The following is a 72089-nucleotide window of genomic DNA, read 5'->3' as shown; positions in this document are numbered from 1 at the left end:
AAGGCAAAAATGGCGGCGCCAAGATCAGCAATGAACCGAATCTGAGCTCCGGCAGAACTAGAGACGTGTCACAAGCTACAAGCCTCACATGCCGGTTAGTACCGCAGCGATAATCCGCCCCCAACAGCAGTGAAGCAGGCAAGAATGCGAGCACACATCCAGTGGGGGAAGATAGGGGCTGGCAACTACGACGGCGGAGATACATTGCAGAGCGTAGAACCACTGAAGCCTAGCCGCAACCCAGAGATTGCGGAAATAGCGAAAAAAACGCACCTAGATGGGGAATACAGAGCGAAACGATAAGACCCTCCTCAGCATGGAGGAAAATTAAGAATAAACATCTAATGCCAGAGGAAGGATTACGAATCAAAACTGAAACTAAGGGTGCCAGAGGGGACAAAATGGCGACGATGCACACATAGCCCATTTAAGAATATGGGAAACCGAAACTGAATGCAATCAAACAGAGCTCCCAAAAGGGCTGCCGCATGTTTTTGAGTTCAGCAAGGCAAACCTGGAGGTGAATACAGAGGTGTGGTCACAAGAAAAGTAGCGCCCAGTAACAAGAGGAAAGTGCGGTGTGTACAGCGCTGTGAGGGCTGCACGCTCCGGTAGAGGCGCTGCGGGAGTTATCGCGGCAACAAGGGATCGCAAGGCGGAACATTACTGGCCACGACGGAGATACACTGCAGCGTCTGACTGGATGCTTCATTTGGGGTCATATTGCTATGCGGTGGGAACACGCAGTGAACCACTATTGCGGCCAAGTGGCGGTGAATCTTTCCAAACAGGCGACTGCATGGTACAACTGACTTATGCATACAAACCACGGGCAGCGACGCCGGGGACACACATATCCTTGGTCAGAACCTGGGAGCTTACTGAGACGGCTTGTGCTGACATCTAAGCGCTGTGAAAGTTATGCAGGCCACACATGGGAGGCCCGACAGGGGTGAGAGATACTTTGCATAGCACTTGCACTCCTACTGCCCTTTAGAGACTGCGCCAGCAACGCAACCAACACTGAACTATCCCCCACACTGGGGTTGGTGCCTGGGCAGTGAAGCGGTGTGCATACAGAGCAGGTGCCGCCGAGGAGATGGGTACCTGATCGGTGAAGTTTAAGGAGGACGGCGGAGAGGGGAAGGACCGGCGATCACCGTGAAAACATCAAGACGGGCACTTTGAGCTGTTGAGAGGAAAGGGGAGCGCAACAGCCGTCCAACAGGGACCTCAGTTCGAGGGATTAGCGCTGGGTCTCCCCACCCCCTCACACTGCAGAGAGACCTAGCCAATGGGTTGTGAACCAGCGACAAAGAAGGTGCATGGCATGACATGGAACCTGGCAGTGAGGCACAAAGCATGTAAAGGGGCCAACACAAATACAGTGGCCAAGCCCAAAAAACTGTGGTATGCAGTGAGTTTTCAGAGCCTACAGGGACACGAGAGACAACAAAGCTGCGATGTAGTCACCCCACACAGTGATTGCTCCTGAAATACTGCCTGTACATGCCTAAAATGACGGCCGCAACAAACCCTCCTGCATCTCTCCTGACCTTATCTCCCTCCTCCCCCTACCCGCTCTACTCTTCCCACTTTCCTGCTACTGACCTTTGCCCTCACCTGTCCTGGCCCTTAGTCCCCACCCTGTTCATCTGTGAACTCTCTCTCGTAAATTGAGGCCTAGCTATTTTGTCTGATGCCCGGTGGAGCTACCTGGTTTAGCTATAGGGGAGACAGGTCGGGGATTCCCTCCTTGGACATCACCTACCCAGTCGGACTTTAGACAGACTTCCTTTCGTCTCTCCTGTCGTCTCCTCCTGCATCATCCCTCTATTTATGTCTCTCCTTCTCTCCTCTCTCAATGTATTAAGACTGAACTATTCTGTCTGATGCCCGATGGAGCTACCTGGATAAGCTATAGGGGAGACAGGCCGGGGATTCCCTACATGGACGTCACCTACACAGTCAGTCTTTAGACAGACTTCCTTTCGTCTCACCTGTCGTCTCTTCCCTCATCCTCCCTTTCTCACCTCCCCTGCCCCATCTACTACTTTTCTCTCTCCTTTCTCTCCTCTCCTAATTGTATTGCCTATTTTTTTGATGTATTATGTAATTGTTGATCTTTTTCTGTTACATTGTTGATTCTCATGTAAAGCGCTCTGATACCTTCGGGTCTAGCCAGCGCTACTCTTCTCCACTTTCCTGCTACTGACCTTTGCCCTCACCTGTCCTGGCCCTTAGTCCCCACCCTGTTTATCTGTGAACTTTCCCTCGTAAATTGAGACCTAGCTATTTTGTCTGATGCCCGCTGGAGCTACCTGGTTCAGCTATAGGGGAGACAAGTTGGGGATTCCCTCCTTGGACGTCACCTACCCAGTCTTTAGACAGACTTCCTTTCGTCTCTTCCCTCATCCTACCTTTCTCACCTCCCCTGCCCCATCCACTACTTTTCTCTCTCCTTTCTCTCCTCTCCTAATTGTATTGCCTATTTCTTGATGTATTATGTAATTTTTGATCTTTTTCTGTTACATTGTTGATTCTTTTGTAAAGCGCTCTGATACCTTCGGGTCTAGCCAGTGCTATATAAAACTCTTTAAATAAAATAAAATAAATACTACTGCTGTGGGACGAGGAGTCCCCCTAAATTACATCAGTCAGGCAGCTCCGTGGGCATCGCTGCACACATTTACAAGACACTACTGCCTGGAAAGCCAAGTCCGGAGAGACTGCTTCTTTGGCCATTCTGTTCTCCGGGACTTTCTGGTGTGAACTTTGTTCGCATAACCACCTCCGGGGTTGGTATTGCTGGGATATCTATTCTAAGGTAAGGAATCTACACCTAACTGTTTCTTTCAGATGAACAAGTTACTTACCTTTGGTAACGATATATCTGTAAGAAACATAGGTTAGTTATAGATTCCTTCCCGCCAACCCATCCTCCCCGTTCTGCGAACTGACTTCTAGGGTCAAGGACATCCTTTCAGAGCCCTAGTTTTGTGCACCAGCGGTCGGTGTCTTGCATGGCTCTGCGCTTCTGGCGTGGAAAGTCGTGTACAGAACTGACGTCAGCGTGCGATTATGTGGCTACGTGACTTCATCCCGGCGACCACAAAGCCAACGACGCGCAGGGGTACTGCTGATGAAAAACTTTCTGGATCTTGTCTGACGCCTGGGGGTAATTCTAAGGTAAGGAATCTATAACTAACCTATGTTTCTTTCAGATATATCGTTACCGAAGGTAAGTAACTTGTTCGATTGCAACTATGTGGACCTTTTATTTAGTTCACCTAGTAGGAAAGAGAGTTATCCGATTGCAGTGGCACCTTGTGAATAATTGTTTTGTTCCCTCTGAATGTTTAACCAGTGTAAAAACATGTTCCATTTGCTACTGTAACAATTTCTTGCAGTCAGTCGCCTTGTTTCCTTAAGTATTTCCACAAATATGCCAGTCGATTAAAGTCGCTAAACTCTACGTCCTCAGGAACCATGCTGCTAGACTGAGGGTTGCTGCCTCCGGGTGGCATACTTGAGTTTTCTGTATTGTCAACAGATCACAAAGTTTCAGGTCTTGTGAATTGCACCTATGAAATCTACATTAGATCTGAAAACCAGGTTAGTCTGGCCCATTGTGGGGCTATGAAGATCAGTTTGAATTGTTCCTGCTTGCTTGTGTCTCATTATTGGAATTGGAGGAAAAGCAAAGGTCCGTGGCCATTTTATCAGAAGGACATTCTTTAGTGATTTTGGGTGGCAGAATATTTATGAAAAGATTTGGCATTTCAGATTTTCATGTGTTGAGTAGGTGCACATGCAGTGCTCCAAACGGTTGTGTGCGCTTTTGGCTTCTCTGCTTAGCCTGTCTGATTGAGGGCTTAGTTTCACCAGTTGGTATCTCACTACTAGAGTTATCTTGTTGAGATACAACATTGTTGTTGTGTTGTCCATTTGGATAAGTATGATCTTTCCTCAAGGTTTTTTGGAAGGCCTTTAGTGCCAGAAAAACAGTCTTGAATTCCAACACATGTGTTGTAGAGCTCAATAGACCGCTGTCTGTTGTAATCGTCATTGAGGGAGTTTGAATTAATTCCCTACTGTGCTCTTTAGGTTCCACCATTGCATTTCCTTCTGAATTTGGGGCCACGTGTACGACCATTTCATTCTGGGACTCGCAAATTGTGTTTTTTTTCTGACTCCCAATTAGCAAGTCACAAAATCAAATGTACAACAGTGCCTCAGACATGGTTTGCTGTTCCCAAATGGGTTGCAAGGGACCTGCTTCATTAATATTCATGAGGCAGGCCGCAATTTGCAACCCATTGGGCATGGCCGGCACTTACTTGGATGGTGGCCTGCTGGAGCCGTGCAGACACTATACCTGTGACTGCTTTTTCAATAAAGCATTTTTTGTTGTTTTTTTCCCCAATGCAATCCGTTCTCTATAAGGGAAAACGGGATGCATTAAAAAAATAAAATGCTTGTTTAATTTTTAGGTCTCGACCTAAGCAGCGCTTGCCCTGTCACTTCGAGACACACTGTATTCAGGATATGTGGATAAAGATCCGCCTATTTCCCACCCATCTTTTTAATTGGCTCCAGTCCCTGTCCTTTGTGAATGGTCGCTTTTCATTGGTCATTAGGCTTTGTAGTCCCGCCTTAGTACTGTCTTGTCTGTTCTTGTAACTTCCATGAGGACACCCCCTTTTACATGTGTTACGCCCTAAGTTTTAATTGCAGCGCAAAGCACTATTTTCTTAAAGGCCTTCAGACAGGACACTCACTTGGCCACAACTAAGTTGCCATTGGTTACTTTACTCGCTAGCATATCTCACGTTTATATTAGCCCTTCTATAAATTTCCCTTCATCAGCTCCACAGAGTACACCTTAATCCGGAATTAATATGATAATTCTTTTGTCACATTTCAAAGCTACTAATTGTATATATGGACATAGCTATTTAAATGTATTCATGGCACTGTCTTGCATGCAATGCATTATGGGTAGGGTGGATTTACCATACCTATTGCAGGGTGCAGTATGTGACCAAAAGTTTATGATACTCTCCAGGGACCTATAGGAGCAGCTTGCGGTAGTGCAACTAGACATGCAGAGTTGGTGCCTTGCTCACTGGGACCTCTAGGAGCAGCTTGCGGTACTGTACCTAGACGTGCAGTGCTGGTGCCTTGCTCACTGGGGAGCTATAGGAGCAGCTTATGAGACTGCACTGAGACATACAATGCTTGTTCCTGGCTCACTACACAACCATTTGCAATACACTAGGTAGCATTACTGAAAGTATGAGCTATTGGCCGTTGCATTATTATTTGCAACACCAATACCTCAAACCCTCAGTAGCACGAGACCTATTGCATTGCAAATGCTTGTTTAAGAGTAGGCAGTGGTCCATTGGACCATTGTCTGCTCTTAAAAAACTTTTGCTGCCAATCACAAAGGGAGGAGACCCATGAGTATCCCTTCCCGTTTTAGACTGGCTTACCACCTACTTGAAGTAGGCAGTAAACATTTTTGCAACTGCATTCCGGTCGCAAAACAATTGTTCATTCCCCAGTGACTCGCTATTAGGAAAGGATGCCTTTGGCACGCCCCTTCCTAATAGCGACTTGCAAACCCTATTTAGTGAGTCGGTAACAGGTTATTGACTAGCAAAATAGAGTTGATACATGCTACATGCTGTTTTAGCAGTCGCAAACGGCCAGATTAGCTGTTTGCGACCACTAAAAACGGTCAGACTTGTGATCCTGGTCTGTAACAACTACTAGATCATCCCAACTACTAGTTGCTTCTGACAATATTTGTAGCCCCTCTTGCAATGGTCATGTGTAGTCTTACATGCGCTATTAGGAGGATGCATAACAGGCAATCATACCAATCATTTTCCCCACATTCATCACTGTCAGACATGGACACTTCTTGTAGAGGTAACCTTGTTCAACTATTGCTTTAACAAGCTTCATAACTGGGAAGTCATTTGTCATGTGTGAATTTGGAATTGCACTCAGAAAAGTCTTCTACTTCTCTGGTGTAGGTTAATAATTTTTGAAGTTGACTGAAAATCCTAGGTTGTGTAACGTATTCATAACCTGGCTGATGCTGTTCATACATTGTTTGAACGTGCTTGCCTTTACTGTCTAGGCTTTCTGATACAGATGTATTCCATTTCGTCTGAGGTGTGCGGTTACCACAGCTAGACATTTTGCCAATACTTGTGATGTTGATTTTATTCCGAATGGTAAAACCTTCAATTGAAAGCGCCTCATGTCCACTACAAATCTGAAATGTTTTCTGTGCATTTGGTTCATTGGCATGTGCAAGTATGCATCCTTGAGATCCATGGTTGCTATGTAGTCTCCTTTATAGGGCAGTCATTTTTAATTTTTGATTGACATTTTGAGTGTCCTTAGATCCAGTATTGGCCTTTGTGTATTAACTGTGTAATCCAACTTTGGCACTAGGAAGTAAAAAATGTAGCAAACCCATTGGTTTCTCTCTTGGTGGTAAAAGTTCTATAGCCACTTTGCTTAATAGTTATTTACCTCCTGCTGTATTGCGTGTGACTTTTTATTGATTCTATGCAATAACCATGTCTAATGCTATTTTGTTTCAATTTGCAGGAGGTGATCTTTCTCCATTTGTCTAGGAACTGTCCGATCGTTCCTTCCACTAGTGACTTGTGTAAGGTGTTCCCTGCGGAGTCACTTGTTTGCATGTCTCCCCCCCCCCGGGTGTCTTCTCTTATGCCTCGCCTACCAAACAGTCTTGCAGATGGCCCATATTGCCATTGCGGTGGTGTTGCCGTGGTGCTACTTTGTTGGCATTGGTGCCATGCCAGCTTGGAATGGGACTTTACATTGTAAGGCTTCCATAGCCATGGCAGTTTAATTGTTCTTTCGTGAGCTGTAGCCCGTGGTCAACTTTCTACTAAGAGGCTGTCTTCCGTGAAGGGCATGTTTATTAGCAAGGAATGTATCTCCGGTTTAAATCTGAAGATCCTCAGTTTTACACCTCAGCTGCCTACTGGCGGTGACAAATGCAAACTTGAGGCAGCGGTCTAAATTTGTCTTGCCTCTTGCAGCACATTACTTGCCCTCTTTTTGAACTATTCTGGTAGGTGTTGCACAAGTTCTTCCATTTCGTCCTACTTCCGATGGGCAAATACATTAAGCAGGGTTGTTTAAGTTGTCTTTACGCCATTGTACCACCACCAACCTCTCCACCTTTCTCCTCACCATGCTGACCCTTTGCTTTCCTTGTCCGTGGAGGACCTGTGGGGGAGTTTGCTTTCTTGAGGGCCACTGTCACAATTAGGGAGCCAGCGGATACATTGCTCCTGATGCAAGAGGGCAAAATTGGTACTTCTTTCCCAAACTCAAGAGGTATGGCCTTAGCTGCACATTCAAAGCCTCTCAGCACTAGTCTAAGAGTAACTGGTGTCTCTTTTGGGCCTGCAGCAATGTCCTAAAGAGGAAGCAAGCTTCGGTCTGCTCTTCTGCCAGTTGCACTCTGGATGTGTTTACCACCCTTACAATGACAGAATTGTACATGGTAATGTCATCAGGTGGCGAAGGCCTAGATGGGGAGGAGTCCAACCCCTCATCTGGCATAGCTGTCCTGCCTCCCTCCAGACTTTTCAGCCAGTGAGGATTCTTGTTCAAGTTCAAGTCAAGACGCCGACACCGTCGCCCCCCCAGCCCCCCGAGCGGCCCAGCCACTGCTGGGCCGGCCGCTCGCCACTTTTCCCGCCGCTGGCCCCCTGCGGCCCCACCCACCACCGGCCCATTGGCCCAGACGCTAGCCCAGCCCAGCCCAGCTGACCCGCCCTCCCTCTTATGACGCCCCCAGAGCGACCGCGCAGCGGACGCGCGCAGCGGGAGCACTGATTGAGCGCCGAAGGTGCGCCAAAGGTAAGCCCGTCTGCGCCCGTCCGCGCCTGGACCGCGCCCTGTGCCAGGACCCCTGGCCCCCGCCGACGGAAGCCGACCCGACGGACCTACGACGCCACCGAACTCTACGCACTCAACGCCGGAAGAACCCCGGGGTGCTACCGAGCCACCCAGAGACGCACCCACGGACCCTTCAGCTGCCACTCCTGCAAGTTCACCTGCAACCGGACCCACGCCACACCAGCTCCCACCAAGCCGAACTCCAGCAGCACCCACCTGAAGTGCATCCTGCTCAACACCCGCTCCGTCCACAGACACGCCGTCGAGCTCTGGAACCTGCTCGACACCACTGCACCGGACGTCGCCTTCCTCACGGAAACCTGGATGAACGCCTCTTCAGCGCCCGACATCGCCATCGCCATCCCAGACGGCTACAAGATCATCCGAAGGGACCGCATCAACAACACAGGAGGAGGCGTCGCCATCATCCACAGGAACACCATCCGCATCTCGACCAACACCGCCGACACCCTCGCACCCGCCGAGCACCTTCACTTCCAGGTCCACATCAACCCCAAGACCACCCTCAGAGGCACCCTCATCTACAGACCCCCGGGACCACGCACACAATTCAGCGAAGACATCGCCGACTTCATCAGCCCGCACGCCCTCTGCTCTGCTGACTACATCCTCCTCCGGGACCTCAACTTCCACCTGGAGAACAACAACGACCGCAACACCACCACCCTGCTGGACAACCTTGCAAACCTCGGACTCAAGCAGCTGGTGACCACCCCCACCCACTACGCCGGACACACACTCGACCCCGTCTTCTCATCCAGCAAGGACATCGCCTTCAGCCACGCCACCGGACTCCACTGGACGGATCACAGCTGCGTCCACTTCAGCTTCAGAAGGACCACGATCCACCACCACCAGCAACAGGTTGCACGCAGAAGCTGGAACAAGATCACAGCCGACCAACTCGCGACCTCCCTGAACATGAACCCTCCCACCAGCACACCGGACCCAAGCCAGGCGGCCACCAACCTCACCAAGTGGATCAGCGACTGCACAGACGACCTCGCCCCCCTGAGGACCCCGCCTAGCAGACCCGGCAGCAAGAAAGCCCCATGGTTCACCGACGAACTCAAGAACTCCAAGAAGAACTGCCGAGCCCTCGAGAGAACCTGGCGCAGAGACCCAACTCCGGACAACATGGCTGCCCTCAAGCTCGCCACCCGAAAGCACCACCAACTCATCCGCGCCACCAAGAAAACCGCATTCAAGGAACGACTGGACAACAACGCACACAACAGCAAGGAACTCTTCAACATCGTCAAAGAGCTCTCCAACCCCAACGCCGGAAACAACGACATCACCCCTTCGCAAGACCTCTGCAACTCCCTCGCCTCCTACTTCCACAACAAGATCGCGGACATACACAACAGCTTCAGCACTCAACCGACGCACGCCACAACCGAACCCCCGCCCCCCACCACCACCCTCCGCGCCTGGACCCCGATCAACACCGAAGACACCATCCGCACGATGAACTCCATCCACTCCGGATCTCCGACCGACCCCTGCCCTCACCACGTCTTCAACAAGGCCGACGCTGTCATCGCACCCCACCTGCGGGACATCATCAACACCTCCTTCGACACCGCTACCTTCCCGGAGAGCTGGAAGCACGCCGAACTCAGCGCCCTACTCAAGAAGCCTTCAGCCGACCCCACCGACCTCAAGAACTACCGCCCCATCTCGCTGCTCCCGTTTCCTGCAAAAGTCATCGAGAAGACCGTCAACAAGCAGCTGGCCGCCTTCCTCGAGACGAACGGATCCCTCGACCCCTCGCAGTCTGGCTTCCGGGCAAACCACAGCACCGAGACCGCCCTGATCGCAGCCACCGATGACATCCGTGCCCTGCTCGACAAAGGAGAAACAGCGGCCCTCATCCTCCTAGACCTCTCCGCGGCCTTCGACACTATCTGCCACCGTACCCTAGTACAGCACCTCAGCAACGTCGGAGTCCAGGAGAAGGCACTGGAGTGGATCATCTCCTTCCTCGCCGGGAGAACACAGAGTCCGCCTCCCTCCGTTCAGATCGGAAGCCACCGAAGTCATCTGCGGCGTCCCTCAAGGCTCCTCGCTCAGTCCAACCCTCTTCAATGTCTACATGGGCCCCCTCGCTGACATCGCACGCCAGCACAACCTCAACATCATCTCCTACGCCGACGACACCCAGCTGATCCTCTCCCTCACCAACGACCCCGCCACCGCCAGAGACAACCTACACGAAGGGATGATAGAGGTAGCCGAATGGATGAAGAACAGCCGCCTGAAACTGAACTCGGACAAGACGGAAGTCCTCATCCTAGGATCCTCACCCTCCGCCTGGGACGACTCCTGGTGGCCCCCCACCCTGGGCAACGCACCCCAACCCACAGACCACGCACGCAACCTGGGCTTCATCCTGGACTCCTCCCTCTCCATGACCAGACAAGTCAACGCCGTCTCCTCGTCGTGCTTCAACATCCTGTGCATGCTACGTAAGATCTTCCAGTGGATCCCCACCGAGACCAGGAAGACGGTCACCCAGGCCCTCGTCACCAGCCGTCTGGACTACAGCAACTCCCTTTACGCCGGAACCACCGCCAAACTCCAGAAGAGACTCCAGCGGATCCAGAACGCCTCAGCACGTCTCATCTTGGACATCCCCCGGCGCAGCCACATCTCCAGACACCTGAGAGACCTGCACTGGCTCCCGGTCAACAAGAGAATCACCTTCCGACTCCTCACCCACGCACACAAAGCCCTACACAACCAAGGCCCGGGATACCTCAACAGCCGCCTCAACTTCTACGCTCCCAAACGCCAGCTTCGATCGACCGGCCACGCCCTCGCCGCCGTCCCCCGCATCCGAATAGCCACCACAGGAGGACGGTCCTTCTCCTACCTCGCCGCCAAGACATGGAACTCCCTCCCGACCCACCTCCGCCGGACCCAGGACCACCTCGCCTTCAGGAAACAACTCAAGACCTGGCTGTTCGAGCAGTAGCGGACCCCCCCTCCCTAGCGCCTTGAGACCCTTTGGGTGAGTAGTGCGCTTTATAAATGCCGTGATTGATTGATTGATTGAAGTAACAAACTTTCCTCCTCCTCTTTCAAATCTCTTGTGGCTTGGATGAGGGGCGGGGCATCAGTGGAGGTACCAGCTCCGGTCACTGTTTTTCTGGTTTCTGTTGCAGAGGCATTTCTTCAGAAAGTCATTGAACTCTTTCGAATAACGGGCTCCAAGACTCTCCTAGGGGAGGATGTGGCCCAACAGCTAGAGCGTAGCCGAGAAACTGGGTTCGAGTCTCAGCAGGGGCGCTCGGCATCCTATGATCCTGGGCAAATTGCTTATTCTCTGTGTGCCTCACAAAAATGAATGTGTCCGCCTACAGCAACCAGTGGTCATGTCAAGCGCTCCGATACACTCGGGTCAATTTTGCGCTATTTAAAACTAAACAAAAATAATATTGTTGCCTCTATTTACTTTCTACCTCAAGAGTAGAATTCGGTCTCTTGGTTTCGCTTTTCCGACGTCTGTGTTGAACCATTCTTAGGCACCAGCATGGGGCCTCTTTTTGGGTTCTGCTTAGAGCCGTTCCTTCCCGATGCGCTATTATTAAGGCTCCCCGTTTTCCGTTCTTTACAGATAAATACAGACAGAAAACAGTGTTTCTTGTTCGTACTTATTTTTAATTAACTGAATATTGTGCTCCTTGTGAGAGACTTTGCTTGCTGTCTTTCGTGAATTCCAATACAAAAGCTAAGCAGATAAACAATGTGGAGAGTTAAAAAACAGGTTGAGATGTCCTTAAATACAGGCAAATGTTAATAAAGGTTTGTAGTTTAATGCTGAAATGTACCTGTAGGTGTAAAGTTTTTCTATATTGACTGCTTAATTTGCTAAACCGCAACGGGCATCAAAGTAGAAGTGCATGTTTATCAGTTAAGCAAATGGGGAATGTTGGAACTGGGGTCACCAGTCCCCTAGGGTAGCATGGCACGAGCGGGTAGGCATCCGAAAGCACATGTGTTAAGCGATCATGCAGCACACACTCACACTGAGACAGAAACCTGGGCACGCAATAAATGACTCCACTCCAGAGCTTGTATAAAAACAAGTAATGTGTATTAAGATAAATAATCAGATAGATAGAGCAGGATCAGGGAAATCATAAATTCATTTAAAATACATGTGTCTCAAGACTTGCAATCAATATTGGATGAATAAATATCCGTTCTGCAATAAATATTAAATATTGGATCAATAAATAGTTAAATACATTTTTAGTGGGACACAGGCCCGACCTACGCCTTGCTTCTTGGTCAGTACCTGAAAGGAATACATCTCAAAGTCATAAGAACAACACTGCATTAAGCATCAATATCCATTTCCTCAGGTAACCAAAGGGACAGTTCCATAACAGAAACATCTCCCCGCTGTAGGAATAAACAATTCGTTAAGTGTAGTTCAAACATTTCCTTAAATATGAAACATTTCATTTGCCACAAAAGTATGTGGACGTAACTCTCCTCCTGTAATAAGAATTAAACATTTCATTAAGAATAATTTTTCCATATAACAAGGTTGGGCATCCCTTTGGGAGAACTTCTCATTGGGCCCAGCTAACCATTGCATTAGCCAGCACTAACTAGGAGAAAACATTGCAATCTAGGTAACCATCCCCTTGTGCAGGTTTAACTGTATCAGGGCTACACCAACATTCCTTCAGGGAAGTAGAAATCCCTATATTGAGCAGGTGTAAGTAGATCTCTGTTATAGCAGGGGTATGAGACCCTTCCCTGGGCAGGAGTAAACATTGCCTCAAATGAGGTCAACACCTTTCATTAGGCATAAAGTATTTCTTTAGGCATCACACACCATCCTATTACCTGATGCCTGAACAGGCAGGGCCTTCCCCCTATTAATCAGGAGCTTACAGGTAAAACATTTCCTGCAATAGAGATAATCAGTTTAGCAGAAGTAAAACACTTCACTGAGGGTAAAACATTTCATTAACCATTTCCTTAGGCAGGAATGAAACTCCTATGGCAGGAATAAAAACACGCCACTGCGGATAAAACCTCTCATTAGGCAGTGTAACTATATCCTTATAGCATTAACGTTCCCCTACTCAGCAATCAACAGTTAACAACTCTTCAAGGCAGAGATAACCATTTTTAACAGGCAAGCCTGAGCTTAGAAGACTTGGTTTATGCATGTAAAGCCTTTTAGTAAATGTAAACATTTCTTTAAAGCAATGAGCACCTCACTCCATAACTGTGGGCATGTGCTCCACCTTTCAACCAACATGAATAAATGTTTCATTAGTCAGCAGACACAGTTCATTATGCAGGTGTTGGCGTTTCCACCCCCTGGCCAGGATCAACATTCTAATTCCTACATTAAGCAGGCATTAAGCAGGCATAAGAGGCACAAGCTTAAAACTGCCCTATTCGCTCAGTAGGTATGCCGCTTCTGTAAGTTCCAGTAATAAAAGTTTCTCCTCAGCGCGGGGACACGCCGTTGTTGCGTCACCAAGCGCTCTATAAAACTCCCTAAATAGAAATAGAAATAGAAATAAACCTCTCAGCACCCAAGAGTAATCGTGTAAATAAGTAGAGGTTATAACACTGGGGCAGGGATGTAATAAAACTTCTATAGTTCAGAATAATCCTGGTTCCAAGCAGGAATAACCACTTCAAAACTCTTCCCCAATCATAGGTAACATCCCCCTAATCAGGAGTAAACATTACAGGGAAGGAATCAGGCATAGGCATTTCATTAAGTAACTTATAAATAGAACATTACTCATTGCTAGAGAGCAACATCTCATTAAGCAAGCACAGGCCTTGCTTTAGACTAGTAAAACATTTCTGTTAATTAAGGTGAACATTTCAATAAGCAATTCAGTAAAGCATTCTCAATGAGCATTTTACTATGCCTTGGACTCCCCTATGCAGGGCTAAGCCATCGCAGGTGAACTCAGTATGTCTTTAGGCCTACGCCGGAACCAGGGCCCAAACAGTTAATGAATGTGTAACGCCATGGGGACATCTCGAGTGCCAGACTGTACACGAAATACAAAACAAGACGTGTCCGATACTACCTCTTACCCGTTATACTTCCCACAGAATGTTGAAACTGAAATTGACACACAGGAAGAACAGTGGCCCTTTAATGCGGAATGGACCTATGACTGGGAGGAGTCTCGTCAGGACTCGGAGACGTCTTATGCCGGAAACAAGGAATCGGGGGTGTGTCTATTCACCAGGAGAGAGCGGAGTGAAGGAGAGGACGAGAGCGGAACCGAGGGAAAGAACACGGCGGAGGCGGAGAGAAGACGGAGAGGCGTTGAAGAGAACGCGGAGCAGGAGAAGCCAGGAGGCCACCGACAACACGAGCCGCCCAGCCATACACCCGCGGGAGGTGTATGGCTCAGCCAGGTACGTGAGAAATTCAGGGGCTGGGTTTTTCGTAAGGCAGCAACTACCGATTAAAGCCCGGGAGTCACTTCCCCTTCCTGGTACACCCTTTTCCCAGAGCACGAAACCCCCACTCACTACGGCACTAGTTTAGGAAACTGCACCAGTAGTGGATCCTCACTCCCTTTTCCCATAGGAACTAATATTGTAAAAACAAGCACTGATACCACGTCGTCTTCTCTTTGTTTTAATCGAGAGGCAAGACGGAAGCGGAAGGAGAATCACCGCGACGGAAACCCGATAGAGGACGCAGGGCTACTTCTACGGAATCCGAAAGGCGGCTAGGAGCCGTTCACCTCGAGAAGTAACAACCAACCGAAAGAAGAGCTCAGACTCACTGTATCTAAAAATAAAACCCGTAAAGACTAAAATCAGTGTACTGCCTATTCCTCCCGCAATTGTAACAGAATGGCAAGCCTGTCCTCAGGCATAAACAGTAACTTAATGGCCTCCACGTCACTAGAGGCACATAGGGGCCAACAGGTGAGCACTTAAGGTCAAAAATACAGCGTTTCTCTGGGGCCTACAAGAGAGCGCTTGGAGGCACAATTACAGCGCTTCTATGGGACATTCAAGAAAGCGCTTGGAGTGAAATTACAGCGCTTCCCTGGGCACTACCTCAGTTCCTCACATGACAGCGCTTGGCCACAGGCAATGCTGGGGACAGCGCTTCAGCAGGCAATCAGGTTTAGATAATAGCACCCTGCAGGTACAGCACTTCACAAGGCAGCAACCCCCTTCAGTACCTCAGCACTCTTCACAGGGACAGCAAAGGAGCGTTGGGGGAGCAGGGAGTCAGCGCTTCAGAAGGCAGCAACTTCTAGAGCCACAGAAGTTCTTGGTGACAGCGCTTCAGGGGGATAGCGCTTTTCAGGATTCACAGCGCTACGATATAGCAGGCAATTCACAGCAGAGGTAGCACTCGGCAGACAGTTCATTCCAGGTAGCGCTGCTGAAGGGCACCACAGAATATAGCGCTTCAGGCAGGAATCACGCCCAGGATTCTAGCGCTTCACAGACAGCAGGGTGCAGGGCTATAGCGCTTTGGCCCACACGAGGTGGGGGCAAGACCAGCAGGTCTAATAACATTCAGTTCAGGGTGCTGCAGTTCAGGCAAATATAGCGCTTCAGAAGGCAGCAACCCCCTCCATTACTTCAGCGCTCTTCACAGGGTCAGCAAGGGCAGCGCTAGATATACAGGACAGGTGACACCCCAGTAGCAGGTTAGCAAGGGAGACCCCAGGTGACATCAGGAAACGCAGGGTCAGTACCGCGCCAATACCTGTTTGCTTCTTCAAAAGTCCTGTGATGATTTAATTTCTTCTTAGCGCTTTAGGTTTCTTGCACCCTTGTAAATAGAGGCTTAGTTTCTTCTTGGCGTGATGTTTCTTGCGCCCTTGTAAATAGAAGCTTAGTTTCTTGTTGGCGTGATGTTTCTTGCGCCCTTTGGTTTCTTGAAGGGGGTTAAGTTGGTGGCTGGTGTTAGATCTCCTCAGCCAATCCCCTCAAGTGGTCCCTGGGGGTTCCCTGCCGCGGGGTTTATATTTAAAAACAGAAAATACATTTGGATAATTACCAGTAAGATGGCAAAAAAAAAAGATATATGTGGATAAATACTGACAGAAATGTACCCTGGAACCCTTTGTTCACTCGAGGAGGGACCATCTGGCTCTCTGACTCTTTACCCCAAAGGATATCCCTAACTTTGTATGTTTTCCCCCTTTCTCTGCATCTTTTTACTTCACTATCAATTAAACTTTCACTTTTGCTTTCTCCCAATTGCCACTTTCACTTGTTGTTCAGCTTGTCTGTAAGACCCTTGATACTACCCTTCTACCTCCTCTTCCTCCGCTCAGATGCTACCACCACACACTCCAGCCATTGGTCCAAGCTCTTCTGGGGATGGTATGGTGTACGTTCTTGGAGTGGCTCCATTGGCAGATGGAGACTGTTCTGGTTTTTGGGAGGGAAATTACTTCCTGATGAGATTAGGCCATTAGTGTGGGACTGGGGGTGGGAATGTAATGTTTGATTTCATGTGCGCACTCATACGAGCTAACGTTACACATGCTAACCCTACTACCGCATGCAGGGGTGGCCCGAAGCATCCGTACAGCACAACAGAACACCACTGACAATGGCTGACCCTGATCTTGCATCACACAATGACACGCAGGTTCCATATAATTGTCTGGCAAGGAATAACAGGACTGGAAGACCTGCGCAAGCATCACCATATGTTGGCATACCTAGACAGGCACAATATTAACATCACCCTATTGTAGGAGACTCCAAGTACACTAGGTTTGCAGTCCGATATGAGTCATCGATACATAGCAACTTGCTCCACTTATTCACAAGGAGCTACCACTCATACACCAAAATGCATGCTCAGTGACTCCCAAGGCCCTTACACTATGTTGTGGGGGTAAGGCTGGCCTAATATCTATCACAATTGTTATCTGCTATGGACCAAACACGGATGAACCAGGGTTCTTTGGGGACCGATTGCCGACACCGGTTCCACACACATTATTTGTGGGTGAGGGATTTTAATGGCTCACTGAATTTGAAATGGGATAGATCTCACATAACACCCCACTATCCCAGGCAGGCATGTCCAGGACATGGCAGAAAAACATGGATTGCTAGACGCAAGGCAGACTTTCCACCAGATGGTAATGGAGGGAACTTTCCACTCAGGGGCTCATAACAGTTGGTCCAGAATAGATTACTGGCTCATATCCAAGGGACTGGGTGCAGAAGGAAACTCACTTGGCACACACCAACTCAGACCATTCTCCAGTGCTTATGGTGCAGTCTCCTCCAAGTTATCTCCTACCCACTGGCTTCCTGGAGACGCTATCCAACACTACTGTTGGGCGGGGCATTCCTAGAGGAGCTAAGACAGGAAATGGCAGACTTTTGACAGGAACGAATATACAGTCCCACAGTGCAGCACAAAATGAAACGCCTTTAGGTTTCAGGGGATCAGTTTGGCCAAGAGTAGAGGAATACTGCGCTCAATCAGGGATAGTCTCAGGAGACTAGAAGCGGACATAAAAACCCTGGAGGAGAACCGGAGGGATCAACCGAACCCTGACATAATTGTTAAGCTTAGAGAGTCAATTACTGACTTTCAGGAAAGGGGGGGGGGGTTGGCGATTCTGGGATAAATACTTTAAAGCTAGGGAGTACAGCGAGAGGAAGCCACTAGGTCGCAATCCCTGAGGCGCAAACACCGTCCTCGAAATACGAGGTAATGGTGATGTTCTGGCAAGGAATGCTCCAGAAATACTAAAAATCTTCTTGGTTCTACCAACCTTTATACACCACACGCAGATTACAAACAGTAGACATAGTTGCCTATTTGGAAAATGTGGCCGAGCGATGCAGAAAGGGAATTTCTATTGGCCAATATAAAGGAAGAGGAAATTAGACACTATGATGCAGCTCCAATCGGGCAAGGCCTCTGGTCCCATTGGGCTACCAGCTGATTTCTATAAGACATACTCTGGCATTATAACCCCAATCCTAAAACAGTCTATCAAAAGGCAAGGGAGATCGGCCCGCTATCACCGTCCATGAAATAGGCGATGATCATCACTTTACTTAAACCTGGCAAGTCAGCTGAGTACTGTGACTCAGACTTCTCTCCCATATAAATTGTGATGGCAAAGTTCTTGCAAAGCCCCTTAATGACTTTTCTGGTGCACCCAGACCAGTTTGGCTTTATCTGGGGCGGGCCACCTCATAACCGGTGTACCCTATTTACACTCATTCACGACAGATAGGGAGCTCACGGCAGCAGCTGTGTTCGTAGATGCCTCCAAGGCCTTTGATTCTGTGGAGTGCGACTACCTGGTGGTGAAGTGTTTGGATCTCCCATTCTTGGTCTGGATCGCCCTGCTGCATTTCCAGCCAATTAGTATCGAGTGAGGCACCAGGAAGGGATGTCCTTTGTCATCACTGCTTTTTGCGCTGGCGCCAATGGTGGCCAAACTGCAACAGCGAAAAATAGAAAAACAACAAGGAGAGCAAGGGTTATGTTCACCGAGGGTGAACGGGGAGTACTCCTGTACCCCTGGGTATAACTGCAGAAAAACAAATGAAGGAGTACCACCAGCAAGGATTCACAGGTAGCTATGGGGGTAGAAGGTTTTTTTCCCAAAATGGAGAAAGTCTCCTTTTGTTAGAAACCCCTCACTCATCACCTAGTGATGACATGCTTCATCATCGGGGTCCACCCTAATGACCTAGCGTCATCAGGGTGTGCTACAACACCTGATTGCAGTGGAGCAGGTTGTGAGTGATGGTGCGTGAGAAAAAAGGGGGGGTAAGTGTGTTAAAAATTGTCCTGGTTTGAACTTGAGAAAAATAAAGATTTTTTATTAGCAAGCAACTGGACAATGTTAAAATCGTGGCGAGATAAAGTGAGGGCCGTGATGAGCCCGTGTATCTCTCTATGTGTTGGGTCTACATGTTTCAACCTTAGAGGTTATAATGAACCAGGTTTTCGTCAGGACCTTCAAACCAAATTGGTGGACGGTCTGCGTCCCCTAAAAGACGCACCCAATCCTACCAAATGGGACCACTGGATGGCAAAAATGTGCCTGTGGTATCGGCTCGCACCACACTGGGTGAGCTCTAAAAATCAAAAAGCCTGTAAAAGAAAGTGCGGACAAATGTCACATATTGAACGTATTTACAAGCCTGTAACGTAGTGCAGTGCTTCAACGTAGTGCCTGCATGCTGTCTATCCCCATAAAATGGTGAATTCAATGGTAGCTTCAAATTTTTAGCGTTACTGGTATAAGGCTCAACTCCAACATACTTTAGTGGGAGGAGGGATGTGAAAGTGCACAATGAGGGACGGTGCGAATTAACCGCAACTTGCACACTGAATACCATAGGTGCTGTGATTTTTTTTGTCTATTCACAACTTTCACCCAATTCAGTGAATAACCACAGCGCGGTTCATTACCACTGCGCCGTGCTGACTCGCATATCGACTAGTTTGTGCGAGGCTATATCCATTAGATAACACATGTACTGTCATGCTAAATTGTACAACACAAAACAAACACGCCAAAGACACGTGACAGACAGACAGAAGAAAAAACCAAGGCTCACTCTCGATGGAGTGTTCGAGGACTTCATAGGGCAGGGGAGGTTACTCTCGTGACCAAACGTATTCTGCAAGAAATTGTTTTGAAATGGGGCGTTATTCCGAGATAGATCGGTTTCAGGACGGCAGAGCCGTGTCCTGTGTGCGATATGTGGCGCTCGGTACCTAAATGCCGCCCTGGATGAAGAGGGGAGATTTTACTTACAGTTTGCCGGCGAGGACTCTGGCTGGTAACCTACTAGATTCAGAGTTTTTGTGTTTTCAGACCAAAAGCTGAAACCAACAATCCTAACCCCAGCATTACCAATCTGTGGAACCTACCGCCGATCACCGGACACTTCAAGTGCGGGGATTGTAGTGTATGTCATCTGACTGAGAACACAAAAACTCTGAATCTTGAAGAAGGCAAAATATGGGAACAGCGCAAACACACGAATTGTAACAGCGCGAATGTGGTGTACATGATCACATGCACATGCGGCAAGAACTACATCGGCATGACCACCAGGAAGGTCAAACAACATATCTGCGAGCATCGCAGCACAATACGCTGCAGAAAAAAGGCCACCAAGTTGACAGACCATTTCCTGGGGGCTAACCACACCCCAAATGATATGAGATGGACTATCATCGAACAGATCCCGAGTGGACCAAATTCACAAAAAAATGTTACATGAAAAAGAACAACGTTGGGTCTACAGGCTTTCCACCCACATCAATGGCCTGAATGATAACATCCCTTGGGCCACAGTACTTTAACGCTACCTAATGCTCACCCACTCTATAACTGCCTATACTAGACCCCTCCACTGAACTGCCTACCAATCTGCCTGATTGAGCAATTTCCGTAGTTTACTCCCATCATTTAGGCTCTCCCTAGCACATCTTTAAGTTTAAAATGTGCCCCCCCTTTTGAACACTATTAATATATGCCCCCGTGTCTTAGACACTTAACGGTATCAGTGCCAACAGCTTTTTGGAAACCTCTCCCAAATAAACCCCAACCCTTTCCCTACTGGCTCTGGGTTACCCTTTGGTTTGCACATTTGTAACTTTACAAATTGAACCTTCCGTTTTTACCATGCGATTGAGCATTTTGACTCCTCTTAAAGAAATCCCTTGTTTCCCCCGGTACTGCTAGCAATCTAGCAGACCCCAGGATCGAACACACTACTGTTCTGTGCCCCCATGACCCAGTGCAGCCACCATCCCAACTCATTTGGTTGCCTGGACACCGCGCACATGATCGCGGCTTAACCACGCCCATCAAGATAGCGCGTCAGAGTTATCTACTCACGCCTACGCCCAGCCCACTACTAGCAGGGCGGAGAAGGTAGTAGGTTACCAGCCAGAGTCCTCGCCGGCAAACTGTAAGTAAAATCTCCCCTCTTCATCCAGGGCAGCATTTAGGTACCGAGCGCCACATATCGCACACAGGACACGGCTCTGCCGTCCTGAAACCGATCTATCTCGGAATAACGCCCCATTTCAAAACAATTTCTTGCAGAATACGTTTGGTCACGAGAGTAACCTCCCCTGCCCTATGAAGTCCTCGAACACTCCATCGAGAGTGAGCCTTGGTTTTTTCTTCTGTCTGTCTGTCACGTGTCTTTGGCGTGTTTGTTTTGTACAATTTAGCATGACAGTACATGTGTTATCTAATGGATATAGCCTCGCACAAACTAGTCGATATGCGAGTCAGCACGGCGCAGTGGTAATGAACCGCGCTGTGGTTATTCACTGAATTGCGTGAAAGTTGTGAATAGACAAAAAAAATCACAGCACCTATGGTATTCAGTGTGCAAGTTGCGGTTAATTCGCACCGTCCCTCATTGTGCACTTTCACATCCCTCCTCCCACTAAAGTATGTTGGAGTTGAGCCTTATACCAGTAACGCAAAAAATTTGAAGCTACCATTGAATTCACCATTTTATGGGGATAGACAGCATGCAGGCACTACGTTGAAGCACTGCACTACGTTACAGGCTTGTAAATACGTTCAATATGTGACATTTGTCCGCACTTTCTTTTACAGGCTTTTTGATTTTTAGAGCTCACCCAGTGTGGTGCGAGCCGATACCACAGGCACATTTTTGCCATCCAATGGTCCCATTTGGTAGGATTGGGTGCGTCTTTTAGGGGACGCAGACCGTCCACCAATTTGGTTTGAAGGTCCTGACGAAAACCTGGTTCATTATAACCTCTAAGGTTGAAACATGTAGACCCAACACATAGAGAGATACACGGGCTCATCACGGCCCTCACTTTATCTCGCCACGATTTTAACATTGTCCAGTTGCTTGCTAATAAAAAATCTTTATTTTTCTCAAGTTCAAACCAGGACAATTTTTAACACACTTACCCCCCCCTTTTTTCTCACGCACCATCACTCACAACCTGCTCCACTGCAATCAGGTGTTGTAGCACACCCTGATGACGCTAGGTCATTAGGGTGGACCCCGATGATGAAGCATGTCATCACTAGGTGATGAGTGAGGGGTTTCTAACAAAAGGAGACTTTCTCCATTTTGGGGAAAAAAAACTTCTACCCCCATAGCTACCTGTGAATCCTTGCTGGTGGTACTCCTTCATTTGTTTTTCTGCAAACTGCAACAGCACCACAGCGAATATGCCATCAGATATCACACTAGGCATACACTAAAATCATTCTATGCAGCCTAAATCACATTATACCTCAGGGAACCACGGGTTAGTCTTAATGCGGTCCTTTACCAGTTGGGGCACTTTGACGGTATATCAGGTATCCAAATTAATTGGGAGAAGTCCCACCTTTTTACTCTCACCGCTACCACTGACCACTTCCAACAAGACTACCCACTGCAGTGGTGCGAATCGGGCCTCAGATTTTTAGGAATATTAATTTCCAGAGACAGTGGGGAACTGATTTGTGCCAATTATGGCACCGCCCTGGATGCGATAACAGACAAAATCACACAATGGATATTGCTGCCTTTATCTCCGGCAGGCCGAATTTATAAAGAGGATTACATTGCCGAAAATGCTCCCTCTCGGTCTCAATATTCCCTACTCACCAGGATGACACCTTTTCAAATTACTCGAAATACAGTTGATATGCTTGGGCCTGGGCAGACAAGCAGCCACACATACAATGGAATATCCTCACACAGCCTTTTTTGAGAGGAGGCTTTAAAGCACCAGACATGGAGCTCTATTTTCTATGCACCTAAGCACACTATGCCAGTGTTTCCCAAACTGTGGTCCGCGGACCCCCAGGAGTCCCCGACACATTCCTAGGGGGGGGTCCTCAAGCAGCAAGTTTTAAAAGAACTGCAAAGTTCCTTGTATTAGCAGTTTTCGAGCAACAATAAAGTGATTAATGTACCTGCTGGAGAGAGTTTTGTCCAGTAGCAACTTTGACTTCTGTAATTTAGCACAAGGGGTTAAAATGCCTATCGCAAAAAGGTGTACCATGAGTTTTAAAAACAGTATTTTATGTGCATAGGTCAGTGGGTTACTACTTTTGTCACAGATTTTTTTTTGTTACTGTGCAGTTCATAAGTGACAACCGTAATCTAGTACAGTGACCTATAAACTATCAAAGAGATGCTTGCAAACTGCATGGTACAAGTTAGTAACTTATGTTTTTTCCCAGTCTTTCATTATCCTGATGCTGCTAAAAAAGTTTATTTGGGTGGAAATACATTTTTATTGTTAAAGTCAATGCTAACCACTATGTTGTGTTCGTAATCCTGAGTTTGTACTTCTCCAGACCAAGCACTCTTCAAAAATGACTAACAGTATGAATGACATGTGAATCCTACACCTTGTAGTGCCCTTTGCCTTATGTAACATTTTCTATACACTGATTTACACGTATGATTCATTGTCTCCATATGTTGGTGATGTACAGTGCTCTGACATCCTACAATGGTAGGAGAGATGCTATAAAAACAAATGAAATACATGTGACAGAGGAGCTATGGAGAGATGAGAGGCACTGGAGGGTGATAAGGGAATCATTGAAGAACCCCTACAAAGATAGTCCTCATTTACTATTCTTTGAAAAGCCATAGAAGTCCAGGTTAACACCAAAACCTGGGCCTCTATGGGTATTCACAAGGGCATAGTATCAAGCCCAATATCGCCAGTTTCCGGCCTATAAAAGCGGTGATAATGTGTCGCCCTTTCTTAATATGGCCCCGGGAGCCCTAGCTATTATCCCTCCCAAACTTCAGGATCAGCCTGTGTGACCCGTGGGAGAGGACCGCATCTCCGATCAACATACTAGCACGGATCCCTAATTATTAAAGGGACCGATAGCTACAACACCGCCCATCACGTGTAATGCTAGTTCGAGGTTGAACTATCAACACAACCAAGCGGTTATTCTACTACGCTTTCGGTTCTCTGCTAAAGGAAAAATACAGAGAAGGTCCGTATTTTAGATACAATCAGTCTTCAAGTATACTGTACCTGCTGCGATCCCTGCTATGTCAAGCAGAACGTTTTTATGAAAAGCCATTCCGATTTAATCTGGGGCTTGATTGATACTTCCAATGAAAAAATTTGTGAAAGACCACAACTAAGGGAGTCTCCCCTATTTAAGCAGGTGTCTGCATGAAAAATTGTTTAACAAGATACAGAGTGCTTATATCCAAGTCTAGAGAAAGATGGATTTATAAGGCTTTTTCCATCGAAACACGTCAACGCCATATCTTGATACACAATCCACCCTTTGGGCATTGGTGTTAAAAAGCCAATTATAGAATGCTTATTTCCATGCCCATAATACGACATGATAACGGATGTGTAAACTGCTAAGACTGAGTTCTCCAGTCTAGCCCTTGTTTTTTCACTCTTTGTATGTTCATGCATATTGTGATAAATATTTTAATTGTACTGTGTTTTTATGAATTTTTGTGCTATCAAATGTATTGACTGACGGGGCCATTCCCGTGTTTGAGTAGTTCTGTAATGTGAACAATAAATATGTGATATATTTTTCCAACATAAAGTGTTATAAGTGGTTTCCCTATTACATATGGTTTAATCTTAAAATGTGTGGATAGTGATGAATAAGAGTGCATTTGGGTGAACGTTACTTGTAGACAGGTTCCTCCCTGTTAAGAAATGTATCCAAAGGGATCTTGCTTTTCTCACTTTATACAAGGAGAGACATGGCACCAAATGGTCAATGGCTCAGGAGGTGGGAAGGAGACTAGTCCCTATAATAAAAATTTAAAAAAATAAAAATAAAAAAACAAAAAAAAAACAGACAATTGTTGATTGAAATGCTGGATAGTAGAATAATGCACAGCATGCGAATCCAGGGGTCGAATATCTCTACCGTAAATGGTAGTAGGTCCATTTCTGCAGCACAAAACCAGCCTCTGAAACTGGTGCCAGCACAAGTAGTCTTTAGTATTGGATTGGTGGCAGGGGAAACAAATTTCAAACTGATCATACCACAGAGCACTCCAAAATAGTGTTGCTCAGGGATCTCATACAACCAGATGCATCCTTTTAACAGGAACAATGTCGTCTCGTGGATATATGAATCCAATCACCCCATAGCAACCTTCATAACTAGGGGGCAAAATGCGACCCTTTGGAAAGCAGGAAAGCAAACATTTTGCAAAGCTAACGGCACAAGGAATAAAAAGTCTGATCTTTAATTAGAGTGAACATAAAACACATAAAAATTAGATCATAAAAACCCAAGCACATGTGTAGTATAATGTATTTTAATAGCAAACTTACAGGAACCTCACAGAAGACAGACAACATTAAAAACATGGATTTGCACGTAGGACTTGCACGTAGGACAACCAAGTTAGAAATGGGTGGAATCTACTGTGTGATAAAAACGCTACAAACGCCATTAAGTTGCCATCAATAAGAAATTTACTTGTTTAAAAAAATCCAAATGCTGGCATAGTCCTGAAAAATTGAAAACAGACGTATTTATAATTGTTATAAAGTTGAACTGCTGAAACATTTGACTGCTTTAATGCTTTGTGTCCTCGTATTTATATTAAAAATCACACACAAATGAAAATGGAAAAATAAAATAACTGTCAATACCCAATTCTGACCCCTATGTTTTCCTTGAACGACCATACATGTAGTTATCTTTCAATTCCCCCTCCCACCACCCCCATGGAAAATAGCTACGTTCATCACTACCAATACCAGGAAGAAGAGATTTTTTTCTGTTTCAATAATGACAATGTTTTCCACCTCTAGCGGGGAAGCTTAGGCGCGTTCGCCACGTATGCGGCGTGCTAGCTGGATATCTTTTGGCATGATTGTGACGCGCTTGGCGTGGATGGCGCACAGATTGGTGTCTTCAAACAGGCCAACAAGGTAAGCTTCACTCGCCTCCTACAAAAACAGAAAACAGCAATGAATGTCAGCGCACGGACTTATTTTGAGACCAATTTTTATGTTTTATTTGCCGAATGCAGCAATAATGTAACAATGACATGATCTGAAGTACATTCCTGCTAGTCTGAGGCCGATTATCAAAAACAATTTATTTGGTACCACCTGCCCAAAAACTCATCCTGAAAAGTTTAGGCTGCCATCAGCTAATCATATAATTGCCAAACGCATCCTATTGAGAAATGTTCTAGTAACAATGCAAAATCACAAGTTCTGAAACTGACTTACTGAGGCCTAGAGGTTGACGCTCAATGTATACTAAAGTCTACACAAGAGGAAGTCAGACTAAAGTAGAGCTGCAGAAGGACAGACACTCCAGACAAGTGCCCTTTAAAGGATGTTTTAAGGGGGTGCGTACGGCTATGGAATAGATGACTGAAGCCATCTCAGCCACTTCAAAAGAGCTTCTCAGAAACAATGTCCTTGGCAAAATGTACCATTTAAACGGCACAAATGAACAGTGTTGCAACGCTGGATATAGAAAGTATGGTAATATCTGAAAATAAAAAGTAACAATTTACAACACTGTCTTCAATTACATAATATGCGTTACGCAAAGCCTCTCAGAACTTTTGGCACTTTACAATTTGGTTTAAATTCATATGCTATATTCTAAGAAAATCTGCTAGAAGACAATATGTGCGCTTTTTTTGCAATATGCCCCACTGGATTCTTATTTTAAATATTTTACAATCCTTATATAGAAGAAACTGAAAAAAAGACACTAACAATCAATCATTAGATCAACATTTTAAAGATGGCTATTCCCTCGAAGCCCCATACAATGTTTCAGCTAGCTTGCAATACGCAACACTTCACATATTAGTTGAGGATATCTCGCCATTAACTCTTAAATACAATGGTTGCTCAGCATTAACTGGGTTGAAGATCACCGATGTAGATAGGTTTGCTTTCTTAAGAAAAAGTAATAATTTTAGCAGAATTCCACCAAAAAAGTTTTCCTTTGCCCATAAACTTCTTAAACATGTTAATCTCATGCTGCACCACTTCAATTTTCTATCCAGCTTCCGGGACAAAAGCGAACGTGCTTTATGACATGAAAGCAAGCAAAGGGAGGGAGCACCAAGAGTTCCGATTGGTGAGAAGAATATCTTAAACATGGCTATTACAAAAAAGATAGAAAGCCTAAGCACTTCTTGGTCAAAGAGTAGGGGACTGATTAGGAGTTCGGCGCATGAGTTACTCTGTCAAACATGGTAGATATCCCACCCGCCATATTTTAAGAGCCTATGGGCATAATGCACTTTTGATAAGGCGGACGGGATATCGTCATGTTTGTGATAAGAGTAACCCATCCGCCAAATTCTAAATCAAGCCACAAGTCATCAAATAAATACGGTCAGTAAAATATATCATAAGCAGTGCACAAAGAAGTTTTACAGGTCTTTTTTACATGCATGCATGCATTTAGAAAAAAAAGCCCAAAGATTGTGACATTAGATCAGATCAAAAAGGTCCATGTCTACCAGAGTAGCAGACACTCACTGAAAGACTATGGCCTTAATAGCAGTTTCTGCCATACAGGCCCCACAAACGAGGTAGGAATCAAGAGGATGTGAAAGGAAAAGCCTCACTACAATGCAATTCAATAAAGCTACTGCCCTCATCACGGTCATAACTCCCACAGATGTTAGAAACCCAAGAAAAAAAATCAAGAGAAATGGAGTAGGTAGTTTTAGATGGATGTAGTTGCCATAGGAAGAGCGTTTTTTTAATTTGCCAATAACTTTGGCGTCATTTGATGAATCCTCGCATCATTTTTAAAACTAGCTTGACGCTCAATTTGGCTGCTGTTTTGACATTTTTGGGGTGATCTGTCAAGCGGAGGCCGAGAAAGGGGGGGGGGGGGGCGGGCGATGGGCCCCAAAACACATTATCTCCATGTTCATTTCCATACAAACTTTAAACACTGCTACAGCCTCAACTGCCGAATGGTACTACACCACATCAGGTAGAAAGGTAGCTGTTGGTCCAAAAGGCACCTTCTTTGTGATTTGGTGTAAATCAGTTTAGTCGTTTAAGATTTTTAAAAAGTCCAAATTTGTGTATATAGGGACGCAGAGGATCCGCGACCCCTCCCCGAGCTCGTGCTGAGATCTGATTGGCTGCCTAAACTTCAAACCAAGTAGTGCTGGCAGCATCTAGCGACTCAACTTGAAAGGAGTCACAGAAAATAACTTAAAAAACAAATAAAATGGAATAACGGGGTAGTTAAAAACACCCTGACCACCTCCCCGCCCCCCTGGTGAGGGTGACACAGGGGCCAAAAATTGACTTTTCCCCCCTAATTGTGTGCAAATCTCACACTGGATCTGCGAATCCTGCTGAAAATTAGAGAAAGAAAACAAAACCCGAAGCACGTATTCCAGCGCTTCATAGCTTATCAGCCCTTGGGGTAGCAAAGCACCCCTCCTAGGTCTTACAGATACCCTGCGGACCACCACCTTCCCGGGGCTTCTTATTTTATACATGGGGAGGGCCACTTCAAACCCCCACCCACCCTCAGCACCAGGGACCGCCACCTCCCTGGGGCTTTTTGTTTAAAGAATGCAGGGTCCATGCGGACCGCCCTAGGGCTGCCACCTCCCCAGGGTTTTATTATAAATGATGTGGGGTGCCATGTAGACCCCCCTGCAGCCCCGGGGACCGCCACTTCCCCAGGGCAAAACTCCTCCCCTTCTGCTCCTAGAGCCATAGATGGCCCTGGGGACGGGGAACATCCTTTACAACGCGGATGTTACCCCGCAGTACCATTACAGCGCGTCTTTTACAACACAAGCCGTAACCACGACTTGCGCTGGAGGGCGCTCAAGGATAAGGAATAGTAGATTTACTATTCCAACACCTTCCCTACTGTACGTAGGCTGCGTTGTAAAAGACGAATTGTAACGGTATGCGTGGTAATATCACGCGTTGTACCGTCATACATCCCTGGGGACTGCCACTCTCCCACGGCCAGCACCCCTGGACATAGCTGTTTGCAATGGCTAGGCGGGAGCTTTACTGCTCCCGCCAAGCCATAACAAACTGCGTTCCGCTAATAGCAAGCGAGAGCACAAAAAATGCTCTTGCTTGCTATAAACGGAACAGAATTGCTTTGACAGAGGTAGCTGCATGTTCAGCATCTCCCTCTGTCAAAGCAATGCCGGCTCCTGCAGGAGGCGGGAAGACGCCAGGGACAGCGGGCCTGGAGGCTCCCCCAATGTTCCCCAACACAATGGGCGGATCCGGGGTCCCTATCGGGCCAGGAGGGAGGCTGATATGATATATATATATATATATATATATATATATATATATATACATACATATACATATACACACATACATATATACATACATATCCATCAATTCAAAGAGCCTAATGAGGAGACGGCGCTAACCAGGAGGTAATCTGCCTTTAATGTGAGCAAACACAGTCCGGTGAAAAGACAGTTCAAACTCCAACATGTAAAGCCCAAAGCGTTTCGAGCACTCCTGTGCTATTGGGTCACGGGCAGAGTGAAGGCAAAAAACTACGGCAGTCAGAGGGAGCCTTGACAAGCATTACAAGTTCCGCCCTGGTAGGCGTATGCCAACTGACCTGCTGGTGCTCGTTGTTCCCTTCTGTGTATTAGCCCAGTGGATGCTGTGGTATGCCAAAATTAAAACAGTGTTCCCCCAGTGGGTAGGGTGTCTTCACCGGACTGTGTTTGCTCACATTAAAGGCAGATTACCTCCTATTCAGCTGCGTCTCCACATTAGGCTCTTTGTGAATTGATGGATGTTTTACGGCCTGGCTGAGGTCGCTTGTGGTGCGGAGCTGGTGCTTTGAAGATTTGGAACACCGAGGAACAGAAGGGTCAGTGAGAGTGATGTTTCACGCACAGCACGATGCAAGGGGCAACTTTTACCCGACCCACTGGGGGAGCACTATGTCCCTCACCACTCTGCAAAACACGCCTCCTTGCACACTGCTTGTTGGGGGATGGAGTCCCCTTAGATGCAGAGGATCCTAGGGTACCAACAAGCCCTCCTATTCCCTCCAGTAAGTTCGATAGCCGGACTACAGAGAGAAATTCGGAGGCCACGCCCCCTTTCTCCACCCCTCTGCAAATGCGCTTCCTGGCGCACTGCTGGTTGGGGGATGAAGTAGTCTTGGATGCAGGTGGTCCTTGGGGACCCAGAAGCCCTTCGGTTACCTCCAGTAAGCCCGATACAACAGGATTCCCAAAAGGTGGTTGCAGACGCTGCCCCCTTTCTCCACCACTCTTCAAAAGCGACTAATAGTTAAAAACTATAGAAATTCTCTTAAAAAAAAAAAAAACCACAAAGGTTACAGAGACGTTCTAGTTAGGAAACAGAATTTGGAAAAAACTTACAAATTCACTGGAAAAAACAGAGGTTATAGTTCGGACCATATTTCAAATCGTACAAAACCATAGAAATTCAGCAGTTCTAGTTACCAGAGTTAACTATACCTTGCGCCTCTGCAATGCAGTGCATATGACCTCACATATTGCATCACTCAGGACATGGTCAGTGACATCACAGATGACATCATCCTCAAAACCACTCACCCCCAAACCACTTGTACACCCACCCACACAACCAGTTGCATACTCATTCACAGACCCATACCGGCAGTCATACCCACTCCAAACTCCATAGAGACACCCACTTACACACCCACTCACTCGTACAGCCACTCACAGAACCATTCACTCACCCATACAGCCACTCCTAGCCACACACTCCCCCCATACAGCTATTCACAAACCCAATTATTTACCTAGAGTCATTCACACCCCCACTCACCAATAGTCTCTCAGCACACGCACACACTCACCCACACAACCACCTACATACCCATACAAGCAGAAGCACTCACACATCCGCTCACTCAAGCAGCCATTCACACTCTCCAATAGTCACTCACACACCAACTCACTTACCAAACACCCACTAAAACAGCCACTTACAGACGGAGTATCTCACTCATACAGCCATTTAGACACCCTCTCATCCATAGTCACTACACGCCCATAGAGCCACTCACACTGCCACTCAGTCACCAATATAGCCACTCAGACAGCATCTCACATACCTACTTATACACACAAGAATACAGTCACATATGTGCCCCTAGCATACGAATTCAATTTTTGTTGTAGGTCAGTATACATGTTTAACACCTATAAACACTCAAAAATACTTATTTGATTAGGTCTGTGGTGTCATGAGTGATGTAATATGTGAGGTCATAAGCACTGCATTGCGGGGGCGTAAGTTATAGTTAACTCACGCAACTATAGCTGCAGAAGTACTACGGTTTTGTACGAGTGAAACCTGAGCCCAAGTATAACGACCATGTAATCTTTTGTTTTAAGTGAGGAAAATATATATCTCCATCTATTCACTCCCACACACAGTGCATAAAAATAGACTAGTCTCGGAAACCACAAGTAACTACATGTTAACAAGCATACTGTGTATAAAATCCTAAAAAATTTTTTTTTTAAACCTACTCTATCACTTGACCAAAACAGCATTCTGCATAAAGTGTGGCATGGCGCCATAGGCAACCACCATGTAAACTAACATTTGATTATTTTACTTAACTTACAGTGCACATAAAACTTTTTGTTTACTAAGTGTAAACAAGTAGATACATAGCCATATGTTGAGTTTCACAGTGAGAAATGCTGTTCTTTTGGCCACAGTTGCCAAGTATGGAACGTAATAAGTATTGTGTCCTTTCGACCATATTCTCAGTTGTGGGGTTAGAAAACGCTAGTTTGTTTACAAGTATAAGACTTGGTTTTTTTTTGTGGCCAGTAAAAGCTGAACCAAAAACAAATCCCAAACATTCGAAGAACGAGATCGGTGGACAGGAAAAAAAAAAAAAGTTACGGCTGCAATGAAAGGTTTCAATATTGGGCATAATCCTCTACTCAAAATTTTAAAGTTACTTTGCAATTTGGTGCGCAGGAACAGGAAGCTTAGAAACATCTTATGCTTTTTCGAAGTATACATCTGTAGGATAAAGGTTATCTTCAAGGAGTACAGTAACCCACTATACACCACTAACCAGAGAGACTGGAGAAAATGTGCTGCAAGACTGAAAGTTAACACACATCAGGCATAGTGCTGTGAGTAACAAATACCAATAGTATCATACACCAAAAATTGCAGACAGCCATTTTAACTCGGATAACCTGGGTATGTACAAAAATAAACACACACCGGTATTATTTATGTATACTAATTTTATATTGCGTACAATATATGTAAAAAAATTCAAGTGCCACAAGACTTAACTCAATGATACAGAACGGGTGTGGACCTGCGCGTTAATGTTAAGTCATTAACAGATTACAATACATTTCACATGACACTTAAAAAGCTAACGGTGACATAATGAAAATAAACAGACAGAGTGCAAAGAATAATCCTAATCAGAATTAAAAAAATATATATATTTTTTTTTTAAATCATTCAGGAGCCTTAGGATGCCATGACAGCAACTGAAAACATGTTTTACTTTTTGTACGCTGGTGTAGCTTTCTGGGATGCTACGGCGGATTTATTCGTGAAGGAACAAGCGCACAGACACCGCGGTAGCTGGCTGCACCCGAACGGCGCTGAATGCGACCAAAGCCTTCATTCATTGACAAGTTATTTCCACACACTTGATTTTTTTATTTTATTTGCTTGCACTGTGATTTATACGATACACACCTTGGGAGACTCAGACCCACGAGCGTTTGCCCAAACCCACCCCTTTTGTCCTGATGATGACCCTCCTGTAAGGGCCCACCCACCCCTACCCGTTTGTGGGGTCGAAACGTCGACAACAGATCCCTCACCAGCTTCTATCCTGAGCTTGGAATAATACTGCTATTTGTTAGAAGCATGGGCACAGCCTGAATAACATTGTCATTTATGTGCGTGTTGTCTCTGGCTCAAGTTGCAGCCAGTCTCTTAATAGGTTCTAAATAAGTACTTTCGACCTATATTGGATTATACTATCTTGCCGTGCACTATTTCACATCACTCGCACCCTTACCTCACCCTCCCCTTGTTCTGGGCACCACAATATGTTAGTATGTACATTTATGCTATGTGTGCAAAAATTCAACATGCGGTACTTTGTGATTAAACAACAACGTACTTTTCATTTGATTCTATTTGTTCTTTAATTTCCCTACTTGCTTCTACTATATTTTCTATGTGTATCCTGGGACCACCCTCCTTTTGTACCATGACAGCAACTGAAAACATATGTTACTTTTTGTACGCTGATGTGTCATGCAAGCACCAAAAGGTTCGAGGCACACAACTATACCGCCTTCTCTTTCTGGAGTCATATTGGTCATGTGGCCATAAGTCTTAACTACTTTACCAAGAGACCAACTGTGCATGGCAGAAATAAGCAAACGGTTAGCCAACCTGGCTTTTAATCAAAAACTAGAGAAAAGCCTCATACCAAAGGGACAAGATTCTACAAATCAAAAGCCTAAAAAAACTCCAAGGTTAATACTAATCCTGCAAGCAATCACTCACTCAATATATGCACTTTTACAACGGTTTCTCAAATGCAACATGACCTAACAGCAGACGTTAGGACAGAAGCCATATATATTTTTCCAATTCTAAATATAAAATAATTTTTTTGAAGGTCTTGCATTTAAGATTGTATATACACAAAAATACATATAAATACCAAAGGGGAGTTGCTCTAAAACAATATAATTGGACTTTACATTAAATACACCTCTACTTTTTAGGTCACTGTGTATCCCTGAATTCATTAAAATAGCACATAGAGATTACCAGTGCACTGTAGATAAAGCCTTCAAATTATTTTGACGAGTTTGTGAAAACCACTAAAAACAACCACATTCAAAACTATTGTATAAATATCTCCTCTCCAATACACTTTCATATAATAGCTATTGATAATACAAATCAATGATTTCAAACACAGTCTGGCCCACTTCACTACGACGATCTTGGATCCGTACTTCACTATCTATCCACTACTAGCCGTACACACCTTCATGGCGTCCTTCGTTGACCTAGATTATCCACTAACCGGTATTAAAATGAATTCTCCAATAAGTCCCTATTGGTCAGAAGTTCACTCAATCAATGGGCATTCGATGTCGAGTATTGCCCCAAACTCAATAATACATGGTGAGCTCCTCAATATTAAAAGTGCTTTCTACTCAAATCGGCCACTGGTGTTGTTTAAGAACATCTGTGGCCACCAACTCACCCACGTTCGTATCCGTAAACGACTGGAGAGGGCTGAGATAACGAGGAATGAGTAAGCTATTGGGGCAGAGAGGGAGTGCACCAGCATGAGGAAGAAGCAGGCACTGGGATAAGTTAACAGGATGAAGAATGCTTTCAAGACAAGCAGTAGGAAGAAACAGGACTGTGCGATTACTGGCATGATTAGCGGGGGGGGGGGGTAAGGAAGAGGTGAGGCCATGCACTCCCTCCACTGCTAAAAGTAAAATAATATGCAGGCTTGAATGAAGAAAAATAGTTCCCTCATATCAGTGGAAGGATACAAGCCATCCAATCATAAGACTGCAAAGCCAAAATGCTTCTTGGCGAGCCAAACAAAAAAAAAATTAAAAAAAGGGGAGGGGTTGGGTGAAAAGTAATCGTATCAACAGCAGACAACTCACATAGGCAAAAAAAACAAAAAAACAATGAGTAAAGGTCTGACCCAAAGCCTACTCTTAGTGTATGCGCTGGAAACATCAGGCCTGCTTACATACAGCTATAACCTGCTGTAGCCAGGAGCTGCATAAACTCGGGGGCTATTTTACTAGCAGATGGACAATTGGCATTGTTAAAAATGGACAATTGGCATTGTTAAAATGGTCACTTAAAGGTAGCCCACATGATCAATGCTTCTGCTCCTTACATCAAACTTTCACAGCCTTTGTCGGGGTCAGGAAAATAAACAAAGTCATGCTACATAAGTTACAATGATGCATTGTATAATTTAAAATGACATGGAGAAACAAATTGGGGACGGTCATCAAGAAAGATCATACTGCACATTTTGATTATACAATGCAACACATGTAATAGGACAAGGAAGTGGGCACACAAAGTCTGAACCTGAAATATTTACCCAGAGTAGCTTCATTAGCATAGCCAGCAGGCAAACCATGCACACCCTTGGTTTTCTTAGATACAACTAGCATGCACAAGCTATTGAAAGCACAGGGGCTCAACCTACGAGACCACATTTAGATGAAAATTGGCCTTATGATCATGCAGAATAGTTTTTTTTATTAATGAACTGTGCGATTACTTAAAATGATTACAGTATAAAAAATGCAGTTTGGTTCAAATAAAATACAGTAAAATGCCCCCCCCCCCCTCCCCCCGCTCGACCTACACCGGTCAGGGACCATTGGTGCAGCTATGTGGTCTCGATACTGACTATGTTCACTGGTACTATACATTATTAAAAAGAATTAAAGTTTTTAGAGTCAGCATGAGACCTCACATACTAGAGTCTGGAAGGCGTGTAAAAGTTCGACATCTTCAGTTGCACTGTGGGCTTCATCGGACCCTTAGTCAGCCCCAGTTGGATACCTCTGACTGATGGGACCATTTTCTTTTCGGCGACTCCCTGTGTTATCTGTGGATTGCCAACTTTAGGGCAGCGGGTCACAGGGCTCTTCGGGATGGTATCCTTTAGTTGGTTTTCGAGTGCCATTTTAACTTGATGGGTGAACTTGCCTATCCTGGCTAATAAACATGTTGTGGTTTCAGAGAAGCACCAATCCGAGGCCTCTCTGCAAGTTCTGTGGCCCAAGATGCGTAGTGCCGGACGTAGCAATCGCCGACGGTCACTGGCCATCTTAGTGCAGCAACATAGCAAGTGTAGCCAGGATTCTCTGCGATAGTTGCAAAGTCGGCAGGCAGTGGCTCCATCCGAGCGTGCCCAACGTGGGTTGAAGTCCGTTATCCTGAGGGCCAAGAGGCGCATAAACAGAATTTGTCTTGCTTCGATTGTTATAGTGAGTCTTGTAAGTATGGTTGAGGTTTACCGGGAGTGTAGGACTTGTCCAAGGCCAACGTTAGCGGGTTGGGCCGGAGCGAGGAAAGGTCTAGCTCAAAGGAAATAGACTGGACTTGGCGGCTTTTGCCCAGGCGGAATATGGGATTTCGTGTAAGTGCAGACTCCGCCCCTCGATCTTCAGAAGATCAATTGCTAGTTCCACCTTGGCTTGCCATGGGGAGCCCGCTTCCCCAAAGATGGTTTTTAGCGAGTGCTTCAAGGTGTTGTCGGGCGACTTCAGAACTCTGATGTAGTATTTTAGCAACTCCCCCAATAGTACCAGTTCAGGACGTTTCAGGCCTATTTCCAGTCTCACCCTGTTATTCCGTGCCTGTTTGGGGGCTCGTAGCACCATCTTATATGCTTTCACCTGTGCCGCTTGGACCACTTTCTCAAAAGCCCCTGGATAGGCTATATGGCCGTACGTGATGGCGGGGATCAGTTTAGCCCTGAGTACTGTCAGCATCGGATCTGCAGAGGGACTGGCCAGGCCGTGGCTTAGACGTCTTAGAGATGTAATTATTTTGTCAATTTTTGGTTTAAGCGTCTTCAGATGTTTGAATGCAGTGGCCCTCTCTGATACCCATGTGCCCAGATAGTTGTAGGATGGGGCCGTGGTGATTCGGTGTTCCCCCAGAGACCATGAAGCTTTTGTTTTGTGTGGATGTTTGCCAAAGATTATTATCTTTGTCTTGCTCACGTTAATATGTAGCTCGTTCTCCTTCTTGTACGTGGCGAGACTGTTTAAGGCTCTTTGGAGGCCTACCCTGGTATGGTCCATAATTACAGTGTCATCATGCAGAATACCCATGTTTATATATAACTGGAGATGGATTTGAATAATTAAACATCACTGGCCTTCACCACATCTAAAAAGGATACCTTGCTGGGGTTAAATGAACTTAAAGGTTTCTAATACTTTAACTAAAATATAATGTAGCCCATTTGACTGCCCAAGCCTCTGCAGATTAGACGACATTAAACCGATCTTGAAATTCCTTGCTGGCTCCCAGTGGAGACACAACCCAAAGTCAAAATGGTAGGTACCATACACAAAGCCTAGCAGTGAGAAAGTCTAGGAAATCCACTTCCCTCAACTGCAGATAGAATTTTTCCAACTCTAATCTGAGGTATCCTATTTTCAAATGTAGAGCAAAGTCTCCAGACTTAAGACTAACGCGCTAAAGAACCTCTTTAATCTTTTTTTACTGGTCAGCGTTCACATTTCCTACTAAAAAAAAATCTTCAGCATCGGATTCCATTAGAAACTGTATAGGGCATCAATAGGTGATGCCAGTTGTTGAGCTTCTCTGCCTTTTTCTTCAAAGCTATTAGTAACATTTTGTGGTGTTGCTACCGGAATGCAACTTCTACTCAGGCAGCTCCACGAGTCAACAGAAGGAAGAAAGTCTTAAAGCAAACTCTCTCCTTCACAGAGATGGTAATATGGATGGTCTTGAAGATTTCAAATAGACTATCCATGTCTTTATCTAGTGCTCATTTGAGCTCACAAGTCCATGTATTTGATGGGCTAGGTCATGTTTAATGAGAAATAAAGAAACCCAGTTAGTCACCCACAATATATGAGAACAAAGCTGGCATGCTTACTTGTGCTGAAACACAATAAAAGGCCTGGCTGCAAGGCTAATTCCAATGGGGTTAGATGAAAAGTGTTTTCTATATAAAAAAAAATATAATAATAAATAGAAGCTGTCTATATGCCCTCTGGATCAGCTGTAGAAATGTGGCATCAGTTGCTCCCTAAAAAAACAAAAAACCCAGATCGTCCCTGCCTACAGCACTTTGTCAGGGGGTCAGGTTGGTAACCCCAGCACACTAGAAGGGACTGCTCTGCAGTCATTTTCATGAGTCCACCCATGCCCCTCAGACTGAGCAATGCTCTAGAGGTCCCACTCTGAAATCCAGCCGGACTACTCGCGACCACTTCCACCTGGTCAGACCAATTCAACCACTTGCTCTTTACAGTCCAATACTGCTCACCTACTTTCCACCAATATGACTTTTCTCCTTGTTGGGCAGTCTGGCCTCCATCACGAATAGTTTTCTCCGTCCACTGCGTGTTGTGTAAAATGGTCTTCAGGGTGCCAAGATAGATTTCAGATCACACTCGACAGCATCTTCTCCACTGGCAACATGGATTCCTCTCTCTCAGCAGGGAGCGGTGTGAACAAACGTCTTCTCCCCTTTATGGTTTTCTGTGATATTGTCTCCTGTATCCATAGTGTGCCATGTACCCTCCAAAACTAATTTCCTCAGCTACTGCGGTCCCCATTTGCCCATCATGGGGTGGTGTTTCAGGCAGATACTCCTCAGCACCAAAGGCCATTCAGGGTTGGAACCCACACCGCTGCTTTTTGGCTGACAGGTCCCAAATCACCAGGGTTAGGGGTTATTTGCAACTGATGGTCGCCCTATTAGGACTCTGCAAAAATGGTCAAAGTACAACCCCTTTTGCACTAGACTCAGGGTGAACGGCAATAGCCCCAGGCTTCTCAGGAATGTTTCTGGGGCACAGAACTCAGCATTCAACAATCAACCGAAAGAATAATTTCAACGTCATGCCCAGTGCTAGTCTTTTAAGCAAAGTAAAATACCTTAAATCACACAGCAATACTAAATACAGCACAATCCATTTAATATAAAACAGAGTATCCCTGGGTGTGATCCTCCCATTTTATTTTATTTGAGGTTTTATATTGCGCGAACAGGACCTATTAGGGTATCAGAGCGCTTTACAGGGATAAACACGTTGCGTACAGTATAGGCAAAATACAAGGATGGGGTTAGGAAATGGACTACAGTAGGACAAAAGTCAAGAGCTATATATAATAAACAGTACAGTACCAGAATCAGCGAGCGACATGTCAGCAGTAAAACAAGGGTAACAATTGCTACATGGAGAGGGCAAAGCAATACAGGAGATTTTCGCTTCCTTTCTGAAGTGCGACAAAGTAGGAATTCTTCTGATGGAGGGAGGTGGAGAGTTCGATTCTTGGTGCGGCCCCAGAGAACGCCCAGTTATATGTTTTTACATTGCGGAAGCAGGGTAGCTGGAGCACACTGTCTCACAGACCGGGAGTTTCTGGTTCTCCCAAATAGCACAATTTTCTGGGAGAGATACTTCTGGGTGTTTATGTACAAGGCTTTGCGAGTGATGCAGGCTAGCTTGAGCTGGATTCTGCCTTCAAGAGGAAGCCATTCAAGGCCTTAAGATGTGGTGACATGTGGTCAAATTTTTTGGAGCCAGATAAGAATCTAGCTGCTGCGTTGAGGCAAGCTTTTAGCTGTGCCATTGAAGTCTTTGGTAGGCCAGATACGGTAGAGCAGTCGTATTCAATTCTGGAGATAACTAACGCCTGAACTGCGTTTTTTAGGTCTGCAGTATCAAGCAAGAGTTTTAGTTTTCTCAAGTAGCTCAGATGGAACCTGGCAGTTTTGGCCATTGAATTGATGTGTTCACGCATATTACGGTTGCTGTCCAAAGTTATCCCGAGCGATTTGGCAGAATCCACTATGGTTGGAGTGCAGTTGAGCGTTGTGATCGAATTGATCCATTGAGGGATGTCATTGGATTTTTTGGGGCTCCTGTGGCTCTACACTACATTCATTTACTAGTCCCTCATGGGTGGCCCCGCTCTGGTTGGTTCACTGCTTCCGTAAATCAAATCACGCATGATTCACGCTCAGGTACAGTCTTTACATTTCCCAGTCAAATGTGCACTGAAGATAGTTTTAAAATCATACCCACTTGTGGTAGATCAGTAAGCAATTGACTTCCACACATCTTATGCAGTAGTCACAGTGAATAAGGACCTCCCAAGTGCACCAGCAAGGACAGACAATGGCCGCTTGAGTATACGCATCTGCCTGAACCAGTCCTGCAATGTGTGGCTCCTGTACAGACCCGGCCACAGCAGTCTCCTTGGATCGTCGCACTATGGGCCCTACCCAGGTGGGAGGAATCTGGTCAACTGCAATTACAGCCCGGTCAGGCTTATGATTATCATAGCAGTTGCAGTCCAGAACCAATCCAAAAGAAGATGCAGCTTATAGCAGGTCCCACCAGTAACCAGGGGTGAGTGACCATGAAAACACTACCAGACCAGTCCGTCCCAGCTTCCTCACAGGCAGTCAGCTTTTTTTCAAGTGTCCTGAGACTACACTCCAGACTCAGCCTATGGGTACAGTGATTTTTTCACAGCAGGTGTCGCTGGGGCGGTCAACCTGGAACACCCACACAAGCATAAGGAGGTGTGAGGTGTCTGCACCAGTTTGTCATTAGCCCAACTGAAAGAGTAATCAGGGACAGAAAAGGGCAGACCCAACGTATACACATCCTCACCTCACACAGGAGAAACTGCAGTCCCATCCCTCCTGTCCACTTAATGGCAGTGCTCAGAAAACTTAAGCAACATCTTGCTAACAAAAGGCCTCATTGAATTTCCAAAGGTTGCACAGTCGCCATCCTCCTCATTTCAGCAAGTCCTTATCCTCCATCGTGTGCTGTGCCAGACCGGGGGTGTGCAAAATGGATACCCCTGGCTCCATTACTCGGGCTCACTCACGCAAGCATTCGATAAACATGTGTTACAGGCACTGCACAAGCAGACCCACTTAACACAGGGGATGCTAGGATAGGGTTCCGACTATACACATAATAGCGTTTTTTCTTCTGACATAAGTAGGGCCAGTAAGCCTCACTCCCAGTGACCAGTATTACAACAACAACAAAAAAGTATTCTTTTTAAAGCACAAGTATGCTGCCACCTCTTTATGAGAATGTATATAAATATCATTGGACGCTCATGGCAGGGGAACTTACCCGAGAGAAACATCCCAACAGAAGGAAATACAGAAACACTAAGTTTGGGTTCTTTAAGCATATGCAGGCACCTCAATGCCAAACATGAACATGCTTTGCAAGCTGAAAAGAGTTAAAGACCAGATTACAAGGAGTCGTCTACTTCATGCAATACACTTGAATATACTTACAACGTATAGTGGTTGACAAAGTGCCAAGTGTATAGGAAGCAGAAGTCTATCAAAATGTACTGCCTAAGCTGTAGAAAACATGTTGGTATGGGCCAACAGCAAAATGATAGAGGTTTACATTTAACAGCGAAATACATATGTTTATACTCCCAGTCCCTTTGCGCTCTCTACATTTTACTAAAATAAAAAGCTGATTTTTTGTTAGTCTTCACTGATCCTTAAAAGACTAACACTTCTCCTAGATTATTTTTTCCCTTCATGCCTACCCTTAAAGCTAAAGATCTCTCCACCCAATGTTGTGCATTTGTGGATTGGTGGCAACAGTCAATGTAAAAAAAAAATTTCATATATATTCATAAAAAACAAATATAGAAGCTGAGGGCATACTGACTGGACGCCAAAACATTTGGTGAAAAGCCACTACGCATAACAGGATACAAATAAAAGTGAGTTCTGTGGCGTCCGTCCAATAAAATGATTTGTACAGGTCAAAGGTCAACCATTACATGAACCAGCAGCACCCAACCTTTTACTCGTGCTCCACCGTTGGTTCACAGCCTGTGGCTTTTGCATTAGGGCACAGCTTTCCAAACTGTGTGGCACGACACGTTACTGTGTCGCGCCCCGTACATAGGTGTGCCGCGCCAGTCAGGCCCCCTCGAGGCGTGCGTTGGGGCGCGTCTCGCGGATCCGTGACTAATCTCTGGTGCTGCAGGCCACTTGCGGCGACTTCCAAAGGGGAGGCAATGGAGCTCGTCACCAGGACCCAGCGTGAGCTGCTTTGTAAATCAGAGCAGGGATGTGTCTGCTGAGTCATTTGCTTATCCAAAGATCTTTCACAGTGGGCTGTAAAATCTACTGGGTGGCGGTGGGAGGCACTATTCAGGACATAACAAAATAATGTATGGGAAGGTTTTTACAGTCATCACGCATCTGAATTGCTTTCTTTCACACTTCCACACTCACTGATTCCTATTTCATCGACCTTGGACAGACCTTAAGACCAATCTAAAATATGGAGATTGGCACCTGGTTCCCCAGTACAGATGTCAGCTCTGGCCCTAACTCCGGTTTACAAATGTTCCAGGAGAGACTTGTTTATTTATTTTATGCGTTTTTATATAGCGCGGACTTTACCCGAAGGTGTCAGAGCGCTTCACAATAGGAACAGTAATGAGGAGAAAATTACAAGTGAACAAATTACAAAAGCAAACGTTAAGTTACATGAGGCAATAGTGACAATTGTGAGCAAACAAAATACAAGAGGTAGCAAACGATACATTACAGGAGGAAAAAGTGGTGTGCAGGTTACAAAAGCGTACAAATTACAAGTAGAGGTATAATACTGCACTAAATGGAGGACACTCAAACACAAGAACAAACATTACATGAGGCAAAGGTGGCACTTGCGCAAGTATCGAGAGCAAACAAAATGTAAGAGTTAGCAAACAGTGTGTTACAAGAGAAAAGTGACGTGTGCATGGTACAAAAGAGTACCAGTACTGGACAGATGGCTCAGTGGGCTGTAGGCCACTGGTTCGATTTAAGGCAGGCTGAAGCAGCAATGTAATCCTTAGGTGGGTGATCGGTCATGTCCCTTGTGCTGCCGGTGCATCAATTTAACCATACAAACCACCCCCCTTAGGTGGTTTGGGCTCGCTCGCTACGCTCGCGTTACCGTGTCCCTGAATTTTTTTTCCGCAGAAAGGTGTGTCACCAACATGAAAAGTTTGGAAAGCTGTGCATTAGGGGGTTGGTTGCCCGCATGGCTGTTCTCACAGTGACTTTTGAACCCTGATACATCACAGTAAAACATTCACATCACAATAAAACAACCGTTCACATTACCAGATGATGCCTGGGAGCGGGAGGGACAGCACACAATTTTAGGCCTCTAAAATGGAAACACACACCCCACACAACTAACGCTGCCCTAAGATAACAAATCCTTTACTACCACCCAACTTTGAAAAAATATAATCGCGGTCGAGTCACTCCAATAAGCAACAGTGAAGTGGGTGCCCATTTTTCCACATAAAATCCCGACTTTCCATTGATACTTCACGGATGCCAAAGAATGCTCAACTTTCTCTTGCCAGCACAGCAGCGGGAGCTTGCAAACCGGCACCCACACATGGTGGTTAATGGAATATGAAAACAAAACATCTGTTTTGTTACCTCAAACTGTGCATAATCGCAGCATCAACTCAACATAAGCACAATGTAAAATACATACATTGAAGAAAACAATCTGTTTCCTTGTCTGTAGCACCCACAGCGAAGCCAAAGTACAATTCTGCATGTGAATCTAACACAAGCATCAGCTCGCCTACAACAGATACAAGTTTCAATGTAAAACCACTATGAGACATTGCTGCCCGCGTCCAGGCATCATCCATCTTAACTGGTCAGTATACACACTGCATCAGACGTCATACTCCGCCATCCCTAAGAGTTACCTGCAAAGCACCAATGGCTGCACTCTGGAAACGCAGATCCGTCTTGAAATCCTGGGCGATTTCACGAACCAGGCGCTGGAAGGGCAGCTTGCGGATCAGAAGCTCAGTCGACTTTTGGTAACGCCTGATCTCTCGGAGGGCGACAGTACCTGGCCTAATAAGGAAGGTCAATGACAGTCAGTACAGAAACGAGTCAGGCAACTCAAAAAAACAGCGGCAGCCAGTAAGCGGCGTGAAACACTTGGGTGAAGGGAAAACAATACAACCCCAAATAATACCTCCCCCGACAGAGTTCAAGAGCATGTGGACAATGACAACCTCGACTCCTAAACGGAAATGCCCACTACAAAAGCTTTGCACCCTGTGGTACATTGTCACCCGTATAAATGTAAAATTGCGTTAGACACCCTCCCATTAACCTTTAACAGCTAGGAAGGTTTCGAGAAAAAAAAAGTTAAAAAGCAGGTGCAAATCCAATGTGTGGCTTTGGCTGGCGGCCAGCCTTGGAGCTTTGTCAAAGCATTATCTAGCATGATTTCTGTAAAACGTTGTCGACTATTCTGCCAGGACCTCATTAATGCAAACAAAATAAAAAACATACATTGGTTAATTAAACAATGTTTTATGACTTAAAAAGCACAAGTTGCTATCTCCGTTCCGGGCACTGACGAGAATTTACACATTTAACAGGATCACCTAATGTTCAGCTGTCATGTCGAAGTCAAAAAAGCTTCAGTCCACCTGCAAAACTCGGGTGAAGACAAGACTATTCCCTTCAAAAATTGCGTATAATGCTTGGTGGAATTTGCTTTGTCATCACCACAGACTTGATCGTGCTTATGCTACAACTGTACCCTTATTAATCAAATGAGACTTGTTATGGTTACCTTTAACTGATTGCCTACTATTCCTCCTCACCGAGTATCAAAGTATGCTGGTGTTGCACATAATGAACCAATCACTTAGACTACCGGACTAGAAAGATGTTCTAGTGTCAAAACAAAAAGGTTTCCTTTAAAATGTCCACTGCAAGCTGTCATAAGTGAATGGCCATGCTGATTCAGTTAGAACTTGTCAGTTTGTGTATGTTTGACCCATTGATTCCTGCATTTATTTTCAAGGTATGGAAAAACCTTCATGCTCCAGCGTGAAAGAACAAACGGGTTTCATTTCACAACAAGCACTATTTGTGGCGACACCCACCTAAATTTCAAGAGTCGCTGGTGACTGAAACCTACTGCTCTGGGCTCTGAATACAGAGGTATGCGGACAGGATCTTCCTTTAGGGCTCACCCAAGTCCAGCCAGGGCAGTGGATACTGCTACCGGACGTGGACCACATCAGAGGGTGGGAGGGGAGGGGGCTCGAGGGTCCACTTCTAGTCTGGCTGGAGACTCAAAACTGACTGATTCTGGGCAAATCACTTAATCTTCCTGTGCCTACAGGAATGTAAAACGGATTAGTGTAATCCCCACTTGATGTACACGATCTTGTAGAATGTTTTGACCTCACCCATAATGTACAGAGCCCCGTTGCTTTACAGCAAGTTCACATTCTATAAATACCAGTACATACATGAACTGGTCAGATGACATGGACAGCTCATTTTGAGCTTTGCAATGAAACCTGTGGAATGGGTGCGACAAGCAGCCTCGAAATACAAGGTCAAAGTCATCTTGTCTGCAGCATTGTGTCCTGCATTAATCAAATTAAGGCCATGCAGGATCACGGGTAGATGAGTAAGTGAAGGCTCTAGAAGAACATAATCAGCATCAAACAGATCACACGCCTGCCACCTACAACTCATGCAGTGTGACCTGGAAGAGGCCATGAGGAGAGAGTAGAGAAAACCCACGAGGGCTGGAGAGGCTCACCAGCTGCTATAACTCTAGAATCGGCAAGACGCTCAAATCTCACATTATTAACTGTGCTGAGATACAGCGTTTCCTAAAGTTCTAAATTAATACAATAACGGCGTCATCAATCTAAACACTAGCAGTCTAAGCTAAGAAAGTGCCATAGATTAAACATTAACACAAATTGCCTGTTTGCACCAGACCTACTTTCAGTTTAACTTCCTCTTCATTTTGCGGGAGAGTGACGCGTTAAAGTATTAAGCAGGGACAGCTGAGCAAATCTATTTAAGCATATTGTTGAGTTAAGCTGTGGTATGCGCTATACGGTCTTTATTTACTATTTTTTTTTGTTTGGACGTGGTTGAAGAGTGGCTTTCAGTGCGTGGAGGTGAGGGGGGTTGTACAGCACAGATACAGGTACATGACATGTGCGCACATGTGATGGAAAACCATCGCAGCTGTCAATATTTGCATTGTCTAGTGGGGTGTTCAACGAAGGTACAGCAGCACAAAACTGTAAATACAGCGAGTTATAGTTGGCAGTAATTTGCAAAATACGGCATGGAGACTACTGGATCCACACGTATACCTCACGTCTCATAAGAGGCATGCAACGCTAAAAACTGCTATGGTAAGAGTTTACAGACCAGGGGTCTCCAATACTTTCTGTGTTAGGAGCTACTTATGTTGAATGAAAATCATCATCCCGAACTACTAGTGTTATAATGGTGACCACATAAGATACAATTACATTAGTGGCCACCAGCAGTGATCACGTCAGTTCATCAAGCAGCTTGGTTGCCAGGAGATGTAAAAAATGTTTTTTTTTTTTTTAAAACAACACTTTAATAGCTCTACATGGATAATATAAAATCATTAGTTGCAGTGCTTCTGGTACCAAGGTCATAAATGCCAAATCTCCTCAAAACCATGATTTTTCACCGAGATATCAGCTTTGAATATATTTACATTGAAATCCAAACATTTCTCTAAAAATCTGTTTGAGTTCTTAAAATACATGCATTTTCATCTTAACTATGTGCTTGTCAATTTTGGTATATCTATTTATCAATTGAACCAAACAAAAGCTTCTAAATCCGCAAGATGGGCTGGACACAGGAGAACTACTCACAGGTAGCTGGAGAGCTAGAATTCCACCAAAGCAATGCACCGATTTCGGCATAATATAGAATTATGTGAAACAGCAGCCGTATGAAAGCAGAACCTGTTTTCCTTCTCGGCTGCAATCTCCATTGCAAGGTGACCGAGCGTGGAGCAGATGTGCTGCGCTTCAGCCGTCAGCGGCCGCCCCCTGGAGGCGTCTGAGCGGAACTGCACTAGCAGGGCCACCCCAGATAGACGCAGACGGCGGGAAGTAGCGGCGTCGCTCCAGCGCGAGGAGGCACGGCAGCGCCGCGAGTCTGACGCGGCCTACAACGTAAACACCCGTGCGTGGGCGGGGCTAAAGGGGGGGAACGGGAGGGAGAGACGGCGCGAGCCCCCCCTTCACGCGCTGTCGTTGGCGCTCAAACGGAAGCGGCGCGCAACCGCTGCCCCGCACACAGATAGGCAATCAGGAGTCAGACGCCCCTCAATACAAGAAATTAAAATCATCGATATAATCGGTAATTGCCAAAACCGGTTTCACATGAAGGTTAAAAACCGAGGGGGAGGATAATCATCGATTTAACTACATGTGAATACAGTTTGGGAAAATTAGTTATAAAATAAAAAATAGGCATTAACATTTGAAAAAATATTTTTTAAAAACCCGCATAAAAAAACCAAAAGCTGAAAAAATATATATAATTCCGAAAAAAAATGCAAAAAATATAGACACGTCAAAATAAAAATAGCGCGGATGGCCATTAATAATTGTGTATAGTCTCTGAAACGCACATTCCACTATAATTGTGACATTTACTGATCTAGAACATAGCGCTGAAAATGATAAAAATATTTTAAAAATCCAGAAAAGAGAGTGTAACAATTCCGGTGTAATAGCTGCGTCCCCTCCCCCCTTGTGCGGAGCTGCGGGCATGAGTACCTGTAACGATGCGGCTTCTTGACCCCGCCGGTAGAGGGCGCGCTCTTGCGGGCCGCCTTGGTGGCCAGCTGCTTGCGGGGCGCTTTGCCTCCGGTGGACTTGCGGGCGGTCTGCTTGGTACGAGCCATCTTCCTGAAAAGTCTCCGCTCTCAAACCTGAGGAGAAAAGGAGGAGCGGTGATAAAAGGGGCGGGGGGAGGGGGCACCCTCGCTCACACTCAGAATAAAAAGAAATTATGAATATAAACACATTAAAGAAAGAAGAGCAGCGGCTCGTCTGTAAATAGTCTGCTTTTAAACGGTGGCGCTGCCTGCTGCACTCCAGAGATAAAGCTTTCCCTCTCCCCTGATCTCATTGGCCGGAACACAGATCTGCAAATGAGCTAGCTACAGGCAAAAGCTAAAACAGTCAGAAAAACAAAACCCCCAAAACACGAAAACCTCCTTGTAGCTCCCCAGGGAAGGCTGGAGAGACTGCATGGCTGGATGGGGTGCATGCAGCAGTGTGGTCGAAGTGCCCGGTGTCTCACGTTACAGTAGGCACTGCTGTACCTCCCCCAGGCATTGGGCAGCAGAAGAGCCAACCTTAAACCACGCAGAACGGCATTTAAACAAAAACATTTTATTCCGCAATTCAAAAACACCAACGACTGGACGCCAACCTAATCTTCAACTCTCAATGTTCACCTTTCTGCAAGGCTGTCTGCTTTCTTTGCAAGCTGTGGACGCACACTTGAATGTCTGTGCGCATGGCTACACATTAAAACCATAATGCAATAAAAATGCCTATATATATTTTTTTTATCTGTGCCCTACCCTGAAAAAATTATTTTGCAGCAAATACGCAGATGCCCATAGCCAAAAACACCAAGGGGGGAGCATGCAGCGTTCCCCCTCCAAATGTGCCTGTGTTTGTTCATGACATGCATCTGGTCTATTGGAAAACAGCTTTTTTTGAAAATCAATAAAATAAATGGAGATTGGCCACAGATCGATATTAGGGGCCTGACACCCCTTATATGTGCTCAGTTTAAGTTTTGCTGGGACCCCCCTTAACATCTCCTGTAATTTTGGTGTCAGTTTCCAGAGCTGACTGAAGCTCACTGGCCTCTAGCCCTGACATGTTCAGGCTCATGAAGGGAGCACAATAGAAACATTTCTGCAAAAAAACATCAATGTTAAGCTAAAATATATACACCTGGGACTTTCCACCCCCTAGTGAAGGGGGGCCCAGAAGTCACCATCCTCAGACACATTCTGTCACCTGAGGGATTCTGTCCAGATGCCACCCTGTGCATTTCATACTAGCTGGGGAGGGAAAAAATATGGTGGGTGACCAGAGAAAAGAGACAAGATGGTGAAGCTTGGAACAACTGGGGAGCAGACGAAAAAAAAAAAACCGAAGGCAGTTGGAAAGGGGGATGCAGTTTGCACCCATTTTTCTGCACTTTACCCCATCTAAAACCCAGGAGTCCACATCACACCTGAGAGCTGAGACCCCAGTGGCAACTATGGTGATGCTTTTGGGAGAAAGCATGCAGTTTTGGGGGGGTATTTTATCGAGTGAAAATCCAGGGGGTTCAGCATAAAAGGAAAACAGGCTCCTTGGCTGAACAGAGGGAGAGGCAGCGGGGTGGAAGGGTAACTCACACCAGCCCTTGGCTCCAGAAAGTTTGCTGCATGGGGTCGAGTACCCTCCGGGAACGTTTGCAGAGGCTCCTCCGAGCGGCCGTGCAAGCCCCCGGGGTCTGAACCCGCCGTTTCGGGGGTATTTGGGGGTGGTAATGGCAACTTACCTTCCTCTCTGAGCCGGGCTGCGGGAGCACACACACAGGCTTCTGGCTGCAAACACAATTGAAAGATGGCTGACACTGGGCTATCCCAGCGCCCTCGCCGGCCACGCCCCCTCCCGGCGCGCCGCAGCCAATCAGACACAATGGAGGGAAGGCTGGCTTCCCCGGCTCTGTATACAAACACAAAAGGACGCGAAGCCTCTGCAGAGGGGAAGCGGCGCGTGCGAATGGAAGCACCGTGCTGAATACTATTTCCACCTTTCTGCCCTGAAAATACAGCGAAATGAGCATCTTCCGCCCTGCGGTACAAATGGAAAAGGCAGAAGGCTTTTCCTTGCCATGTGGGAGTTTACAAATCCCCCGAACTCGTCTGTAAACTCCCTGCGGTTGCCAGCTCTCACCAGGATGCATACTCAAAATGTTGGAATGTCTCATTGTTTTGGTTTTCTCGCAGCTAAGGCATCTTTCAATCCGATGGACGTCAATTACAAAATGAAGTTCACACTGTCTGCAAAAAACTATTTGTTTCGAGTGTTAGCAATTGTTGTCCTGCGTGCATTCAACAGTGGTTAATGCATTTCACAATGAATGTTAACCACTGTTAATTTCCTGGTCCACAGTTATGGACCCCAGCTGAAGGCGAGAGTTCATAACGAGAGGAAGGGAAATTAACAGCTCTTAACCACGAGAAAATTTGAGCAATAAGGTGATTACCTCCCAGTCACTTAATATTAACCAAGACTGAAAAACAAACCGGCAAAATGCCTCTCTCTGGTATTAAATCTCCCTAATGTATTCCTGTGTTTATTAGAGGGTTAATGAAGCGATAGGGCTAAGAGGAAAAAGGCGATAATGAAACAAAACAGTGAATTCCACCAAGTAGTCGAAGAAGGTAAGTGACTAGGTTTGTTATACCTAGGCGTTTGAACATTAATTTTTGTTTCAGCAAGTGCTAGAAAAGGGCGAGAATCACAACCCTTTTATTTCTTTAGTCTGAATTCCGTATATGATGAGGGGCATTTCCCATAGAAGGTCTGGTATGTTTCTTTTCCACTTGAACGGGAAACTGCCAGCTTGGAGTTTCCTTTGATTCTAAAAGTTTTTACACCACTCGTTGAATTCGAGTTTCTGGAAATGTATTAGGTGAGGTGAAGTCGACTGCTTGCATATAAGGAAAGTCCTAATGGAGCATCTTGGTTCTGTAGGGGTGAAATATTGTATTAGATAATAATGTGCATGTATGGATTATTCTGGTATTACTCGTGATGGTTGCAAGTAAAACTTTTAGTGCTTCCCAATTACTTAAAACATGCTATACATTTGTGACTTTTCGTTGTGCAGAGCATTATGGGAAGGAGCCACACTAGATATCTTTTTCTTTTCTCCTTGTTGTTTAGTTAGATAGGGCTAGGTATTTAGACCTATTCACTATTATTAATTTGAATGAGTGCCAGATGTGAGGTGTATACTTAATCTCTTAGCAATCTTATTGCTAGGCTCCCAGGTCAGATGGCTGGGGGCCTCGCAAACTATACAAGAACTTAACATCTAGACAACTGGGTTCGTTGACGGAGATCTATAAAGTTCAAATCAGGAGTGCTATTATGTATGGGGCAGAACTTTGGGGACACCGCCCAGTAGGTGCACTGGTCAAATCTGAGAACAAGTTTATGAGATAGCTCTTGGGCCTACCGCCATGTACTCCTCTTATCCCCCTATGCATGGACCTTGGGCTCAGACCCATAAAGGAGGATATTGGGCTGCGACCTTTGACCTTCTGGCGCTGATTATGGGCGACTCCCGAATTAGCAGCTTACCAGTCGGAAGTCAAGCCAATTCTGGGGCTCCAAGGGGTAGGAAAACTATCCTGGTTCGCACATATAAAAGACCTGTGTTTTAGACTAGGCTGGCCAAACCTATGGACCCACCCGAGGAAGCGACCCCGACCATTTCACGCCTCAAGTTAGTTAAATCTTACAGATTTTTAGACTGGCTAAACTCCAAGGGAGTATAAAATCTGGCTGTTTAACCTCTGATTTCTTTAATTTTAAAGATCAGTATTTATTTGAGGCTTTCCTTGACGACGTCTATCCGCCCATGGCAAGGAAACCCTACGCCCAGTTTAGGTGGGGTTGCCTGCCAGTCCATGCATTTATAAACAAATGGCCAAAAGCCACTCCTGCTGGCCGTCCTGCCTGTGAGAGTCAGGAAGAGACTCTCATACACGTTTTCTTCTTCTGCCCAGGTTACAATGTACCCAGAAGGTATTGGCTCCTACCAATATGTAGGAACCAGGGGTTTAGACAGATACGGGAGGCCTTCAGAGTTATGAGAACTGAAACGCACCTCTGATTGTTTTTGCCATGTCCTGTTTCCTTAACTCCATGTGGCTCAGGAGTTGCAAGTATTTAAACTCCTCCAGTACATGCTAAATATACTTCTTCCGTTTTCCATTGCTTTGATCTTATTAAATCATAAATATACCGTTTTAAATGCTTTAAAAATTGTAATATTTTTTAATCTGTCATGAAATCTGTACAATCAATTGTTAATGGCTATATTTTGTAATGTTTGCAATTTAGTGATGTATGTATTTTATCTTTTGCTTTTATGGTCTACAATGATCGAAATAAAGCTTGGCAATGGAATGGCATTTATTTTGATTTTAGTTTTATGGCTAATTCCCTTGAGCAACTAACTGCTGCTTTCTGTAATTATACTATTATTTGACGAAATCTACACATACTGGGAACTGGGAAACCTTGTTGTGCAGGTTTTCTTATTGGTTTTGACTGAGCATTAAAGTTCAGGATTTTCCCTTCCCTGTCTATTGACCATCCTTAATTAATTACGGGGGAGCACCAGCACTTTCCACGGGAACTATTTAAGTAAAAGGGAGCAGAAGAGTGATATGGTCAAACTTGCACTTTTTAGTAACTACATATGTTGCTGCCTATTTAACTGCTATGACAGGTGTTGACAGTTTTTCAGGCAATGAGATGAGTCAGGTTATGAAGTGGGAGTGTCAGAGCATCACAGATTAGACTGCAGTTTTATGGACATAGACGCACATATATTATGAACATTGTTTGTGGAGGTTTAGTTGGCTAAAGACACATTCAGAAACAATTTTGACATGACTTCCAATTGAGCCTCTTGTCAGGTATAAACCCTACTGATTTGGTCAAGATGACTTTTTTGGTATGGAAGCCACTCTCTTGTAGGGCATTGATATCACTGTAGCTGACCATGCAGTTCTTGTTTTGAGAGAGAAATTCCATTTCAGTGTCATATGATATTAACCATCTGTTTCTCATCCAGTATTGAACTTTGGATAGTCAATTTATCTGAACTTTGCGTCTCAACATATTTTTTTCTATTTTTGGGAAATTTGTCCTTTCTGCAGTGTCACTCCAGTTTTGCTTTACCTTTTTGCTGATACCTATTTTTGCTGGCTGTTGAACTGTTTGACTTCCCCCTGCTAACCCGTGGTAACGCTTGTGCTCCTCCTTTCAACATAATACAATTGGTATACACCTGATTGGTTTATTTAATTTGCCAATAATTCCCCATTATATGATACCGAATGTACCCAGGGCTGGTAAATTAAATGTTATCAGTGGACTGCAGTATTCATTGTGCCACCCTCTGCAGTGGCACTGTAAAGTACGACTCCAGGCTCACCAGCAGCGTGGCTGTGCAGGTTTTATCTGCAAATGTGACCTGTAAAAATAACCCCCCTTTGCAAGCCTAAAATTTCCTTTAAAATATTTATAAGTCACCCCTAAGTAGACCTTATTGTCCCTAGAGCAGGGTGCATGGTATTTAAAAATAGGTTATGTAAAAGTTTTATGTTAAACGTGTCTTACAGTGAACATGCCCTCAAAGCTATTTTTATGGTAGCAGTGGTGGTTGTTCCTTAGGAAAGATTTGCATTACAATATTAAGTGTAATAAATGTTATCGTCACCTAGGAAACAGCTACAAATTCAATTGTTGGACTTTTGGAAATATTTATTAAAGCCAAAATCACTGGTGAAGTTGAATTTGTAATACATATTTTAGAAAGATGACTTTTAAAAAGTCTCCTTTGCCCTGCCTGAAGTACCTGGAAGTTTAATCTGTATTTTGTCCTCTCCCTTCTGCCAGCCAAGAATTAGCATTTCAATGCGCATGAGTGAAGTGTATACTTGCTCCCAGTACAGGGCCATAAGGCTGTTGGTGTGTGGAGGTGTTGTAGTACCCGTTACAGAATGCCCCGTGGGCTGCACCCAAGGATTTGATGAACTTCAAAGAGCCATACCCAGGCGTAAACAGACGTAGCTAACACCCTTCTTTTGTCCCTCCTGCCAGACCATGCTCCATCACAGTGAGCCTCTTGTTAACACCACAATGTCCGATCATGCTGGAGTGTCAACACCTGCTTGACGGGTCTGTTTTGGTTTTTCAGATGACAGAGGGTGCACTTCAACGAAGAAAACCAGAATTCCAAAATAATTTGGGCCTATCCACTGTCTGGGTGCTGAAAGCAGTGTCCTACCAGACTTCTGCCTCTCAGTTTGTTGGAGGTACAGGGACTGCCTAAGATAGGATTTTATGTTGTATGTGAGAGGACATTATGTTATATGTGAGAGGACACTAGGATTTCCATAGTGCACTTCCCACAAACACACTACCATTGAGAGCCCAAGCTTAGTGTGACTGAATACTTTGGGCATCTTGCAAATGCCTAAAGTAGGTAGGGCGCCCACATCAGAACACTCCTGGGCCTGTGGTAGATCAGAAGAGGACTGCACCTGCTGTCTAAAATCTGAGAAGAGCATAGAAGACAGAACTTGCTCTCCCTCTTGTACCCAGGAAAAAGAAGTAGACTCACAGAGTCATAAGGCTAGCTGCCTGTTAAAGCTACTGGGACACAACAAGCTGCAAGGGGCCTTTTCCTGCAACTGCCCAGTTGATCAGGGTAAACTGGACCTGGACTGGACTCCAGTTCACACCCTGTGAGTCTTTAAGTGCCCCCTTAATGTCCTGGAGGGCTTTACAAGTGTACTCTGTGGTGTATTGGGACATAAATGACTAAAGACACAAGGTAAAATCTTTGACTAAGATGAACCTGGTTGGTGTATCTGACCTGTGCGTCAATGTGGTCGGCATCAAATTGCACCTAGGTCCTAGTTTACCACAACCATTGGCTATCATTGACACTTTGTGTTTCTTGGCGCCATTTCCACTGAAAAATTAATATCTCCGATTACCCTTATTGGATTTTTGTCATTTTGGTTAGTCAATTTTACTCTGTTTTTCTAATTAATTTTGGGATTTTTATTGTTTTGTATTTCTACTTTATTACTGTTTGAGTGCTGCATACGTACTTTACACATTTCCTCTAAGTTAAGCCTGACTGCTCTGTGCCATAGCTACCCAGGAGTTTAGTTCAGATTTATTTAGTGACTTTAGTGGTTCAGCCTGAGAAGGATTGGGATTATTACTTGAAAATACTCAACCCTCAATTAATAACCCGATTTCTGACAATGTATATTTTTTTAAATCTTCATACATCCTAATTGTAAGAAACAATTATATTGGCTCCTAGTGAGTAGTAACAAATATTAGGCTCCAAAGTTACAGCTTCATCCGGAAACTTCAGTAAAATGAAAGAAACTCACTAGACTCCCCTTTTTTGAAAATCAGTCACTGATTGGAGGTAAACCGAAACCCAACTACTACATGGTAAGGTTTATCTTAGTGAATGCTAGTGAATGAATGAACAACAATGACTGTCCAAGAACCTACACAAATCTTCATGGCTGAAGCATCAACTTTTAGCTCTGCTGCTTTACTCATTGAAACTATTCCTTCAGTAGGTGACCTGAAACTTCAACCTTATTTCTCAAACAAGTCAAAGAAAGGGTTAAAACAGTGGATAGCTTCCACTTTTTTGCTGTAACATTCGAGGGAGCTGTGCTGTGCATATAGTTCAAACAGCAAAGGGATAATTACCTGAAGCTATAAGTTTGATCACCCTCTCAAATGTGCTTCTCAAGCCTTCCCTGGAAACGGCTCTCAGTAAATTGAGGTATTGTGATTTTTGGCAAATGCAAAAGCTGCTAGCATAAAAGAAGTCTTATTTTTGCCTTTTTACAGGCAGAAGAATTTGAGGATATTTTGTCATAAATTCCAAGGACAGTTATACGAGGTATGGTGTGGAAGTCCAGTGCCCGACGACTGTTAGCAAATGAGATTTGGAGAAGCATTTGGAATTCTCTGCCCCAGTGCCTGCAGCAGAGGCCTGGTTATCTCCTTGCAGAGGTAGGGAGTAGTGGGAATCTATACAGTTTTAGGAATGTCACCCACAGATTTAGTATTCTAAGAGACAAGGGTCCATAACAATGGTGTGTAGGGTAATGGGGCACAGAACCACATTAAGACCTGTGTTGATTTTATCCAAATGGAAAAACAATGTATTTATTATACGAGCAATCCAAAAATAAAGCAAAACATAAACAAGGTGCAGTGGGTAAAAAGGATGGAAGTCAACAGATTTCCAGACCTCAGGCATTTTACACACATAGTGACTTCACCAGCAAGTTATATGTTAAGAACAGTCACAATGCAATGAACATCTTGTGCTCCACACACACCCTTACAGCAGCAATCCGCAGTATCCTGGTTCGTCTCCCTATCCTTCCACTGCACATTACCGGCTCTCCAACTTCTTTCCGCACAGTGCTCTGCTGTAAGGGGGTGTGTTTACAGTACACCAGTACTCTGCCCTACTGTTAATTGCCCTACTTGGTTTTTACTGTCATCGGCTCTACTGTAACGGGGGGGGGGGGGGGGGGGGTTGACAGTACATCAGTACTTTGCCCTACTGTTAATTTAATTACCCTACGTGAGCCTTACTGGAATTGGATATTGGTTACTTGCGGTTACCTTCAGGAAACCTCTCAGGCATATACTTTTGTGTCCTGATGATGATCCCTATATCCTAGTCGGGATCCAAACGTCATCAACAAACACATCTTGAATCCAAACTGGTTCATTGGGATTTATGTGGAGCACAAGATGTTCATTGCATTGCAACTGTTCTTAACATGTAACTTGCTGGTGAAGTCACTATGTGTGTAAGTGCCTGAGGTCTGGAAATACGTTCTCTTCCAACCTTTTTACTCACTGCACACTGTTTTTTTTTTATTGCTCTTTTAATAAATACATTGTTTTTCCATTTGGATAAAATCAACATAGGTCTTAATGTGGTTCTGTGCACCATTGCCCTACACACCTTTGTTAGGAACCCTTGTCTTGTAGAATACATTGCTTACCCTTGGTCCCTTTTGACTCACAGGGTTCTCTTGTTTCTTTATAACCACCCACAGATTTAGGCCTAAGAACCAGAATGTATATAACTAGACGAAGGCCCCAGCAGTACCTTGGGGGATCAACAGTAAGACGCTCTGGTGTAGTTAAGCCCCTAGAGCACCTATGGTACATTTTGCAGCTTTTTTCCTGGCTCCTGAGGTGTAGGCCCAGAAGGCATTTTGGAAAAGGGATTCCTAGTGAAACTGTGCCCTGCAGTTTCCTGAATTTTATTTTGTTTCGCATTAGGCCTTTTAGGCATCCCAGAGTGCACTCTTATCTTGAAATGCAAAGAAGAGAGGATTTTCCTTTGTTTAAATAAATTAGATACCGAGTGGTATGCATTCCAAAGGACTCTTCCTTAATTGTCACACCCATTGAGCCAGAGTAGCTGATAACTCAGTTGGCATGTGAAAGTAAGGCGTAGCAGTCTGTGATTTCCTTATATCTACGTTTGTTAACATGTTTATATCACTTCGTTCCACAATGCACTTATTCCTTAGTTATTCATTATCGGCTCCTTGGCAGCAGCCAGAGCTGGTTTGGTTAACTGTGTGTAGCATGCTCTATATAAAAGGTACTCTCTCCCTCACTTTCAACAATAGGGCACTGTGGATAGCACACCATGATACCAATCAGTTCACACGCATCTCGAGGCCACTCGTGTTTTTCCAAACTAACTGAAAGTGCTCTCAATGTAGTAGATAGAGGGACTGCAATAGGACTATGTAATTTATAAATACTCTAAGATAGTGTTCCCCAAACTTCTTAGAACCACAATCCAGTTTTTAGAATGACAAACTTTCACGACCCACCAAACTTTAACGAACACGAGGACACTTTTTAATGTAATAGTAGACATGCTTTCAAAATGTTGTTAATGACCAAAATAACATTCTCTTTACAATTTTTTGCATTCTTTTCTAATGGCAATTGTTTGTAAATGTCATAAACGACCACGCCTTTCAATATGTCTTTATCTGACCGTGGCCAAGATATTAATCTGCCCATAAAAGTGGCAGATGGTGAACTGCACTGGAGCTGGAACACTTTTCATAGTGGGATGCTGGTCAGTGGCATCTTGTCACTAAAATAAATCACAACACTTCAGAAAAATGATGGTGTTGGTACCAGTGATTTTAGCAAATTAAAAAAATCCCTTCTGCAGCAGAGTATGTGTAAGGCCTCATATCCATTTTTGGATTAAAATGGGCCCTTTGGTTCATTTCAGACTCCATATATATATATATATATATATATATATATATATATATTGCAGTTTTATATAGCACAAACACTGCCCAAGGGCATTGGAGCTCTTTACATGAGCACCAGATTACATTATACAAAATCAAATGAATTTAATTTTAGGAACAGAAGATTAAATGATTTGTCTAGAGCCAATGCCAGAACTTGAACCTGGTTCCGCAGATCCAAAGATGGCAGCTCTGGCCGTTAGGCACATCCATGTTCCCCAATTATCATGTATAGTCAGTACATTCTCTGTTGAAATGGCTTTGTGATGTGAAAAAAGCAGCAAAAATGCTGGAACATTCAGCCAGATTCTTGCTTAGGAGTACTTGTAAGTGTTTGTTTTAAAACTGGACTTAGCGCATAGAGGCATGGACCTAGAGCCCCTATCCGGGGGGGATGTTGCTGCTAAGGGTTAATCGACAGGAATGTGGTATGGGATCTAGAGGGTCCAGCAGAATATGTTATTTATGGGCGGGCAATTACCTGTTGTTAACTGTGTGGTGCAAAGACAGACCAGGGGGCGGGGTTGTTTCTTTATTATTTCAGTTTTGTATAATGCATATACTAAAAGTCAACACAATACTTCTATTGTATCATGTAGCAGTCCGTCTCTGGGTTATAGAGCTCTGCATTGTATTTGACGTATGACGCAATAAAAATTGTAAAATAAAAATAAACTGGGCTTAGGGAAATAGTTCAACACCTTTGCACCTCTGGTGCTGGAACAATTTTCAGAGTGGGGTGCTGACGTCAGTCTTACAGTACTGAAGTTACAGCGATTGTGAAAAATCTTAACTTAACAGCAAATGTATACAGCATGAGAGGTAAGGTGTAGTATTTAGCTAGTGGTGCATTTTGGAGCACACTCTTGCAAATATATTACTAAAGTATTGTGAGATGGAACACTCATTTACAGACAGCACATTTTCCATTGAAACATCCACTACATTTGTACAGAAATACCGGTTTACCAATAAAACTATGCAGTAACAAATGATAACTTATGGAAAGCAGGTTTCAGTGAAAATTTATCATTTGGGCGTCACCACGTAGAAGTGCCTTGATTCGTTTTGATCCTATTAACCCCTTCAGCGCTCATGACGAGTTCAGCTCGTCATGAGGTACGGCGCTCCGGTGCTCATGACGAGCTGAGCTCGTCATGACCGCGCCCGTCCCGTGGAACGCTCGCATGCTGGGCAGATTCCCCTGCAGTGTTCAGCGTTCCATTGGAACGGGTGTGGCCATGACGAGCTCAGCTCGTCATGAGCACCGGAGCGCCGGAGCTCATGACAAGCTGGCCTCGTCATGAGCATGGGGGCGCTGTGCGCGCACCCCCAGCATAGGGGGGGAAACAGCCCTGCATGGAAGGGGTTAAAATCTTTGTTTCCATCACACTTCAGAATAACAAACAAATATGCGTCATTTTTGCTTTCTTATTTGGTGATTTAGTCTGAAAAATTTTGTTAAGTGTTACACAAAATGACATCCCCCAGCCTTCTCTTTCACACTCCTTGCACCCATGCAAGATTGTCACTTAGTTCACTTTAAAAATGTATCTCACTTTGAAGTAAGAGAAAGAAAAGTTGACACCAACCCCCATGTTAAGAGTAAGCAGCAATATGTCATAAGGCATAGCCTGACATTTGACCTCTGTCTATGAAGCACAGCCAACGTGAGAAGATAAATACAAAACGTATTGACACCTTTATTGGTCTTTCACAACTCACCAGAAGTCGTCTGGTGACCCACGCAAACACTGCTCTACAACATCCCTAGCGGTGAGATTAGAAATGACACTGAAGGCAGGCGCAACTAAAATCTCCAGGGACCACAAAAGGTGGATATGTTTGACAGATGCCACTGAATCTATTGATTTTAACTTAGATAATGGAAAACGCTATCAGAACCAACTGTACCAGTTATGATTTGGCCTAGTCGCAAAAGCAGAACAACAAATGGCGACCCATTAACAAAAGTAAAATCGGCAACCTTACTTACGCCTGCCAGGAATTCATTAAGCAAATCCTGGCAGACTTAAGCCAGTTTACATATGTGGAGAATTCCGACATAAAAGTGGAATTCTCCCCACATGTGAATCCCACTAAAAAGGTGAGAAAGTGGCCATTCCAAGCGGTAGTTTGCCACGGAAGTTTTTGAACAGCCACACGTACGCATGGACCTTTGTTGGAATTCACAAACTCCTCTATTTTCCCTTTCCACCCAGGAAATGGTTGGGTTTGTACTCCAGCAAAGGACTGACATAAATCCCTTTCAATGGTTGAAAGGGAATGAATCACCTCACAGATTTGGTGGGTTGTAGAGGAACAGGTTTCTCCACAGCTAAAAATATTTTCCCTGTGGAGAACAAAATGTATGATTGCACTGGCGATCCTATTCCCCATGTGTGGATTTCTGTGTAATTGGGAACTCTGTACAGCAGGAATAGGATCCCAGTGGGAATGTCACATCATTTGTAATGATGCTGGCACCACGCAGGCAATACATGTGACTCCAGATTTATTGTAAGCACCCCATCCACAGACAAGCAGTATTCAGCTACCTCCAGTGGGAACTTGCAATACAAGCCTACACATTTTAATATGGAATCGTGATGCATTTTTAAGATGCCTTCCTTGTACATTCCTAAATGGAATCACATTAAATCATTGTAAGATGCCGCAAATCTTCGTTCTTAAATAAATTAAAAAACTAGAGCAAGAAAGAAGCCATAAATAATATAGGGAACACTGCACAGTAGGAAAGGGATCCAGGTGGGAATGTCACACGATTTTGTAATGATGACGTTAGCTAGTACAGTAACTTCAGATTTATTGTAAGCACCCCATTCATAGACAAACACAATTTAACGGCTTCATGACGAATTGGTAGGAAAACTTCTGAGCCTTTGCAGTGCTAGCATGCCAGAGTCAGCCAGTTTAGCTAGTCCTGCAACGTCAAATCAGCTGAGCAGGTTCACCCCTCTATCCATGGAGAGAACAAATGATCTGTTACTAGCAGCAAAATCCGGGTCCCCAACAGACCCTTGCCCGCCAGCTATCATACATTTGGAAATAAAATTAGTAACCAACTTGCCCCACTCATAAACAATATCATGAGTTCAGGAATCTTCCCTACTTCCTGGAAGAAGGCATGTATCAGGCCAATCTTAAAGAAACCATCCCTGGACCCTCATTTGGTTGAAAACTATCAACCCATTTCTTGTCTACCGCTGGCAGCGAAAATACTGGAAACATCTATTAATCTAGACTTAATGGGCTATCTAGAGCTTAATAACATCTTAGACCACTCTCAACATGGTTTTAGACAACACCACTCCACCAAATCAGCCTTAATTATGGCCACGAAGGAAATACGCAGGCAACTAGACAGTGGAGGAAAGGCCATCCTAATCCTACTTGACCTTTCAGCCGCTTTCGATACCGTGAACCATCAGGTACTGATTCAAAGGCTGAAGGCAATAGGTATTAATGAGATGGCCCTTAGTCTTCTGGCCTCATTCCTTATGGATAGGGAACAGAGGGTGTACTGTCCCCAACACTTTTCAACATCTATGTGGCACCCAGGCTGAGCTTGCCAGAGGACATGGGTTCTCTTTGGTGTCATACACTGATGGCACCCAACTTGTCATTTCCATCTCCTCAAATACGGACATCATTGCTGGGAAATTCCATGGCTGTTTAAAACATATCATGAACTGGATACACCAGAACTGTCTCAAGCTAAATAAGGGAAAAACTGAAGTGATGGAGTTTGGGGCTGGGGCACCGCTCTGGAACCAGGTATGGTGGCCGGCAAAGGCAGGGAACTGTCCTGTACCCGCAGGAAAAGTCAGGAACTTGGGAATCCTGTTGGACGACCAACTTAGTTTCCTAGCCCAAATTAACCAGGTCACATCTGTTTGCTTCTTCCAGCTAAAAGTACTACGGAAGATCTTTCCTTTTATCCCTGCAGAACTACGGATATTGGTTGTGGTCGCTTTGATTCTCTCAAGGATTGACTATTGTAATGCCCTTTATATGCAGCGTGAATGTTGTTAAACATTCCAAAGTTTTACCATATATCTGGCAGCATTAAAACTCTGCACTGGTTGCAGGTGCAACAGTGAATCAAGTTTAAAGCTTTGTGTTTGGTACATAAAACCCAGTTTGGTGGAGGAGCAACTGATTTACAGAAATTATTTCAGCAGTACACTCCCAGGCGCTATCTTAGGTCAGCTAACAAAGGTCTAGTCCAGGTACCCAAAATACAAAGAGCAAGATGGGGGGATAGGAGCCTGTCATATCGTGCATCCAGATTATGGAATGAATTACCAGACGAGATCAGACTTCAACCATCCAGATCACGATTCCGGAAGCTGCTGAAGACATGGCTATTTATTAGGCAGAATGAAGGTACTCCTCCTGTGCTAAACTTGTGTCCTGCTATAACACCAAGACGCCTCTGCATTCGTGCGCTCTATAAGCATATTACTTACTTGCTTACTTGCTCAGTGGGAACTTTCAATACAAAGCCCACACTTTTTAGTGTGGAATTCTTAAGCATTTTTCTGATGCTCTCCTTGCACATTGCTAGATGGAATCACAAAGTCATTGTAAGGTGGGTCAGACATTCCCAGGTATACCCATTGGCATATTCACCTGGCACAGTTTTCAATGCATTCTCCCAGCAATGTTTGGGGATTTCAGAAAGTAGTAAATGTACACTTGTATTTAGGTGCAAATATGCAAGTTCCGATTTGCTACTTTCCACTGCAAAGGCAACTGTGCGGCAGGAAACCGCAATGCAACTGCCTGAACCAGGGTAGAACACAAACATTGTATAGATAAAATTCCATGCTAAGAACATTCTAAGACATTAAAAAAAAGTAGATGAATTACCCACTTACCACCCCCATCCCATCAAACAAAGAACAAAAGAGAAAATGCATGAAAATCAATATAAAACATAGTCTTGCAATTTAATAGGTAACCTACAGGTGGGCTAGTTGCGAGAAATTCCCCCCTCAAGTGTGGAAGAGAGAGAAGAGTGTGAACAGGACCTTGAATTAAAATTGGAGCAGCTAATAGGAGCGGAAGCAACAGCTGGCCCAGAATTACCACCTAGAACATCCGGGGTGTCCACCACATCGAAACCTGGACCAAAAGTAAAGTCAGAATTGTCTTAATCAGATCTATTAGCATACACTTTTTTTTAAATCTCAACCTGCATATCAGTAAGTTTGACAATATTATCCTTGTTCCACCAACCTCTTCCTTCCAACAAAACTGAAGGTTTGCTGACTCTGATAACACGTTCAGGTAATGAAAATTTTGATTGGCCTTTACAAACCTTGTAAGGTTTCTTGATCAACACCCAATCATTCACAGCAAAATTCCACATTTAAATTTAGAATTGCCATCAGACCGTTCCTTCTGCAGTAGCTGCTTGGCAACAACCCTCCCCCTAACAAGTTGTTGATCTTCCAACGTTTTCCTTTTTTAGATAGAGCAGAACCCACTGCTAAGTCACTAAACCACTTAGGCATCAGCTTGGATCTGGCTTCTCATTTTCTGAGTGCCTTGAAAGGTGTTATGCCAGTGGTGGAAATAGGAGAAGTGATATACACCCAAACTTCGTTTTGTAAATAATCTGCCACATCAACATCAGCTGCAATGGCGGTTTGGACTCCTTCTTTAAGGAAGCAATTAGCTCTCTCGACAAGTCCATTGGAGCATGGACTGTACAAAAACTTGACAGTGCTTGGCTTCAAAATTTTCTAAGAAACTTGTAACGTGTCGAGATAGAAAAGACAAACCATTATCAGTGACAACACAAAGCAGTGACCCTCAATCCTAAACAGACTTTCAAGAAAATAAATAACTGCAGATGAATTAGCAGCTTGTACAAAAAAATAATATATCCATCTTGAGCGGTAGTCAATAGCAATCAAACAATACCTTTTCTCTGAGAGCAATGAATTGAAGGGCCTAGAAAAATCCCCAACATTTTTTCCCAAGGCGAATCTGGAAAAGGAACTGGAAACAGAGATTGTTTTGTTTATTTTCCAGTGTTTGTCTGATACAACACTAGGACAATTATCAACGAAAAGAGCTACTTCTTTTCCATGCCCTGCCACCTGTAAATGTCCTTAAATCTCCTTAATTTTCTTGCACGTAGCATAAACCCCCATATGGCCTTCATGAGCCATGTTAATAATCCTTTCTCTCAAAGAAACAGGAGATACAAAAAGACCATTTCTCACACAAACCCCATTCTCAAATGACAACTCTTCACTAATATGAGCGAAACATCTCAAATCATTACTACGGCTTTTACCAACCGGCCATCTGCTCTTGATAAAGGACTTTACGTTTTTTAAAGACTCATCTAGAGCCATGACAGTGGACCACTCTTCTTGTGTGATACTTCCACCACAAGTGGAAACCGCATCCACCAAACCTACAACACAATCTTTGTGGAAATCAGCCTCCCCTTCACTACAATCGGGGAGTGGAATGCGAGAAAGACAACCCGCTTGAATATTCTTTTCCCCTTGAATGTACTTGATCGCAAGATTATATTCTTGCAACTTGGATAATAATCTCACAAGCCTTGCAGAAGACCTTCCTAATCCATTCCCAGACAACCAAAAAACAAAGTTTTTGTGATCAGTAAAGACTTCATAACGAGTGCCCCAAATATATGTTTTGAATTTCTGAACCGCCCAAACAATGGCGAGGGCCTCCCGTTCAATAGTGCCGCAGAAGTTAAATCACGTGAATAGAAAGCAATGGTGTTCTCTTTACCATCGACCCATTGTCCAGACACAGCACCAAGACCCTGTTGACTGGCATCTGCTGTAATGAAAGAATTCCCATTGGAAACATAGGGGTGTAAGGCAGGGCACCTTCTCAAAAGCATAGTGTAAGGTATCAGTCCATTAAAAGTTTGCTCCTTTTTTGAGAAGACATTTTAAAGCTTGCCAGCCAGCTCCAGCCATTCACACTCCAGCACCCTCACAGCACACGTACAGCCATGTCTAGAAGTGGCACTTCCGCACTAGACACATACATGCCGCATACATCATCTCGCAGCATTCAATCCCACGAGTCCGCACATACCAGACTCGAGCCTGTACACCCCACGCATCAGGAACTACCAGGGACACAGACATTCCCCATGCATTCCTATGGGAGGGCATGCCTATCTCACCACAGGCACTCAGAGTGCGCACGCACTTTCCACTGGGACACAGTGAAAGTGCGCAGAAACAAAAAATCACCATCACTAGGTCACCATTAAAAGCAAAAAGTCTAGGGGTGAACCTGCCAGAAGGGCCAAGTCCAACAGGGAGCAGCTTCAACATTGATTCCAGCAGCTCACCCCCAACATGAAAAAAACAAGGCGATGGTCCCGGACAGCAGGAACGCGGGCACACGGGCACTAAACAACAAAAAGAGCAGCAAGGAGATGCTCCTCAATCATCTGCCTGGACATCTGACTGATCATGGGTGAGTGGGCCCCCTGCCCGGCTCCTCTTGCACTTTGCAACTTTTCCTCCTGCTTTGCAATTGTTGCTGCTTCACACGCCCTCTGTTGTTGGTTGTATGCGGGGGAGGGAACTGGTGTTAAGGAAGTATGGGCAACGGGGGTTGACAAATGGCTGTGTATGAGAGGAGTTTGGAAGGAGTAGCAAGATTTTTGATGTGATTATGTGCTGGAAAAGGGATGCCATTGCTAATGAGTATTTTTGTGTTGCTGCTGCTAGTGATGTTATTTGATTGGGGAGGGGAAGCGAGCAATACTCCGCCTGCTCGCGGAACTTCACAGAATTTTTTTGTATACTCTGCGGAATTCTGCGGAGTGAAACTCCACGAGCATCGCCCAACCCTAGTTATAGTTACTCAATCGTTTTTTGAGTTTAAAATGTTACGTTGGTACTGAAATTTTCACCTAACTATATGTCCCTTTAACCTTTTTCTTCCAGTGAATTTCTAGTTTTTTTTATGTGAAGTAATATTTTATTACTATATGTAAAGCTATCCCCCTGCCTCACACGCCTTTAAGCGTGCACGACGGGGAGTTGGCAGCAGGGCATGGGAGTTGTGCAAAGTGCTATTTTAACAATATAACAATTATTAAGTAAAGCTCTCTGTTACAAAAAACGAGGGCTATTAACACGACTATGCATTTATTCACCCAATAAGTCCAGTGAAAACATTATCTTTAACTTGTATTCTTTTATGACCATGACCACATGATATTGTCTAGTCTGCTAATCTGTGCCAGAAGAATTCCACCCCAAAGCAGTATAAACAGGCATAGGGACAAGAGGCAAATGTGACTCCTGGGCTGCTGCTGATTACCTCAGGTTCCATCACTAGCGGCCTAAAACATTCTATTTCATATAGGGTTCCCAATAAACTAATTTGTGTGAGATTTATTAAGAAGAACATGGTTGTTCTTAGTCAAAAACCAGTACACGGCCTCCCTTACATGATGGATCCAAAGCCAAGGTAAGATAGATTTTTTAATTCGATTTTTCATACAAAAAAGCCCATGTGCAACGTCAGGTGTATTGGGAAAGAAGGCAGCGTTATGACAACGAAACAATATGCATCTCTGCGAATATTGTATTAAATATACAAGAGGAACACTCAGCATACTCAATTTCCAAGCAATAAATTAAAGTAACCAAGTTATCCAACTTTCGTTAAAGAGTTGTACATAGTGGAAAGCGCGTTCCAAGAGAGCGCGGGCGTGTTTACTCAATATTATGTAGGCATCCAACAGAAAGGCATCCCAATAGAAAACGTAATCGAACTGTTAATCACTGCAAAGAATTGGTAGATATCCCAAGGAAATAAAAACATGTGCTTCGGTGCGTTCTTTCCTGCTAGAGGAACACATTTCATTACCAGCAGACAGGAGAAGAAACAGAAACCATTTTGACAATATATATACATTATAGTCTGTTCAGTCCACCGGACATGCAGCAAATGGGCCAGGGATAAAGATAACACCATGCTCTCTTCACATGCCAAATGACCTTCAAATCTTAGAAAAAATAAATAAATAAAAAACAACAGCGCCTGGTATCCCAGTTGAAGGCATGGAGTGGCAACTCGTGAAATGACAATGAGTAGAAGCATGGTCTCTGAAAAGCGACCTCTAAAATATCAGTCATGGCTAAACAAAGCATACACTTTGACGCATAAAGATTCTGAAACGTGCCTCAAAAGGCTGAGGCAAAAAACAGTGACCTCAGAATCCACAAAGTGCCTTAAAGAAGACACGAATAATAAGCAGCTTGAAGTAATTACATGGGCTAAACGCTCTTAGAAACAATACTCCGTTTTAATTTAACCTAAGACAACAAGCATTTACAATGCAATAGGTCTCGCAGCATTAAAGTTTGAGTTACTGGCATTGTAAATGACAATGCTTTGCATAATTATTTTTTTTAAAATTTGCAATTGGTATATAAACATTGTTTGTGTATGGTTGACTGTTGCTTATGCTAAGCAAAGTTGGCAGTAATATAGAGCGCTAGTCTTGCTTGTTATAAGCATGCTGATTTAAAGCACTCTGATACCTGCGGGTAAAGTTTGCGCTATATAAAAGTGAAAACTAATAAATAAATTTAAAAAATCCTACCTGTACCACGTCCGTTCTTATTCTGCGATGCCACATATCTTTGGGTCCCTGTATTTATTAACTGCACCCGGCTGTGGGAAACCTCCATGGCAGGAACAACGTGTTGCGGGGCAGACACGGGCAATGTAGCCACTGTCCTGTGGCTGCACCGCGGGGTAACAGTGTAGGGGCAGGAAGGCAGGCAGTTGGGAATGCTGTGCCATAGCAGTGTAGTTCTCTGTGCAGGCTGGGCATGGGGGTTGCTGTTGACTGACAGGAAGTGGTGTGGAGGTGCCGGTTCGGAATGCCTGCTTCCTGATCTTGGGCAGGCGACAGGTAAAAAACAAGTTTGAGCTATTGGCATTGTAAATTACAATGCCTTTCATTTATGTTTTGGTTTTTAAAACAAAAGGCATAGTCATCTACAATTCTAATAGCTTAAACTCTTGCAAAAGCGAGACCTATTGCATTGCAAATGATTGCCGTGCTGCGCCCCTACAAACACAGTGCTATCAGTTACCTGGCACCCAGAATCAACACGTTCATCACATGCATGTGTCTGTTGTCTGTTTGCACCCCTTGCATAGTGTTTGCCTCCTTCATGTCTACATTGTCTGTTGGTCTCAGTTAACGTAAGGCTACCAGCTCTCCAGATAATGGAGCGTCCAGGGCATGCATCAGACTACACCCTTGGAAGACCATTGTTGGCTCGTTATCACTGAACCTATCAAATAAACACTCACTTACCCATCGTTTTACGGGTTCTTTTCTCGTGGAAAACAGAGGCATCTGTTTACTCATGCCGAGCCTGAGAAAACAGGAGTACAAGGAGCAGTTCTATTGCTTTCCACTCCAATTCCAGCCATATTAAAACTATGCCCATCTCAATAGTCAAACAAGCAATCCCCCCAAAAAATAAATGTAAAAAAACAAAGAAAAACCGGAGAAGCAAACTAATGAACTGGTGTTGTTACTCACCCATGTCGTATGTTTCCTGTTTCTTGGTGGGGGCCCATGGAGTCGTTTTTAGAGGGAAGTTTGGTGGGGGTACCCTTTCCTTTGGAAGCGGTATCTGGAGTTACTGACCCCCCCCCGAATCCCTTTCCTTCCCGTCACACGAGCGCAGGATGGCCATTTTCTATATCTCTGGCCAGCAGCAGGAAAAAATGTTGCCAAGACGGCATGCGTGGCTTTTGCACTGCTGCCGGAGACAGGCGAGCTCGGGAGTCTAATGGGCCCAAGAGCTGCGGGTCCAGTGTTTGGTGGGATGTTCAGTGGGGCTAGGGCCGGCAGGCAGCAGAGTCGTGGATCCCAGCTCTGGAAGGGAGCAGAGTTGCGGGTTGTACGGCTCGGTGGGCGGCGGGCCCTACATTTAATTTTTAAAAATCTCCCCCCTGCTCGCCACCTGCCCTGTGCAACAGAGCAGGTGTACTGGGCCCAACGCGTGCCCCCAAGGGAAGAGGACCCTACATTCAACTAATAAATAATGTCCCCTGGGCCTTCCACGTGCCCCATGGGTGACAGGCCCTAGATTTAATAAAAAAAATAAAAGCCCCCTGTGTGCCTTGTGGGCCCTAATCATTTTTAAAAATCTCTCTCTGAGCCTGCACATGCCTCATGGGCGCCAGGCCCTAGACTCAAAACATATTGCCCCCGGGTTTCACAGCGTGCACCATGGGCAGCTGACCCTAGATTTAAGTTTTTTTAATGTTTATGGCACACCACCAAAAGGCATGCAACGGGCCCAGATTTCGCGGGCACTTTTGTAAAAAGCAAATGCTTTTTACAAATCTGCCGATTTTGCATTTTTTTTGCATATTGTGAAATCCATCCTGTAGGGTCTGTCTTAGGGGCAGCCATGCACTTTACACATGTTTAGACTAGACTAAGCTGGGATAGAACTCTTTGAAAATGCTCAATTCTGAATGGACCAGTGTCCTGCTTTAAAAGGGAGTACACGTAACGTAATGCATCCCTCTCTGGCCAGTACTTTAAAGGTACTCGTGGACTGGACTAGGAGGTCCAAGGTTGATCACAAGATTCTCCTCGATTTGAATATTTGCTTGCTTGAAGTAAGGGCAATGTCTTCCTCAAGCAAGAGCGCTATTAAACTGCAAAATACACCAGTGAACAGCAGGTGTCCGCAAGAAGGGTCACAGTTCTCTGGAAACGATTGGCAGTGCATACATAACCTCCAGGTTTTAGTCTTCAGGAGAAACCTAATATAGAGAACTAGCACCTAACAATGCTGAAAATAACCAGGGCTGAAAGGAACCTGCTACCGGAAGTAGAATCATCCATGAAAATGTGACAAAAAATAAGGCTTAGGGGACAATGAAACTACTTAGAAATACTACAGCTGCGTTGCAACACGTTTTCTGAAAATTTGAGCTAGCATTTTACAGAAAAATACTTGAAGTAGCTAATAGTCAGAAGACTGGCACCAATACTTTTTTTTAATTATATTTTTTTCACAAATTGCCACAACATATACGGTACATAGCATGTAGATTAGGTATTAGCACATTGTACAACAGTGGCAGGTAAAGTAACAACCACCAAATAATACAGGTGTATGCAAGGAGGAGTAAAAGCAAAAAGGAGGGTACATTTGTCATAGTAGGCTAGCGAGCACAGCTTCCATCACACCTGTAAGGGTGCTTCAGTCAGCTCAGAGTGGAGTAGCAAATAGGAACGGAGCGGCTGCCAAATATTCTTTTGTCTGTGGGCAAGAGGTAGCAGCATAGCATACACATCACTACTAGTGTCACAGTACAGTATATCTCTCAGCCAGGCTTTCACTGTCGACTGGCACTCATACTTGATTGAGATGGCAATACTGAGAAATTACCGAAAAATGATAACCTGCACACCTGAATTTTAACAATTAACTTAATTTAAACAATTCAATCAATGGTGCTTCCCTGTGTCCCTGGCCAGTTCCTGTCAGGCGATATAAATCACAAACAATTGTGACACAAGAATGTCAAAAATTACTGGGAGCACTTTTCACAAGCCTATAAGTGGCGTCACTTTCTGCAGATTTGTACCTCATTTAGGCAATTTTTAAACCAAATATTTTAGACATCCTGACATGACATAAAAGACCAATTCCTAATTTTTTCTAACAAAACAGAATCATCCAAAAACTCTTCCATCCAATAATATTCCTCGTGTACTTTTTTTGTTCTTTTATTATGCAATGAGTGAATCTTCCGTTTCAAAACAAATTGTAGCGTTACATTTCCTGTGTAGTGTTATGCGTCCCAATGCATTTGGGGATAATCCTTTGTCAGGGTAACACTGAAAATAAAAAATAAATAAATGCCTTCATGCTTCCAAAGTTCTAACAAAGTTATTTCTTTAAATTAAACAGTGTTCAATGTTAAGGTTTTCAGGGGTATGCCGTATTCTGCAAATATATAAGTGCGTCCAAGTTAGAGAGGAACATTGTACAACAATACTGAGCAATTGACAGCTGCCTTCTTGGTTTGCGATTCCAGGAAAACACAAATGTCTGGACTGGAATAATTATGAAAACGTGGCACATAGAATGTGCCCAAAAGCTTTTAATTACCCGAGTGCTATTCTTTTCTTACTAAGTAAGCACCAAGGTGTGGAAGATGAGCCACAAAAAGTATGACCGTTTTGTATAGAAAAGCTCTAAGTGTCCTATTAAAAGTGTGGTAGTATGCAGAGGTGCTGTAATGGTTGCATAAGATTTATGCATTTCTGTTTATTTATAAGATGCACAGCTATCGTTTCCTATACACTCGGACTGGCACTGCCCCAATAAATGCATTGCCGCGCAATATAGACATTATAGTACTGTCTAACACACATAGAGCAAAGCCTAGCCACCGTGAGCTCATCAGTTTTGTGAAGTTGTTTTCCTAAACCGAGGGAAGTTAGATGTGCGTGACCAGCAGTTGGGTGAAGGATCATTCACGGAGGTCGCAAACTGCTCTCCCTAGCCCCACCTGTCTTACTCCCGCCCGTGCTGCCCCTGCCAGAAATAAGTTTGTGTGGTAATGCGGAGAGAGTCTTGGAGTCTCAGAGAAGCGGAGCCTGGTCCGGGCTGACAAAGGGAGCAGGCCAGGGACTGTGCGAAGCGAAACCGGTGCAGGCGCAAGAGGGTCACCCTGGCGAGAAGGTGTTGTGAAGCTAGACAGAAACGGTAGTCCCGCAACCAGGAAAAGAGCCTGCACCCCGAAGTAGAGCACCATCCGTACGAACAGGTAAGTGCCCCCGGGGCGACTCTGAAACCAAGCACTACCTGCGCAAACAGATAAGTACACAGCAGAGATGCGGAAAAGAGTAGAAAGGAATATGTTTGTAGGGCTCGGATCGGAAATGAATTTGGTCACTGCTGCTCAATGCATCCTTACAACACTAAATTAACACAAAAGGGTGGTTGATGTTTAAGGTATTTCAGAGTATGGGCTCTGCCACACGCCAGAAATCAAAACTAATTTGCTACTTTTTTCGTAAATTGCCAATATTTTTGCATTGCCGGCCCATGTACCTCATTCTTGTCGCATTATCAGTCCACCTGCCCCAGGCGTCTCACAATTTTTGATTGTCC

General features: G+C 44.8%; 1 protein-coding gene across 1 annotated transcript; it reads right to left on the bottom strand.

Moving 5' to 3' along the window:
• Positions 1-25280: 25280 nt before the first annotated feature.
• H3-3A (H3.3 histone A) lies at positions 25281-49397 on the bottom strand. The gene is made up of 4 exons (XM_078647547.1): positions 49263-49397; positions 47468-47622; positions 43565-43718; positions 25281-25936 (listed from the first exon to the last, which is right to left on the bottom strand). The coding sequence occupies exons 2-4, from the start codon at positions 47593-47595 to the stop codon at positions 25808-25810; spliced, it is 411 nt and encodes a 136-aa protein (XP_078503673.1). The 5' UTR covers positions 47596-47622; positions 49263-49397; the 3' UTR covers positions 25281-25807.
• Between the last annotated feature and the right edge of the window lie 22692 nt (positions 49398-72089).

Source organism: Lissotriton helveticus, chromosome 6, assembly GCF_964261635.1.
Source record: "Lissotriton helveticus chromosome 6, aLisHel1.1, whole genome shotgun sequence".
NCBI lineage: Eukaryota > Metazoa > Chordata > Amphibia > Caudata > Salamandridae > Lissotriton > Lissotriton helveticus.
The sequence above is the reverse complement of the archived record's forward strand: the minus strand, read 5'-3'. Positions and strand labels throughout refer to the sequence as shown.

What these genes read in the sequence shown, in the direction of transcription:
- H3-3A (XM_078647547.1), bottom strand. Translation starts at nt 47,595, where the DNA reads ATGGCTCGTACCAAGCAGACCGCCCGCAAGTCCACCGGAGGCAAAGCG. An exon ending in AAGAAGCCGCATCGTTACAG is followed by an intron (nt 43,719 to 47,467) that starts GTACTCATGCCC and finishes CTTCCTTATTAG; the next exon opens with GCCAGGTACTGTCGCCCTCC. An exon ending in CAGCCATTGGTGCTTTGCAG is followed by an intron (nt 25,937 to 43,564) that starts GTAACTCTTAGG and finishes CTGTTTTTGTAG; the next exon opens with GAGGCGAGTGAAGCTTACCT.